The sequence below is a fragment of the Coptis chinensis genome, chromosome 5 (genome assembly GCF_015680905.1).
Source record: "Coptis chinensis isolate HL-2020 chromosome 5, ASM1568090v1, whole genome shotgun sequence".
NCBI lineage: Eukaryota > Viridiplantae > Streptophyta > Magnoliopsida > Ranunculales > Ranunculaceae > Coptis > Coptis chinensis.
The window spans coordinates 91,985,071-92,046,018 of record NC_141460.1 but is presented as its reverse complement, the minus strand read 5'-3'; the positions used below and the strand labels follow the sequence as shown (position 1 = coordinate 92,046,018).

The following is a 60,948-nucleotide window of genomic DNA, read 5'->3' as shown; positions in this document are numbered from 1 at the left end:
TAGTTTTTCTATAGCATTTTACTTAAGGCTGACAATCGTGTAACCCGCTGGCAGATTGCATGTTAGCAATTTCTTTTGTATTCTACAGTATATATTACACTGTTTTAGATTAAATTTGGAACATATTCTTGCAAAAATATAAATGAAAAAAAACAAGAACAAATATCCATTGGCGTTAGGTCTAGCCTTGTAGGTTTTTGACTTTGGGCTGCCTGAAGACACAACAGCAACGGTAAAAGGTAGATTTGGTGTGTTGACCAAGATTAATTTCATAGTCAACTGAACAAGTACCAATCCCCATTCTCATTGACTTGTGAATTATTGATGTCATCGTTTATGATATGATAATGATAAGGAAATGCTCAAATACTTTTTATCAATCAATAGTATAATATCCAAATTATAACTAATGTACTTCCTATAAATTGCTACGTCCATTTGCTACCTTTGATTGACTCACAGCTTCAAATTTGTTTGCTCAAGAAAAACATACATGTCAATGGGGTGCAAATCCTGTGACAACACCAAGCCTATGTACAGGAAAGGGCTATGGTCACCCGAAGAAGACGAAAAGCTTAGGAATTTCATTTTCCGGTATGGTCATGGTTGCTGGAGTACTCTCCCTAGCAGGGCTGGTGAGTTATATTCTGTAATGCATCATGCATGTTTGATTTTTTTAAAAGTGAATATGTGGTATTGCAGTTCTCAGTGCAAGCATCAGAATTCAGATAGGGATGCCTTTATGTTTCACACATAGGATAGCTCAAAAAGGAACAGAGCACGTACTCATTGTGATTTCTGAAACGAGTTTTTTAAACAAAAGTGAACTAGAGACTAACAGCTGATCGATCGATATGGTTTAGGAGTGGACCTTTGACATGGGGCTTTGAGAATACAACTTTCTTAATTCAATTATTGCTCTTGTTTTTTCCATCAAAGACCGGTCTCATTCAAGTGGTTGCACCTTCAACAATACGTGTATTGAGACAACATACAATCCCAACACTACCACGCTTTTTTTTTTCTCAGCTAAATTAGCTAATACATATAAATTACTCATGTACTTGTGTGTTTTTACACTCCTTTCCAATAAAATCAACTTATCAAAAAAAAAAATATAAATCCAGTTTTCAGCTAGCGATTAATGAAACTTTTATGGACGTGTTTCCATGATAAGGAAGTGGTTCAAGTGTACATCGCTCAAAAAAGTAACAGAAAGAAAAAAAAATCTCATCTGTAGGTTAGTTAATCGTCCTAAAACGTGCTTACGTGCACAAGGGTAATTAAATAGTCATCCAATTGCTAATGCATTGTGAATCAAGGCCACTGACTAATGTATCGGAACTGGTTCCATACGTTACTTGATGTCTTGATCTACGTCACCCCCATATTGAAGTCTGATTTCATTTCGCGAAACAAGCCTGATTTCCCCCCTTTAGAGTTAATATGTAAACTGAATTAGAACACTTTTTCTTAAATATATAACTCTTATCTGCCTACATCGATCAGGTTTACAACGTAATGGAAAGAGCTGCAGATTGCGATGGATTAATTACCTGAGGCCAGGTTTAAAACGAGGTATATTTACAACGCAAGAGGATGAGATAATCTTAGCTCTCCATCGATCACTAGGAAACAAGTAAGTGAAATTCATGCAATGTATATATATACTCTATTTACAAAGTAGAGATGACAAAATAAAAGTATACTGATTGAACATACGGTCCCTGTATATCAATTCTAGGCTGTTTGTTCCAAAAGGTTCAAAAGTGCATGTGGTGAATGTAATCAAATTTGATATCTAGTTATTTTGTCTAGCAAGAACTTATATTGTGTTGATACTAACTAAAGAAGGTGATTCATCAATTAATCAGGTGGTCACAGATAGCACAACAGTTGCCTGGAAGAACAGATAATGAGATAAAGAACTATTGGCATTCTTATCTGAAGAAGAAAGTTGTGAAAGCTGAAGGAATGCAAGCTCATAGCAACATCGTCAATTCTCCAAAAACCACAGAACCTACATCAATGACTTCCAAAGAACCAAACGATGAACTTTCAAGTTTCGAATCATTCCAGCACGAAATTAATACATCTGCGTCAATGCTTAGCTCCTTCCCTAAGATTTTATTTTCTGAATGGCTCTCTACTAATCACGTCGAGCACCCGAAATCTCATTCCATCAACTCCAACATGGTGCATATGGAAAATTCTCCTAGTAATTTAAGTGTCGTAAATGAGTGTAAGCGTGACTATTCACAGGCTGATGAACCGTTTCTTGATGACTTACATCACGAGTTATTGACCAATGGTGCAACCTTTGCGAGATTTGGACTAGTCGATTACGTTCCTATGGGTGAAATGTTTGGCGATCTTAATATGTATCATGATTTTATATACCAATAAAAAGAGGTTAGCCTGAAAATATGAGATTGTATGTCTTCGCATCACATAACTAAACAGTGACTTATTGTTGCCTGTCTGATTTGGATTAATGCATTAACACAGTTTAATTAGTCAAAATGTATTACATTCCTGCATATATAATAACAATCAATACAGTACACAATAGTACAATACAATCGTCAAACAACAAAAGATTCCAATAGCTGACAAATCACAAAAGTGAGGGAGCTGAGGCATTCCCATGGCGCCTTTGTCACACTCCAAATTTTCAGAAAATTAAAATAGGAAATTATTCTTACTCTATTCCATTTTCTGAAAACCCAGGATTAAACAAAACCCTAATAACCCATTATTAAACACGATAAAAAAAAACTCAAAATCAAATGAATACAAAAGGAACAACCCTTCCTTCGCGAATAAAAACTATTATAATCATTTCAATTTAGAAGACAAATTAGTTCTGTTTTCTCAAAACAACAGGTAGTTTCTTCCCAAATAAGATTTCCATCCCAATATACATTTCCAAGAAACTCATATAACAGTACTCATCATTCTCACTTTTCAAAATAACTTACAACATAAATACCATTTACATTCCACTTATTAAATGCACATATAATAACCTAATTAAATATGAGTTTGATACACCTTACTTTTAAGCCAGCACGTCTTCTTAGAGTAGGACAACATATTTGCATAAAAAGTTAATAGGTCCTACCCTCCTGCAAAACAAAATTAGATTTCCCAAACGTAATCATTTATAGTATACATCTATTTCTCTTTCACTACAACCATCATGGGTATACATAATCTGACATAATATATCGTCAATATTAACATTCATGTCACACCACCATATCCATTATATCATGCATAATATATCACCAATCATATATAACAACTCGCTTATACTTAAAACCAATATTTTTCTTAAAAACCACTCGTCTACATATGAGAACAGGGAAAATATTACAATCAGAGAGTACATTCATCCCTCGTGAGTATTAACTCACACAAACCAAGTATACATTTCTCATAAGAAATCATGTACATCATAAATCATGTACATCATATATATATATAATATATATTTATATATATATATATATATATATATATATATATATATATATATATATATATATATATATATATATATATATATATATATATTATATATTATAGCTCTACCCTCTTCAATTGAGGAAGCGTTTCTAGAGTATCCACGTGTCATGGCTAATTAAGAAAAAGTATGAGATAAAATAGGATTTATATATATATTAGAGCTCTACCATCTTCAATTGAGGAAGCGTTTCTAGAGTGTCCACGTGTCATGGCTAATTAAGAAAAAGTAGGAGATAAAATAGGAAACAAATATTTATCTTTATCCTTAAATATATATTATAGCTATACTCTCATAGAGACTCCAATTTTTCCTAAACTCTATTACTAAATATAAAAAAGTAGGATATAAATAAGGAAACAATCCCATCTAGAGTTTCACACACTCTCTAATTTTTCCTAAACACTATAGCTAATTACGAAAAAAACAATCTCATATAGAGTTTTACAAAATCTCTAACTTTTCCTAAACAATATAGCTAATTACGAAAAAAAAAAAAAGAGACAAAAAACTAAATTGCTAAAAACAATAATTTCCACCGAAAACGATTTTCCTAAAACCCTTTCGATTTGATGTGTCATCCACTATGTGATTTAGATATTTATTCAGTTAGGGATTCAAAAAATCATAATTACGGCCACAATAATTACGACATATTCCAATTCCTTAGATATATATTATAGTTATACCCTCACCAATCTATTTTTTTGGAACACTTGCAGGAACTCCAGTTTTTTCTAAACTCTATTACTATTTATAAAAAAGTATGATATAAATAAGAAAACAATCCCATATAAAGTTTTAGAGAGTCTCTAACTTTTCCTAAACACTATAACTAATTATGAACAAATAATCCCATATAGAGTGTCACACAGTCTCCAACTTTTCCTAAACAATATAGCTAATTACGAAAAAAAAAATATGAGACAAAAAACTAAATTGCTAAAAACAATAGTTTCCACCGAAAACGATTTTCCTAAAACCCTTTCGATTTGATGCGCCATCCACAATGGGATTTAAACATTTATTCATAGTTAAGGATTCCAAAAATCACAATTCTAGCCACAATAATTACGACATATTCCAATTAAATTTATAAATTTTCAACATATATATATATATATATATATATATATATATATATATATATATATATATATATATATATATATATATATATAAATTTGATATAACTGCATTGAACTAACCTCAAAAAATAATTAACAGAAAATCGGAAACTGGATGCAAATGCAAGCATTAAACTAATCTTAAAAAGTAATTAATAGAAAATCGGAATATGGATACAACTGCATTAAACTAACCTCAAAGAATAATTAACGATAAATCAAAACTTGGATGCAAATACATCAAACTAATATAAAAAAATAATTGTCAAGAAATCGGATCTAAATGCAAATGTATTGAACTAACCCTTAATGATTAAATTAATGGGAAATCAAAAACTGGATGCAACTACATTGAACTAACCTCAAAGAAAAATTAATTATAAATTGAAAACATGATGCAAATGAGTGGAACTAAACTTAAAGAATAATTAACGGGAAATCGAAAACCGGCTGCAACTGCACTGAACTAATCTTAAAAAATAAACTGGATACAAATGCATTGAACTAACCTCAAGAAATAATTAACAGGAAATTAGAAACTGGATGTAAATTCATTAAATTAAAATAAAACAATAATTAATGGAAAATCGGAAACTAGATGCAAATGCAACCTTATTAAATAATAAACGAGAAATAAAAAATTGTATGCAAATGCATTAAACTAATCTCACAGAATAATTAACTAGAAATCATAAATTGGATGCAAATACATTGAGCTGACCTCAAATAACAATTAACAGGGAATTGGAAATTGGATGCAAATGTATTGAACTAACTGTAAAGAATAATTAATGAGAAATCGGAAACTAGATACAACCTCATTGAACTAACCTAAAAAAAAAACGGGAATCAGAAATTAGATTCAACTGCATTGAACTAACCTTAAAATATAAATAATGGAAAATCAGAAACTGGATGCAAATGCATTGAATTAACCTCAAAACATAGTTGGATTATATGTTGTGAGAATGTCTCGATAAGTATAGTTTTGCATTTAAAATTGTGTTTATCTTATTTCTTTCCGTATGATTGGTAACTTTTTGTTATTCAAGTAGCTTCAATATATATGAACTTCGCCTTATTAGGCAATCTCACAAAACTTCAATTAAACTTCTATTATTAAACAACAAAATGAAATTGAAGGGTTTTATCAAATGTGAGTTTTTTTTTAATGGAGAGTGAGGTTTTCACGTTATAAGAAATTTGGATGAGTGACGAATATAATATTAATATATAATAGTTTTGCATATTTGCAAATATTTTTTAGAATAATTAATATAACAACACCCGTTCGTAGATAATCTTTGCAGATTCCACATAGTGAGTCATGCATAATTTAAAGAATAATTAACGGGAAATTGGAAACTAGATAGTCTTTGATGATCCAACATAGTAAATCAAACATAATTTATTTTTTATGTCATGTTTGGAAGGACACTATAGATAGATCAGTAGAAGTTGGTATTACACACCACATTGGATAATTAAAAGAAAATCAAAAACTGGATTCAAATACATAACTAAGCTCAAAGAGTAATTAATAGGAAATCGAAAACTTTATACAAATGCAATAAACTAAACTCAAAAAGTAATTAACTAGAAATCGAAAATTGGATGCAATTGCATTAAGCTAACGCTAGAGAACAACTAACGGAAAATTAGAAAATTGATGCAAATCCTTAAAAAATATTTAATGGGAAATCGTAAATGGTATGCATTAAACATTAAACAAACCTCAAATAATAATTAATGGGAAACCAGAAACTGGATGCAAATGTATTGAACTAAACTCAAAAAATAATTAATATAAAATCAAAAACCAAATGCAACTGCATTGAACTAACCTCATAGAATAATTGGTGGGAAATCAGAAACTAAATGCAAATATGCACTGAAATAACCTCAAAGAATAGTTAACGAGAAATCAGAAACCGGATGTAATTGCATCGAACTAACCTTAAAGCATAAATAATAAATTGGATGCAAATGCATTGAACTAACCTCAAGAAATAATTAACGGGAAATCGGAAATTGGATGCAAATTCATTGAACTAATCTAAAACAATAATTCACTGGAAATCTGGAACTAGATGCAAATGCAATCCTATCAAATAATAAACGAGAAATCGAAAACTGGATGTAAATACATTAAACTAATCTCACAGAATAATTAACCGGAAATAAAAAACTTGATGCAAATGCATTAAACTGACCTCAAAGAACAATTAATATGAAATTGAAAATTGGATAGCAGATGTATTGAACTAACTACAAATAATAATTAATGAGAAATCGGAAACTGGATGCAACTGCATTGAACTAACCTCAAAAAATAAATAACGGGAATCGAAAATTGGATGCAACTGCATTCAACTAACCTCAAAATATAAATAACGGAAAATCAGAAACTGGATGCAGATGTATTGAACTAATCTCAAAAAGTAATTAACGGGAGATTGGAACCTTGATGCAAATGCATTGAACTAATCTCAAAGACTAATTAATTAAACATAAAAAATTGGATGCAACTGTACTAAATTAACCTTAATGAATAACTAACGGGAAATTATAAAGTGGATGCAATTGCATTGAACTAACCTCAAATAATAATTAACAGGAAATCAAAAACTTGATGCAACTGCATTGAACTAACCTCAAAGAATAATTAATGAGAAATTGGAAAATGAATGCAATGTACTACATTGAACCAACTTCAAAGAATAATTAATGGAAAATCATAAACTTAATGCAAATGCATTGAACTAATAACCCTAAAACATGTTTGTATTATAAGTAGAGGGAATAAATGTCTCGACAAATATAGTTTTTCATTTTAAGTAGTGTTTATTATAATTTTTTTATTATGATTAAGAATGTCATGTTATTCAAGTAGCTTTAACATTATCTTCGTCACATTAGACATTCTCACAAAATTTCACTCAAATTTCTATTATTAAACCTAACAACAAAAAGAAGTCGATAAGTTTTATCAAGGTTTGATGCTTCATTTTTATAGAGAGTGGTGCAAGAAATTTGAATGACTGATTAATATAATTTTCATATATCATAGCTATGCATAGTTGCTAATATTTTTTACAATAATTTAATATAACGACACCCGTTCGTAGGACGGGTTCGAAAACTAGTTCATATGCAATAACTCCATCACACGTAAAATAAATGTTTTACTTTGCTTATTAATTATCTCTTTGACTCATTTATTAAAAGACACAGCCCAATCTTTAGTTCATACTCTACGATTTGCACTACACATATTTGCCAAATCACACATATCCGTGTGCCTCACTCACACCGAGTACCACTACAAGACATATGTCCCAAGCGGGGATATCGCCTCCAGGAAATATATTTTCATCTTGTAAACTCGTAACTTGTGAGTCACAGCCATCTCTGGGCTTCCCATACACACAATCACAAAGCCTCTTTTGGGCATAACAAAATATTAGGTCATTCATGGCACATTCAATGAATATCTTGGGTCATTCCCGCCACATTCAAGAAATACTCATCATAACACTAACATGTTATTCATGGCACATTCAATGAATACCTTGGATCATTCCCGCCACATTCAAGGAATACCCACCTATATTCCCGTACATTCAAAGAATACAGCCATCCCGCAAGGCGAATGCCTTAGTTCCTCTCTAAGGCGACTTTTCACATGACATCATTAGTCATAAACATTTCATTTCTTTTCATCAAAGAGGCGTGGAGAGATCTAAAGATGTGGGCGACACATTAAATTTTTACCGAACACTTTTACACCGGATTTTAACACTCAAGAGTTCTCATTTATTATAATATTTTTATTACAAAACAAACATCGTCTCCAACAATAATTCGTTACTAAAGATTCCAAACACAATAACTAATCAACTCACCTCATTATCAATTATATAAATCATAGATATCAAAATGTTCAATCATGAATAACGTATTAGTTAAATGTCTCGTGAATACATTTTAAACAATCACAATCACGTACACGATTAAGTACTGTTACAACACAAAATAGTAATGGCAAACTCTTCTTTAGACTACGGATTACAAACTGCTATCTTCCACTCTCCTCACAAGACTCTCTCTTTCTCACTCTTGGCCGCCTCCTCTTCTCTTCCTCTTCTTTTTTCTTCTTTTTCCTCCTCCTTTTTCTTCTCTTCTCTTCTCTTTTATATCCCCTCTCCCTTTCATCTCAACCCTCCACCTCTCTTTTCATCTCCTGGTCCACTCCCCTCCATGTGTAGGGTTTCCGTACCGCGACCACGTTTCATCTCATCTCACCCCTCCACCTGTCTTTTCATCTCTGGTCCACTCCCCTCCATGTGTGGGGTTTCCGTACACAGCGACCGTGTCTTTGCCATCCCGATCACAGTGCGGTAGCGGCCTCATAGGATTACGCTAAGTCCGCCCAAATCCCCCATGCTATTTCAAGGCGGTATCATGCCACTACTGGATGCCCCTCTCTCGAGTCCGCGATGATATCTTGATCGTGGAGTCGAGAGCTCGCCCCTTCCTCCTTCCGGCCCGTGGTCTTCCCTCTTCCCTCACAAATTGGTTCATGAGTGTTCACGCGGTTTCACCTTCCGACCGCCGTTTGGCGTGCATCCACGTGTTTTTCGTTAGGCGGTTCTTTTTTGGTGTCCCCTCGATTTCAGCACCCCCGCAATTACCCCTTTGCCCTCACCCTCTTATAAAAAGCCCGCTCGATTTCTCTTCTCTCTCTCTCTTAGCCCTTCTTTCACCTTCCGGTTCCTCTTCCCCTCTTCTTCCACCTTTCTTACGTCTTCCCTAGCTCCGGTTAAAATTTCGCTTCGGTCGATCTCTTCAAATCCCGGTGACACTCTTGCTCGGTTGCTCTCTTTTCCTCGGGTTGGTCTCCTTCTCTCTTTGGCTTCCTTTAATTGTTATAGTCGCATTTCCCCTTTGTGTTTGAAACTGTTCATCTTCATTTCCCTTTTTGCCTTCTTTGTGGCGCGTGTCTTCCATACCTCGTACTTTCGATGTCCGTCTCTAGATCCGCCACCTCCTCCTCCTCCTCCTCCCACACGCGCAGCCTTGCCCTGACCGGACCGAGGCCCCTCTACCTCCGGGCAAGCCTTTGCCGCTTCCGCCACCACCACCGTGAGTCGTAGACCTAATCTTGAGGCTGTTAAAAGCGCCTCACGGATACCCACCGACGTCATTTTAGAGCACGCGTGCGACTTAACTTATTACCCGCATTTGGTCCCCACAAGCCGGGGTGTCTGGCACCGTGGCCCGCGATCGGCCGGTTAATGCCGACGATTGCCTCTCACTTTCGTCTTGATGTCGAGGTGTGCAATCATTTTAACATCCCCCCATGCCAAGGTATTGGCAACTTCTGGAGGGTCATGTATGTCGCGAACCACTACAACCGCTCGGAAGTACCTCGGATAACGGTTCGCGACATGGCCGCCCACTTCTACCTCAAGAAGAGTACCAAGGAAGTCAGTGTGGGCTATCACTCATTCTGCCTCCGCCCTAAAAAACAGCACTTTATCCTTCGCATCACTTCCTCCGACAAATTGTGGCACCATTACCCTCTCTATATATCCGGGAAATTCCTCTCCGCGGATCTTCCACCTGAGTTGAACCTCCGTCACCTGGCTTTCCTCCCCAGTGGTGAGTCCCGCTCTTTATCTATCCCCATTGAACTATGTCTTTCGGCAATAATCCAACTTGTTGTTTTGTCTTTTTCAGGTTGGCGGCCCGACTCGATATCGCGACCCTACGACAACATCTTTTCCACAACATTCCAGAAGATTCGTGATTTGGGCGCGGCTCAGTCCGTGATACTCGGCATTGACCCTGCCACCGCTACTCCCCTACTCTCTGATCCTGAGCTGGCATCCATAGGAAAATATAGCGCCCCATTTTTCCGTCCCCCTCCCCCTAAAGAAAGAAAGGCCCGTGTCACTTCCCTCCTCGGAAAAAAGCGCCCGGCGCCGCCTCTTCTTCCTTGACCCCCCCTTTCGCCCGTGCCGCTCATAGCTCCGCAGCCCCCACTCCGTACCGCTCCCTGAAGACTTGGGAAGACCAATACTCCCCATCTCATTCCTCTTCCACCTCTTCTCCCCCTTCAAGCATGGGCGCTAACAAACGCAAACTCTTTGATAGCGACTCGGATGAGGACGTGGTCGCCGCTGCCCCCGATCCACCATTGTTCCCCCACCTCCTCCCCCCGCCTCCAAACGTCCACGGCCATCCGACTCTGGAGAAGGCCCTCCATCTAAGGCCGCGACCCCACCTACCGCGCCTTCTCAAGTGGAACAACGTCCCGGGAAGGAGGTGGCGTCCCGCACCGACAAGGAGGCCGACGAGCCCATTCCTCTATTTTGCCCCTCCTTCAAAGCTCGGAACCGCTCCACGATCAAAGGATTACGCTTTGAAGAACCCGCGATGGCTTCTTCCCCGTTCTATGGGTCTCACCTCCCGCCGGATATGGCATCGCCCGAAGGTGGCTCCTTTGAGTCCCACCGACTTCCTTCTACCGCGGTGGGGAGAAGGTACTACTTTCTTTACATTTGACCTCCTTCTTCTCTCTCTTTGAGTGTTAGACTTTTGCTATCTTCTTCGGATGAGTTTGGATATATCCTTCATGATCCAGCGGCCTATTTGGTGCGGGGCCGGATCGATGAACTTGATAAGGAGGTGGCCCTCCTAGCGAGAGAAGAACTTCGGCGCGGACCTAGACAAGGTCCGGGCCCAAGACGAAGCCGAGGACCCAGAGGGCGCCCATCCGGGCGATATATGAGCGCCGCCCTCTCGGTAGAGTCTCTCCAAAAAAAGCATTTGCCGCTCTGGGACTCCCTTTCGGAAGCACCGGGGAAGCTCTTGCAGCAATCCATGCGCGACATGAGGCCGACATGGGCGAGCTCCGGGATATCTACGGGCCCGGCCGAAGAGGGGTGGCCAAGAAGGTCAAGGAGGAGATTGACCCTCTCACCAAAGAAGGCCGCCTTCTTCCGGAAGCTCCCACCGCTGCTCCGCTATCTGAGGGCATTGTGCGGTCGCGGGGACTTCGGCTTCGAAGGGACGGGCGCCGAACGGGGTAGCCGAGGCTATAGACACGGCTGCGGACCTAATCATAGAAGAAGCCGCCGATTCGGTGATTCTGGAAAGTACTGTTCCTTGAATATAGCCTGTTTGTGCCCTGGCTATTCGTCTCTTGATGCTATGTGTTGTCATACCCTTTCCGCTACTTGTTACTGTATTTTCGTTCCCACCAGTAGGGATGTACATATTATGTTTTTGCTCCTTTCTATCTGATTGTTTCCGTTCCTTGTATTTTCTGCTATCTGCGTGGGTATTTGTCCTTGTAAAACTGGCCTCCGTTAAGCCTCCCTCCCCGTCGGTTGGGGATGTTTGATTTAATCGCCCCATGCCCCATTGGAGCTCCGGCTCTCTCTACCTCTGGCAGGCACTCTGCCCGCGGCATGCGGAAGCCTCTTTGCTTCCGCTGCCCTAATCTCCCAGGGGTTCGCGGTGACTCCTCTCACCCCGGCCCTGAGAGACTTTACCTTAGGGGGGCAACTCCTTTTTGCCCCTCTAAGGTTTGGACCTCTCGTCCTTGGGGGGCTCATCCCCTTCCCTTCACTCTAAGGGGTAATGAATACTCAAACAATAATAGTTCACCTCAAAAGTGCTACGGTTTTATATATGTACAAATAGCTCATGCGGTTTTCGGTCTCTCGTTACATTCACTTTCGTGAAATATTTTCAACAACCTTACATTCCACGGCTTATCCACCTCTGTTCCCTCCAAAGTTTGTAACTTGTAGGTGCCGGTTCCCCCTACCCCGACCACCACGTAGGGCCCCTCCCACGTCGGGCCCAACTTCCCCTCACTGGCTTTTTTGGTGCTGGGAGTCACTCTCCGAAGCACCTTGTCTCCCACCGAATCTCCTCACTCTCGACTTTTTGCGTCTTGCCTCTGCGGTGGCGGTGATATTCCTCAATCGATCGCGTGGCTTCGTCTCTCCTTTCCTCTGCCGGGTTCAAGTCTCGGCCAAAATGCCCCGGTTTGACTTATCCTCCACGGCCAGCGGTCCTAGTGGTCGCCGCCACCATCATCTCGTTGGTATCCGCGGCCTCTACTCCATATGCCAATCGCGAAGGGGTCTCATCGGTGGATGTTAGGTGGGGTCGTCCGATAGGCCCAAAGCACCCGACTTAGTTAAATTTGGCCCGGGACCCTTTCGCCCCTCCAGTTTCCTCTTGAGATTGTTGAGTATGGTTTTGTTAGAGGACTCCGCTTTGGCCATTTCAGCCGGGGTTGTATGGGGCTGAGAATCCTGTTTGATGTGATACATTTGCGGAAACCCCTAACCTTTGAACCCGATGGGCTGGGTTCCATTATCCGCGATTATAGCATAGGCAACCCAAAAAAGCGGCAAATGATGTTTTCCCACAAAAAACTTGATCACATGCACCTCTTTTAACTTTCTTTGCGGTAGGCTAGCGGCTTTCAATCCACTTTGTAAAGTAATCGGTCGCGACCAATAAGAACCTCCTCTTACCGCGGGCCCATGGGCGTGGTCCCACTATGTCGAGGGCCCACATCGCGAATGGCCATGGGCTAGACACCTTTGTCGGCCCGCTCTGGCTGGGGCCCATATCAACCGAAAAATCTTTGACACTTCGCATTTTTGAGAATTCCACGGCGATCTCTCTTCATGTGAGGCCGAAGTAACCCTGCGTCGGCAAGAGGTTATCTTGTCGTCACTTTGCCGAGTGGCTCCCTTGATCCCCTTCGTGTAACTCATTCGAGCACCTCCCGAGGTCCCGCCCCAAGCATTTCAACAAAGGTCCCTTGAAATTCCTCCGATATAACTCTCCCCCACTAAGGTGTATCTCCGAGCCGCCGTCTGTTCCAACCTTCGTCTCTCCACGGGATCAACATTCTCCTTCTGTCAAAAGCGCTTGATGGGCAACATCCACCCTCGTTAAATTCTCCAGCGATTCATTACTCCCATTTGGTTCCCTCATTGGCAGTCCATCGGTCTTCTCACCTCTATAGTCCTTCGCCCGGATCCCGCATGGCTGCGGCCACATATGCGGGGGCATCGGCGTGGCGTTCTCTCCGCGGTTCAAATGTACAAACCGAACCTCCAGCGAACCGACGCTTTCTACCCCGAGGACCTCCAAGTATCTCGCCATCCGGGGACACCGTCGCGAATCCGCCATTAAGCGACACACCACCAAATTAGAATCGGAATACCGCGGTGAGTTCCTTCACCCCAAGCCCTGCCATTCCCATGCGATTTACCGCCTCATACTCGCCTTTCGTTATTGGATGCCGCGAACCCCAATCTCATCGTCGTCAAATCTAGCACATATTATTGTCGGCGTAACCAATACTACTCTATTCCATTTGCACTTGCATCGTAGGTGACCATTGACAAACACTCTCCAACCGTTACCTTCGTCCCATGGGTCCGCTTATCGGGTTCCTTTGCTCCCTCGTTTTCCAACACCATATCCTCCCCAGTAGGGTCCTCTGCGGGGAACTCCGCCAAGAACTTCGGCCGGGGCTGAGCTTTCTCCATTTGTCCTAACGATCTTCGGATCTCATATGCACTTTCGGCATCCGGCCCATTTCAACATTCTCCCGGATTTCTCTGCCCTCAGAGCCTGCTTAAGGGGCAAGTTCGTGACCACGATCACTGAGTGTGCTTCGAAGTAGGGCTTTAGTTTCAGGGCCGAAAATATCAAGGCGAGGGCGTACTTCTCCACGCGACTATACCGGGTTTCCGCATCCAACATCGTCTTGCTCTGAAAGTACACCGGTCTTTCTATCTTATCCACTACTCGAATGAGGACTGAGCTGACTGCGTAATCTGTGACCCCTAGATATAGATACACTTTCTCTCCCTCTTCCGGTCGCGACAACAAGGGGATCTCCCCCAAATATCTTTTGAGCCCCTGGAATGCCTGTTCACACTCTGCCGTCCATGAGAAATCCGCGGAGTTCCTCAACCGGTTATCAGTGACTGCATTTGTCGACGACCGATATGAATCTATTGAGAGCCGCGAACCCTTCCAGATGACCCGCACCTCCTTTCTTTGTCTGCGGCGAGGGCATCTCTACCAATGACCTAATCTGCTCTCACGGGTTTGCCTCTATCCCTCGCCCGGCGTCACAATATACCCTAGAAATTTCCTGTGGTCACTCCAAATGTACACTTCGGGGTTGAGCTTCAAATTGTGGGTCCGTAGTATTCGAACGTCTCCTCCAACCCTCCAAATGTTCTGCTCCATCATGCTCTTTTCCACCATATCATCGATGTACACCTCAATGCCTTTCGCGAATTTTGCCCTCGAACATCTTCTCCGCCAGCGGTGAACGGGCCCTGCATTTTCAACCCGAACGGCATTCTCGTGTAGCGATGGGTGCCTCCTTCCACTACAAAGGAGGTCTTCTCTCGTCCGGCCATACATCGCCACCGGTTGTACCCCATCGATCGTCCATAAATGAGAACACGCCAACCCCCCGTCTGTCTACCCAACTTCGTCGACTCGCGGCATCGGATAAGCTCTTTTGGGCACTCCAAATTCACGCCTCGTGAAGTCAACACACATCGACCTTGCCATTCTTCTTTGGGACCGCGACAATGTTGGACAACCCGGTCCGTGAATTCCACATCCCTTATAATTCCCGCATTCTTTAACCTGACAACCTCTTCTCGGATTCCTTCCGCGTATTTGGGCCTTACACCCCTCATCTTACGTCTCGGCGGCCCCGTCCTCCCTCATGTGCGGGGCGATGACAAAGCGATTCGGATCTAAACCAGTGATATCCTCTATCCCCCACGCAAAGACGTCTTTGTTTCTCACCAAGCATTGTATCAGTTTCTCCCTCCATTCCTCGGCTAAACTCGACCCTATCGACGTGAACTTCTCTTCCTCCCCCTGCCCCAGGTTTACCGTCTCTATCTCATCCAAAGTTTTTGGGGTCACCGCGGCTTGCTCCCCCTCTTCCGCGGCCCCACACTGTAATTGCTACGCGGCCCTCTTCCTGGAGCTCGCCGGCTTGTCCTCTGGTCCGCGGGACATCCTTTTGATTGTATTCTGGTGACTATTTTTGGATGCCACCTGATCTCCGCGGACCTCATATGTGCCCGCTGGGGTAGGGAATCGAATAACTTGATAGTACGTCGACGGCACTGCCCTCATCTCATGTATCCATCTCCTTCCCAGGATTGCGTTGTACTGGGAGCTGGAATCGACCACCATAAACCTTGAGAACACTGTCACTGGTCCCGCGGTTACTGGCAGCAAGAGTTCCCCCATAGGCTCAGTGACGCTCCCATTGAACCCGTACAAGTTTGTCCGCGGAGGTCTCAGTTGCCCCGGGTCGATTCCCATCTCCTCTAGAGCCCCTTTGAACAGTAAATCCACGGCGCTGCCACAGTCTACCAGAACCCTTTTGACCACATAATTACCCATCGCTACTGTAATGACCAACGCATCCTCATGCGGTGTGTCCACGGCTCGGAGGTCTGCCTTGGAGAATGTAATTGTCTCTTCCATTGTCTCCTCTCTGTATCTCTGTCCTCGGTGTGACTCGTTGACTGCTTTGGATACTTTCGCGGTCCTCCCGACCTTGTCTCCGGTGGGCATTATGGCTCGGTATTTCCCGCTGAAAATAACATTTATAGTTCCCGATATTAAGCGGCCCAGCTGCGCCCTGCTCCCCTATTTTGAGGTTCACCCACAAATTCCCTCAGCATCCCCTTCTCCACCAATCTCTGGACTAACCATTTTAAGGCATAACAATCGTTGGTCTCGTGATTGCGCACCTGGTGATAGTCGCAGTATGGCTTGTTAGGCATTTCAGCCGGAATGGTTCGCGGCCCTTCATATCCTTGCACATTTTTTATCAACGGCAATATCTCACTCAGCGGTCTCGTCAGCGGGACGGTCTCCAATTCGTGGTATGGCTTCCTCTCCCTCTGTTCTCTTCGAACTACTTCCCTCCCTCTTTCCGGCCTCGACGATTGTCCGCGGTATCTCTCTTTGCCCCGGTCTTTTCCCCCAGTCTTACCGCGTTCCCTCTCTTTCTCCACTGCTGATACTGTCTTGCCTCCCCTCTTCGATTCCTTCTGCATGGTATCTTCGTACCTGATGTACTTTTCTACCCGCGGGTATAATTCGTGCAAGTTCGCAATCTCGTTCTTAGCCACCGACTGATGGACCGCTGTTCCGGGTCGCAGCCCCCTTTCAAACGCTATTACCGCCGTTCTCTCGTCCAGATTCTCCACCTTTAAGGTCTCGGCCTTAAAGCGACACAGATACTCTCTGACCGACTCCGCGGATCTTTGTCTAACATTGAATAGGGCCGCGATGTCTACCACCCTCCTCTTCTGATGTATAAAATGGTCCACAAATGCCTGTTCTAGCTCTTGGAAATTCGTTATGCTCTTTGAGGGTAATCGATAGTACCAGTCGGAGGCCCCACCCTTAAGGCTAGCCGGGAACATCATGCACCGCAGACCATCATACCTCGCCTCTTGCCAGAGAGGCATCTGCTGTCTGAAGTGATGGATGTGATCTGCCGGGTCCCCCGTGCCATCATACCTCTCGAACCTCGGCTGGTTGAAGCGTTTTGGTACCTCGGACGTCCATATCGCGTCCGCCAGGGGGTTGCGATTCAAACCTGCCACCACCACGACCGCCGCACCGTTTGGGCCCTTGTGCGGTGAAGATTAAGCCTCTCTGTCGGTCATTTGTTAATCATTTCTTTGGACTGCTCCATTGTTAATCCGGTCACCGGATTGTCCCCAAGGTCGGTCCTTGCTCCTCCCCTCCGCCTTTTCTCTCTCGCTTCCTCTTACGTCTCATCCCCGGTTCTTCCTCCCTTCTCTCTTTTTTCTCTCCTCGGCTCCTCATTTTTCCTCTCTCGACCTCCCAATTTCTTCTCGCATGAGCTCCTCTTCTTTCCTCCTCCCTTCCCTCTCCTTCTTCCACCGCCCCTCCGGCGTTTGCTCCGTCCTCTTCTTTCGGGGGCCTACCCACCTTCTTTTTGGTGCCATTTCTATCTTGTCGTCCCCACAGGCGGCGCCAAATGTTACAACACAAAATAGTAATGGCAAACTCTTCTTTAGACTACGGATTACAAACTGCTATCTTCCACTCTCCTCACAAGACTCTCTCTTTCTCACTCTTGGCCGCCTCCTCTTCTCTTCCTCTTCTTTTTTCTTCTTTTTCCTCCTCCTTTTTTTCTTCTCTTCTCTTCTCTTTTATATCCCCTCTCCCTTTCATCTCAACCCTCCACCTCTCTTTTCATCTCCTGGTCCACTCCCCTCCATGTGTAGGGTTTCCGTACCGCGACCACGTTTTATCTCAACCCTCCACCTGTCTTTTCATCTCCTGGTCCACTCCCCTCCATGTGTAGGGTTTCCGTCACGACCACGTCTTTGCCATCCCGATCTGTGCGGTAGCGGCCCTCAGGGGGTTACGCTAAGTCCGGCCCAAATCCCCATGCTATTTCAAGACGGTATCATGCCACTACAAGTACTAACATTGTACACATATAGTTATCACAAAAACTAATATATAATATATAATATAGTGTAGTGGCTGTACTTTTGCTCAAAGTTGCTTACGTATCCAAATCTTTTAAGATTGGAATCAAGCCTTAGTAGTTCTTATCAGCCACAGAGTCAAAGCTATAGTTTTTCCTACATTCATTCAAATGATATGTAACTTAATTATTTAGAAACTAAGGTATGTAGATATACTTTTTCATGTAGAATTCGAAGTCCCAACCTTAGCCATCTAAAAGAAAACTTAGGTCGAAAATGGTAAAAATCCTAATTTTTAGCAAACTAGATTTCTGACGGACTATCTTCCGAATGACACAATACTTTCCACAGGTGTCTAAATGCATCGAGGCTTTTTGAGTTGAAAAGATAACACACATAACTTACTTTCTTATGTTTTACAAAAATACTCAATCTCATTCTAAATGTTCGAAAACTAGGCTCGAACACAGTGCGCAGAAACTGTCTGACGCACTGTTTTCTGCCAGTCAAACTTCCAAACACTATAATTAATTTCCCAGACCTCGGAATGCGATGAGGCCAATTGGAATAGAAAATAGACTTCCAAATCTTATTTTTTTCATGTTTTCATAAAAATCTAGTTCAAACTCTAACTAAATTAAAACTGGACTTGAACACAGTGCGTAGAAACTGATTTCTAACGCACTGTTTTCTGTCAACCAAACTTCCAGACATCATATCTACCACCACAGACCTCGGAATACGGCGAGGCCAATTGGGTTGGAAAGAAGACACAGAAAATTCACTTTTTCATGTTTTACAAAAACTCTAACTCTCCCCCTAGATTTATGCAATTTGTGATCAAACCTTATACATGTTAATGGAAGCCTTATATCCTACTTAGTTTGTCTTCCCCAGTCAAGAATTTAAATCACATAGCCAATAAAAATAAGACTTCATAACAGAACAGTAGTTTCTTTAATTTTAATAAGCACCGAAGTTTGGCTTTAAAGAAAGCTCCGGTTATGTGGTGTAGTATACTTATACAGGCCCTTGATACATAGAAGCTGAATTCACATACACATGTAGTTATTATTTTGTCCTTTTGATATTGAAAACTCTTAAATATCAACTCATTGAGTTAACGTCAAGTCTTCAGGACATATCCTTTTATCTTAGATTCATCTTATAAGTAGCTTGACAATGTGTGTTATATAATGCAGAGCATATATATATAGTAGAGAAGGAATTTCAGACTGAACCTCTGAAATTTATATAGAAAACGTAGACTGAAATAGTAAATTGAGAATGCTAACCTGATAAAATCCCACATAATTCCACTGAAGAAAAAGTTGGCAAACAAGCACAATTTCAGAAGCTTAACCAAGAACAAGAGAAATCATCGTACTTTGTAGTGGAAAAATGCAACCCATTTAACGTCAAAACCGAAGCCATATGTTGCCATTAAAGTTTTATTAACAATAATGATTCCAACAGAAGTGACAACATTGAACATCCATGCGGCCACATCCACCGCAGCCTTCTTGTGACCCTTGTTAAAATCACAAATCAAGAAACAAAGGACTTATTGTTTATAAAATGATGATTATGTCCCTCTTTCCCCAAATGATCTAGCCATGGCTAATAACTATGATGGAAAGAAATTTGTGAAACAATGCTTATTTTGAAGAACACAAAACCAGAAAATATGAGTGCAGTCAAGTAAATTGACAAGGGTTCATAAACGAAATTTATTACCAAAATAGGCTAACACCCCTTCTTTTTCCCAACTCTCTGTGTTCATTCATTCTCTCTCAAGTTTTCTCTCTCCTTTCTTTCTCTCTCCTTTTTTTTCTTAGGTCTCCCCTTCTGTGTTAGTTACCACTTTTCCGTGTAAATTACTCTAAGTGTTTCCCCTTTTTTGAAAACCCCACGAAAAAAATAGGAAATGAGGTTTATCCTCTTTACTATAAAAATAATAAATAGAAATAGATGGGTGTTATAGCCTTTCTTGTTTTGTTAATGCACTGGGTGTTATAGCCTTTCTCGTTTTGTTAATGCACTGAATGACTATTAAATAATCAGAAGCAATAATGACCTTTTAGAAGTCCAGTGTTAGGCAAAGTTTCAGTCCTGTGACAAATGCTATCATCTCGTTATTCCAAAATTGATTCTCTCTATACTTCTATTGGGGTGTAAAAAGCAAGACAATGTACATTGTGGTCTCTAATCAAGTGAGCAGAGCGAACATTCTGGGTCGAGAGGGGTATGTGGCCCAAAATTAGGGCAGGAAATGGAGCGGGTTTGGGTTGGATTCTCACTCAAAACTCTTTACCATATCCGGATCCATCTGGATTCGGGTCGGATTTCGGATATCCATATCTACTAAAAACACACAAAAAAATACACTATTTTAATGATTTTCATATATAAATGTAAGATATAAATTATTTTTAGGCATCAAAATATGAATCTTGTTAAAATAGTTTGGGTTTTCGGATATTCGGATTGGATAATTTAGATTCGGATATGGTCTATTTGGATAAAAATGAATTCGGATATGGGTCGAATTCGGGTTGATCCCGTACCATTCCCAGCCCTACCCAAAATGTTGTTTTGTTGGTTTCTGTCTAACTCTCCTCAGTCTCTCTTCTCTTCTTCTTCGCCCCAAACTCACTTTCCCTCTCTAGACCCCTTCTAGTTCAACAATCGACAAAATCCAGTGAAGGGGGCACCCAATTGTATCAAGTCATTTCTTAACGGGCCAGGCCCAATATATTTTAAACCCTAGTTTTAAAATTTAACTTAACACAAGGCCCACAAGATCCAACGACCACGATAAATTCCAACGAAATCTCATCCGAAATTTCGAACACAGTCACACGACCACACACCACCACTTCTAACGAAAAAAAATAGAAGCCGCTCAACTTGTAGTTTCCAACGTTGGCAGTTAAACTAAGTTGGTGATGCTTCTTCGCTGTCCACCTTGTACAGCAACAGTTTATAGTCATCAAAGACGTGATTGCCTCAACTCTCACACCTCCAAAAACTACACACTTGCTGCCACTTTCAATGGAACATATAAGAACAGGAAAAAAACAAGTCACTTCCTGCCAAGCATCAAATAATGGCCATGAAATTATACCAAGGTACATTCCATTCCATTCATTCTTATGTTTTGTTTTTAAGTAGTTAAAGACTAATTTTTAGTTTGCTATTACTGTAGAGAGGTACATGGAATATGTGATACTATAGTTGGTGTTTTGGGTCGTATGTTATGCCAGGTGGCTTCACAAATGGCTATTAAAGTAATGGTTTTGGACCCACTTGAGAACTGCCCAGCAAGTGCAGTGGCTTATAAACATGTTGTTGGAAGCTTTGATGACGGTGCTACAGTTGAGGATTTTGCAAAAAGGTGGTTTCTATGTTTAGTAATGATTGTTGTTCTGTTTTTTTATGGTTTTAAAGTTCTTATGTGATTTTATATATGGTAGTTAGGTGTGGAGTTTTGACTGTTGAAATCGAGCATGTTGATGTTGCTACACTTGAGAAGTTGGAGCAACAAGGTGTTGATTGTCAACCTAAAGCTTCTACAATTCGAATCATCCAAGTATGAGTAGCGTCTTTTTATGTTTATGTGACTTAGAAAGATTGTCTATGCTTCATTGGAATGTTTATACCGGTTTAACGGAGTATTTATTTTGAACTATCTTATAGTCTTTAGTAATTATGAGTTAGTGTATTAGATTTGAAAGGCTTTACTGATCATATTATGGACATTAAGAACCTCTTTGTCAAGCGTATCAGTACACATTTTACAAATAGTTATTCCACAAAAGTATTTTGAGTTTCTAGGGATGTCTACACATCTCCTATACATGATATCTTAGATGACTATGAGTCGGTACTCTATAGCTTTTTGAAGATTTCACTAGCTTGCTCATAGTTTCTGTCCAGCCTTTCTTATGTGACTGCAATTGTTTTGTTTCCACAATTTACGGTATTTCTTGTGACAAATATGATTTTGCTCAACTTATTTTTTGGAATGCAAGTTTCTCTTCTTATTGTATCTGTATTGGTCCTTTCAATACTAATGACTAGTTCATGTTATGTGATAAAGTTTATCTATTGAGTCTCATGATCTTTTTTCCTCTCTCATTACAGGACAAATATCTTCAAAAAGTTCATTTTTCTCAGCATGGAACCCCATTGCCTGATTTTATGCAGGTCACGAAAAGTTCAAGGATTAACATAAAAGCACTTTGATTAAGGGTATATAATTGTTTTGATTTCTGAATTTCTGATGTTGCAGATAGATGATCTGGACAGTGCAAAGAGAGCAGGGGAGCTCTTTGGATATCCCCTAATGATAAAAAGTAGAAGACTTGCTTATGATGGGCATGGAAATGCGGTTGCTCACAGCGAAGAGGAAATTTCTTCTTCTGTATCTGGTAAATGTCCACGACATACCATTACATAAATGTTTATTGTCTTTCGTTGATATCATATATTTGTTATTGTTGTGTCCTGTACTTAGCAACCAAAGCGCAAAGCGGGAGCGAGAGCATAAAACCGCTTAACCCAAAGTTTTCCATTATTCAGAGTGCCTATATATATATATATTGTGTACAAAACTACAAATGCATAGTATCAGTAAGCTTATGGAGAAAGATATTTTTTTTATAACGTAAAAATGAAAAGAATCATGTATAACATGTAAATTCTAAACAATTACATTTTTTTCTTACTGTTCAATACTTTCATGTTTGATTAGAAAGTATGACAAAATTGTAATCCGAATATTGTTTTGAAAATTTTGGTGCACATGTCACCTAGAATGCATTTAGTGCACATGGACTAACCACTCTCTAAATTTTACCAACTTATTACCTTAGCCTAGTGCCCTAATATTTGATCCATGTATATGGATTAAGACTCTAGACACTATTTAAGTACTTTTTAGTGCAGCAAATTGGTTTGCTAACTCAGTCCCAACATGTCAAGAATTGCCGTGTCTCATCATCTCATGTAAATTGACATGTTCAGGCTTTTGAGAGTGCGGTTTTCAACAATTAAGAGCGAGCTTTTGGGACAATTGGATATTTAAAGCGGCAGTGCGTGTTTTGAGTGTGTGTGAGTTACCCTTGGTTGACGCTTTAGGTTGCTAAGGTCCTGTAGGTGTTTACATATATGGTACTGCTTGAATTATTCCGTATATGTTATGGTCTGTGCAAATAAAATAAATAAATAAGAAAAAGAAAATCTGTCCAACTCGACACCAATTACAAAGGTAGTTCATTGGAATGTTTTTGTTTCAATTGTTCTTCTGTCTTTGCTTTTGCTCACTTCCTGTTCCGGTTGGCGTGTGTGAAGATCTTCATTTCATATAAGGCTACACTGATATTTTTCTTTACTTGTTTGTTTGCAATCTCTAATTGAGAATAAACATATTCACTTTTCTTCCTAAACCAGGGAAGTGAAAATATTGTGGTCTATGAGGGGATTGAACTTTGCTTGAGCATATTAGCAAACATACGTTGCAGGACAACATTGGGCATGTCTTAACTGCTTCATTAACAAGATTTTCTAATTTTGAAAGTTTTTCTTCTTAAATTTGACAAAACCACATCATAGCATATAGTTGATCTGATTTTTTGTACATATGCCCAAAAGTGCTAGCTGTGTTACTAGGATCACAACCAGATTGATCAGACTTGTCTTCGCCTTGTTTCCAGTTAAACAAGTCTTGGATACAAGGTCATGAAAGATATACTTCCTGTTTCACTTTTGTCGGTTTAAGCATGATTGATACTTTGCTCTAATGGCATTTGCACTGTGCAGTGCAGAAAGACAAGTTATTGGAAATAATCACCTCTCATGAGATTTTCCCAATGTAGTTGGGCTCTTCTGTTCTCGAATTTAGAGTTAGGTACAGAACAAGGAGATAGACACATCTGTCCATGATCCATACAAGGGGTTTCAGTACATGAGAAACCTGAAAAATGTATATAACACATAATAAGTAAGTAAAAAGGATTCTCAAAATGCACTCTTCCTCCAGTTTTTTGTTACTAAGCATATAATGCCAATCTGGAACAATACCTTTGGTTGTTTTGTTGAAATGTTTCATTTACGGGTAATTTATTGTCTTTCAAGTTACGGTGGTTCTATATTATTATAGGGGTGTGTGGCCTAGCAAACCCAGTTCTGGCCTGACCACCACCAGGCAAGGAGAAATATGGTATTAAAATCCCCAGCTTACCCTTTTTATAGTCCTGCTTATCCTTCATGTTCCACTTGCTACTATCTTATATTAAGTACAGAGTTGTTGGTTGCCACTATTTTCTCTCATTAATGGTGTCTATTTATCATCTGAATTTTCTCTCACTTGTCTCTCTACTGCAGTTCTTGGAGGATATGATCGTGGCTTATATGTTGAGAAGTGGGCACCATTCAAAAAGGTTGGTATCAGTTTTCCTTAACTTGTAGGGATTTTTTTTTTTGGTAACTAAGTTACCACCAGCTAAGACTTGCGTTATAACCACTTATGCGAAGTATTGAAAGCACCGTGAACGAGCTGTGCTATGTGTGTGTTTGATTGCATGAAACCTTGTTTGGTAGTTACATGCTACAACAATTATATCCTCACATTCTCCTGTAACTGATATGGTTCAGAACTTCAGATGTATTATCTTTGAGTGCAAGGGTGACTTACTTTTGAAATGTTCTATGTTCTGTTTTAGGAGCTAGCAGTCATTGTGGCAAGGGGACGAGACAATAATATTTCATGCTATCCTGTTGTTGAAACCATTCACAAGTAAGATTATAATTTTAATGTAGTTGAATAATTGCACAAGTCTTCGTTGCCTGTGACTTTATATCTTATGTTGATCCTATGTATTTGTTTTTGGATTTTGTGCTTTTAAGGGATAACATCTGTCACATAGTAAAGGCACCTGCAGATGTGTCGTGGAAGATCAGGAGGCTTGCTGCTGATGTTGCACAAAAAGCTGTTAGTTCATTAGAAGGTGCTGGCGTGTTTGCAGTTGAATCGTTTCTGACGAAGGATGGCCAGGTAGCTCATCTATTTCTCATATGCTTTGCTGCATGATACATTTTCACTGTTTCTTTTTCTTTTCCTTTTCTTTTAACACTCCACAATGAAATTTAGAGATTGTTTCTGTATTGCGTTTCTCGGATACCAGTGATAAGTGAATTACCCTGATATTTTTTTTTTACAGATTTTGCTAAATGAAGTAGCTCCTAGACCTCACAACAGTGGGCATCACACAATAGAATCTTGCTTGACCTCCCAATATGAGCAGCATTTGCGAGCAGTTCTTGGTCTTCCACTTGGTGATCCATCAATGAAAGTCCCAGCTGCTATCATGTACAATTTACTCGGTGAAGAAGAGTTAGCTTTCTTCCTCCTTTCCTTTTACAGAATAAACTCTGTAGTCGTTGAGTTATAGATGCATCCTCAACTATGAGATGTGAGACATATGCCATAAACTGTGATTAGAACTGACCACACTAATGGTAGTGCATTCTTCTAGTTTTTCTTTCTATTTTAATACAAACCCTCTATTTTACCGATAAAATAATGAAAAAGAAAATTTGGTAGTACATTCGTCTAGCTGTTCAGGTCTTTGAACGTAATAAACATGCATATGTACTTTACACGCTTTTGTACGATGTCCCTAAGCCTATATATATTTTCTTTCATTTAGGACACCGTTTTACCATTTACTTCTTTGTATGAAATATTCTTGAAGTATATTCTTATTCTCTAATGTAAGAAGCTATTATTCACTGTAATCTTCTTATGCATGCAGGGGGAGCTGGGATTCAGTTTGGCTCATCAGTTTATTGGAAGGGCATTGAATATCTCTGGAGCTTCTATTCATTGGTATGATAAGCCAGGTTAGAATTTTGAAGCTTTTTCTGATGGCCATTAGGCCATGATTAGCATATATTCTAGTTTTTTAGTGCTCAATTATTTGATGTGATCGTGTAGAAATGCGAAAACAGCCAAGATGGGCCATATGACAATTTATATTTAGTTATTTACCTTATTTACGTTAAAATTCATTTGGACTAAGGAGTTTGATGTTCCTTATTTAATAAAATTTTCTATAATCTGTTTCCTGCAGTGCTCCACGTGTTGGGATTATAATGGGTTCTGATTCAGATCTACCAATCATGAAGGACGCTGCAAAAATTTTGGATTCTTTTGGCGTGCCTCATGAGGTAGGCTTTTTTATTTGCGGTTAGTTTTGAATAATTGTTATTCTAAACCTCTATTTGGTTCAATTAGATGTCATTTATAGCATATCTGTATATCTCCAACTTTATAGGTGAGAATAGTTTCAGCACACCGAACTTCAGATTTGATGGATACTTATGCTGCTTCTGCTCATAAGCGAGGCATTCAGATTATCATTGCTGGTGCTGGTGGTGCAGCCCATTTACCAGGCAATTTGATTATGTTTAATTGTCCATCAGTATGTTTCTCTTCTGCACATAGGATTTTTTGTTGAATTCAGCTTTTATATCTTTTCCAGGTATGGTGGCTTCAAAGACACCCTTACCTGTTATTGGTGTTCCAGTACGTGCTTCTTCCTTGGATGGAATTGATTCACTTTTGTCTATTGTCCAGGTATGTTGTAAAATTCATTTTTATACTTAGTGATGAATTAATTCAGGCCTTCCTCTACCTCTCTAAAGGGTACATTGTGGATGAGCTTATGGTTGTTTGGAGTTTGGAATTGGCAAGAGTTATCCCTGGACACTTTTATAGCTTGAAATCACATATCTCACACGGTCTTAATCGTTGGTGTTTCTAATGTGGTTCGGAAGAAATGTAAAATTTTAGCTCACAAAGATATTTATCCTTAATAGCTCATATGGGCTGCTCTCTCCTATCAATGGAAGTCTAGTAATTCACCCCCATCACCCACAAAAATAACACTCGTCTTTCTTAAGAAATTCATTTTGAGTGAAAAGAAATATAGTCAAATATTTCTTTCACTTAAATAATGATTTATTTGAATTCTTCTTCTGTTTCAAGTCATAACCATGGAACCCTGACTTGGATTTTGAAACAATTAAACTAGTTTGAGATCTTATTTTTACTTTAAAGTATCCCAATTTTCAAAACTTACTAGCATCTATCTTGTATCGCCTGTCCGTTCTAGCTTGTCTTCATAAATTGCAAAGTACGACTCTCTGTCACCTCTAATCAATTAGTATTAGATGTGTTGGCTAACACCAATTGCTGATCTTTGCTTTCAACTGCAGATGCCAAGAGGTGTTCCTGTAGCAACAGTTGCAATAAACAATGCAACAAATGCCGGTTTGTTACCAGTCAGGATTCTGGGAATAGGGGATGCTGATTTACTTGCTAGGTTAGGGCATATAATACCCCCAGAGAATTTAAGCTCTTTGGTACTTATGTTACATCTTTGTAACTTTGTTTTAATGCTCCATTGGCTTATGTTGTACAGAACAATCCAATACCAAGAAGATATGAGAGACGGAAGTCTTGAAAAAAGATGAAAAACTAGCGAAAATTGGTTGGGAAGGATACTTAAATTCTTGAGTCAGCATATTCTCCCATTCGTTCATCTTTCATGTATCAACAACTGCCTCCTTTTCAAAAATTGTTGGGTTGACTTGAGGTCTCCATCCAAATTGAGTTGGAAATGGTTCACGAAAAACTTTGAAGTATTATTGTTGAACCGTTATCATCACTGGAGATTTTACTGTGGCGCGAAAGTAACTCAATAGAAGGGTATCATTGAGTTCAGAACAATCCAATACTCTCTTTGCGTCTAGACTTGGAGTAAAAGACTGCTTACCTCTCATTGAGAGTATCACTAGCAGAATCTCTAATTGGAAGAATAGAGTTCTCTCTCATGCCAGAAGACTATAGCTGACTCACTCTGTTCTTTCTTCTTTCCACACTTACTGGTCTAGGACCTTTGTAGTGTCTAAAACTGTGCTCGACAAGGTTAATAAAATTTGCAACAGAGTTGTCTGGTCTGGTCCATCTCTAACTAAGTGTTTACACAAGGCTAGTCATGAGCTACTCCGATGCTTGAAAGATGAAAGGGGGTTGAACATGATTGATCTCCACACATGGAATATAGTTGTGTATTGTGGATTAATGTTCAAACTAGCATCAAGAGAGAATTCTTTATGGGGTAACTGGGTGTGGACTCATAACATTAAAAACAAACATTTCTAGACTATGAAAGCTTTTAAGGACTGCTCATGGGTATGGAGAGGCATTTTAGAGCATAGGAAGACTGCTATGAAGTTTACGAGAAACATTATTGCTAATGGAGATGACACTTTCATTTGGAATGACTTGTGGTGTACAGAGACACCCCTTCTATGGGATAACAATGTTAGACATATGCTATAGCTTGGTGAGAAAGCCAAAGTTAGTGAACTGATCTCAAATGGCAGGTGGAATGACATAGTTCTCTCTCTCCCAGAGTGTGACTTGAAAACCAAGATACTAAGAACGGATATATATGATCCCATGAATAAGGTTTAAGTAGTTTGGTCTCTAACTCATTCAGGAAAATTCAGTGCTCGATTTGCTTATATAGCACTAAAGAAGGTTAAGAACAAAGTCACATGGTCCAAGCTTGTTTGGGGAAAATTGGCGATCCTTAAACATTCTTTTTGCACTTGGCAACTATTCTTTGGTAGTCTCTCCACTCAAGACAGGTTGGTTAACAAAGGTATAATCAATCATTCAAAATATAGTTTATGTGGAGTAACAGCAAGAGAAAACTCCGAACACTTATTCTTTGAGTGTTCTTACACAAAGAGAGTGTGGAGTGGGGTCAAAGCAAAGATTGGTATGAGTTTCAGAGTAGTAGACTCTAACAATGAGTGGCATAATATTTTGTAGATTTGCAGAAATAGTTCTATGGAAGGTGATATCAGAGGAGCATACATATGTGTTACCGTAAGTGCTATTTGGGCTGAGAGAAACACTAGAATCTTTCAAAAAAAGTATCGTCCCCCTCAGCTGGTCATGGTGAGAATACTAGAAGATTTGAAGCTATACATACAAAGGGTTGTAAAGGATATACCGCATTCCACTTCAAAGAGAGTCCTTCTTCAAAACCTTGGTATAGATGCAAACTACCATGCAAAGGAACCTATTTATCGCCAATGGCGTAAACTTGATCCGCACCATGTTAAGTTAAACACGGATGGGTCTTTGACTCCTTCCGCACCAAGGATTCGGTGGTATTGCAAAAAAAGAAGATGGCACAGTGCATTTTGCCTACATGGGCTCTAACCCAAAGAGGTCTATACTTCAACAGGAGCTAATGGCTATTGATGCGGGGTTAGAGGGGTGTCTGAAACATGGCATTACCAAAGTACAGGTGTACTTTGACTCTATGATTGCTGTGAGTATAGTTAATGGCTTGACTACACCACCATGGTATTGTCAGAATATTGTACTATCTATCGGGAGCAAAAGGAAGAAACTCAGTTACAGTAGTGTCAACTATTGCTATAGGGAGACTAGTCGGGCTGCAGATTTATTGGCTAAGTGTGTTAAGGACTCTCTCGAGACTCTTTTGTATTTTATACCCCCTCTAGATGAACAATTGACTAAAATTATTGAGGATACAAGAGGAACAATCTATGTAAGAATTTGATTAATAGCTATCATTCAAAAAAAAAACCTCAATAGAAGGGTGAAGTTTTTTGCAAGTTTCTGCATTAGATAAATGAGGAAAGGGTTCAATGTATTCTAGGTTCAACTACAGGAAGAAATAAATTAGCTAGCATTTTGGCCACTTTTGTGCGGCTTAGTTAATGATAGATGCAGTTATGGAGTTAAAAAATCTCGCGTTCTCTTTCTCGCACTCTGTTTAAACTATTATTAAATGTGTGTTTTGCAGTCGGAAAAAAAAAACAAAAAAAAAAAACAAACTGTTTTGTCAGAGTATATATAAAGCAAACCTAGGCGTAAATCAAGGGGCAGTTCATTGTCAGAGAATGTTGCACTCATTAGATTTTGATAATATTCAACGCCACTATCCTAATCAAATTAATTAGACTTATTCCATCCAGATAAGAAAAGAAGGAAAAAGAGAGAAAATGCCACAAGAGGAACCAAGTAGTGTGCTACAAGTAATGAAGATCATAACGTCATTTTGTTTAATTCTGCCTAATTTAATATGATATTCAACGCACATCACCACACAAAAAGATGGCTAGTTAGACCATTTTATATTTTGCCTAATTTAATATTTTAATATGACGGGGATTCTGTACTAAGATCGCTAATTGTTTTCTTTCACAAGAGACCCTACTCTCCAAGTAGCGTCTGGCTTGCCATTCAAATGCCTCAGCTGCCACCTTCTCCATGCCTTCGACTTGTGTTATATGGCTTAATCTTGACCCTACCCATGCAACTGATTTGGTCGAGCATTACCTCTTATTTGATCCCTCTCATACCACGACTTAAAGTAATTTTTTTTGTTTTTAGCCATGGTTTAGATAGCACGCATGCAAGCTTGAATATCTCCATATCACAGCTATCTCTAGCTGGTAATTGTGTCTGATATTTTGTGATATATTGTTCGATTCAGAGCAATGGTTCACCAGTTTTGGATGTATTACGCGCCACTGAAGTAATTGAATCTCACGGGAAAAATATGTACCGTGCTAAATACACTAGTTTTTTCAGTAGTTGTCGTCCTGTCGAGTTGTAAATTTTGCTCAATTATATTTATGCCAGAAGAATACAATCAACTTACGAGAATATTATAAATAAATATGCACATATGATACAACATATACTGCTAGTCTAGCATTATTTCCTCCTCCGGCCTCCAACTCAAACTCTACGTATCTAAAAAGTTTCAAATTTTTGGATGCATGATATTGCTACGTATTAATTACAAATTCTAAGTGAAAACAAGGATAAAGAACAGCTACAAAATGAATAAAGAATTCGTGAATGTGCCCAGACCCAAGACTTTTGAGCTGCACCAAATTAGGACATGAACATTGTAGCAATCATATCTGATAACTTTGCATCGACACACTGCATCACTGCGACTTACAGAGGTGTTACGACGAATGAAAGCATCGCCCAAAGAGTTCAATTAAGGGAATGGTGGACAACTAGGTCCACTGACACCTGGAATGTTGGTGCACCCAGAAGATCCAGAAGAAGGGACAGGACCCCGTAGAATAGATTTTAATAGAAATTCTGCTTTCTTGATCGAACCTTCTTCACGCAAAACTCTACTTGCTTCGTATTGATGGAATAGTAGTAAAAGAACGCAAAATACAAGTACTAAACCCATGCTTTTGTACCCCATGTTAGAGAATAATGAGAAGTATGTGTATGTGTATGTGTAGGTGTATTTATATGCACACCGAGTTGTAAAATCTAGTTCTTCATTCGAAGGACTTTGAATGTACGTACTGTTGACTATTAGGATTTCATTTTCACAAGAAATTGAATGGGTCGTAAGAGTGCTAGTTGGATTTGAAGTTAAATCTCAAGGTATGATTTGCTAGTCCTTCTTTTAAGTTTTAATAATCATGTAGAAACGCATACAATGTGTCAATGTATTGAATTTTCCATTATATAGTTGATTTTAGACGTATAACTCAGCAATTTTGATACATTTTCTTGACATTTCTTTCTTGTGCTGCACAAATCATTCTTCATTTCAAGCCATGCAAGGAAATTTTGTGTTATTGAATTTTATATGCATTGTAAGGATCCTATACTCCCCTAATGCTAGACATATGCAAAGATTCCGACACCGTATTTTCGCCCTGATACTTTTAGGGACTTTTCTGGCATATTCTGGTTAGACTGTTTACTGTTTTAGTATTAATGTGTAGTTTTCTTGTCCAATTCTGGGAACCAAAAACTTCTGTAGACTGTAGAGACTAGAGACTCTGGTATCTCACTTACACCTATGAGGCTGTGAATATACGTAGGCCTAAATTCTAAGAAATTCACACAAACGTATACGACTTTTTTTGTAAGAACATAGACGACTTTGATTTATTGAATTTTGATCTTCATGCCCAAGTGCTATTGGCTTAATAGAAAAAACATAAGAGAATGACTGAATGAGACTAATTATGGCTGCTCTGAACGGCCAAGACACTCCATAAATGTGTATAAGTGTATTCTTAGTTAACCAACAAGATATTATTCTTTATCCAAAAAAGAGTGCAATTGCGCATCTCTAAGAAGCATCCACGTAGCGGAAATAGTGTTTTCTAGTAGTAGAGCTGTAGAGCATCCAGATTTGTATGAGATTGGGATGGTTCAATCCATGTGGTATTGTGCTTGTCAACATTTTTATGCTGCATAAAATAAAACAAAGAAATTGAACAATGAGGGATGAACTCAGGGCACAAAGTCATCCATATTATACTAAGGTCGACGGACATGTTAATATACTCGTACATAGTTTTAAAGTAATAAAAAAGGGGGGAGTGGGGGAATGAATTTTTTTAATGAAATGGTGGCCATAATAGTCGACAATCATCGCCACTCCGCACGCCATGCTTAAAAATGGTGTACGTGACTAGTTCTAAGACGAGACTAGGTACAGTTTGCATTTAGCATTCATTGATAAATACTTAGATTATGGCACATATATACTTGTTCAGTTGTTCCGGTTGCATTCAGTGATCATTACTTAGATTATGACACATACTTGTTCAGTTGTTGCGGTTGCATTCAGTGATCAATAACTTAGATTCTCCATTCAACTAAACGCTGTGGACAGAGGACATAAACTTAGTTGCCCAAGCTTCAAAATGTTCAATATCTGACATTAATGAGTTCAATATTCCCACTAGAAGATTTGAACTTAAAGAAGAACACATATTCTTTCGCCCCGCAGGTTGAGCTCTCTAATCGGGCTCAATTGCACATTGCTTAAGAGCCACAAGTCCACAACCCCAAAACATGGGTCTCCAATAACGTTCCTCCTATGAAAAATTTATAGTGATCACTTACTGTTCTTCTAATACAAAAAACAAAAGGATGGTGATGAACGTTAACATTTTGTCTTTTAACCATCATATAAAATATAGATATATCAGAAAAGATTACATATAGAGTTAGTCTTCCTCCACTGCTTTCGAAAGCCATGGTGGAGGAATAACTTCTAAGCAAAAGAAGCTAATACATGTGCTGTAGATTTAGCACTTCTAGGTACATATAATATATCTATGTAGTCTAGAGCTTTCATAATCTGGGCAACATCAGTGAGGATATTCTTTGATGTCCATGAGATACTTGTGTCTTTTTCCTCCAAAAGATTGAGTGCTGCTTTGTTATCCATCTATTAGTAGTTTGGGGGGAACTGAAGCTGTTTGCAGCAGTTGAGTGCCTTGATGAAAACCCCTGCATTCTGCTGATTCTGAGCCTGGTTCTCATCCAATATCAGTTCCCCTACAATAACCTCACTGGTTTTGTCTGCGAAATGCATTATTTCAAGAGAAAAGGGGCAGCGACTTACATTTCAGCAACTTCATTGTCCAACAAAAGAGATAATTTTGCAAACACTGTTTTCAAGATAACTAGTGCGTGGAAAGAATTGCTGAAATAAACAGTGTTCGAAAATATATAAGCTTGAACTACAAATCAATACTCTTCGCAAAATTTACATTGAACCATTTAATATTTATTTACAAATATGTTCCTTTGAGGAAAAAAAACGAAAGTGAAAACATTTCAGGAAGTACATGCACATACATTGTCTGCGTTGGAGCAGGTAATATGAACTTACAAACAAATTACCTTCGCCATGTGGAAGAAGGATTTACTGTATCACAAATTAAAAGACTACATCTATATTCGGATGGTGCACATTACTACAGTTTTAAAATCCAGTGAGCAATTGGAAGGTGGCTTTGTCGTCATGGATCTCCAAGCTCTTTTCTTAGGATGGTAGATTTGAATGAGAATAGTTGCCCCTTTTTTCTGCAGTCGAGGCCTTCGGTTTTCCTTTGAGTCAATGGTGTAAAGTGGGGAAAGTACATGTAGTTCTCCATCCAATGCAGCAAACCCAAAACAAAAGTCCACAAGGGCTGTTCTTGGCACGCTTGACTCCTTCTGCCATCTATTAGAAGAGATATCGTATCTGAGAAAAAGAAGAACAATGGTTGGTAGGTAAGCCATCACCCTTAAGTGCCGAAGAAACAAAAGAAAAGGAAAGAAATGTCTTCGTGTTTTCAAAGAACTTGATATGAAGCCAAACACAGAAGGGTAAGGCTTTCTGATGTTTACTAATGCAGTCTTCCATTAGATTGCAGATATTAGATTTTCAATAAAGTGTTTTTTCTTTAAAAAAACAAACAAGGCATAAGTGCCTTGAGGCGTCAAGCCTCTTGGAGGCTTAAGGCGAGCCTGAAAGGCGTTAGAGCTGTAAGCCTCAGTGTCCAAAAGACGCACTTAAAGAATCCATAAATATCTAGGTTATATGGACACGCCATATTTTGAAAAAAATCCGTGTCGGATATGTATCCATGTGTCCGTGTCGGACACATTGCACGTAATTTACCTTGAATTTTGATATTTTGCCATGTCCGACAATTCGTACCCGTGTCCGATACGGCGTGTCAATATAACCTATTAAATATAAAGAACTAAAAAAGATCTGGAGATACAATGTGTCATGATTAAATGAATGGCAACAAACTTAGAAACAAAATAGGAGATACAACTTCTACGAATAAATTTTAAAAAAATCTTAAGCCTCTTGCACTACCTGTGAGTGAGGCTAATAGCCTCACGCGATTTTAAGTGTGAGGCTCCGAGGCGAGCCTCAAGGTGCGAGCCTCCATGCGTTTTTTTAAGCAACTGATCTTAACTAATAAAACAAAAGTATGATGACATTAAATCTCCACCAGGGAGATCTAAAGGCACACCGTTTCACGCATCTCTGTAAACCTGACCACTCTTGCATTCTGACTCATAAAGGAGAATGGGGAAAAGGATAACATAAAAAACAGGACAAACAGTATTGAGTATAAAAAGGAATGCAGATACTAGTTTCAAACTGGAATAAATGGCAGATCTGGTTTTGTAATGATACATGTGCCAAGCTTTACAAGCTTGAACTTAGTGTAATAAGACATGGAACTTAGTGATTACATAAGACATGGAATAATACAAATGAAACAATCCCAAATTTTTTTTTCAAAAAACAAGAAAAGCAGAGATGTAAGTTCAATGTGAAGTGCAAATTTAAAATGTTGGCAGGAGCCATAGAATGCAACTGGAGAGATGGTCTTCTAAATGATCTACCTAACTGAAAATAAGAAAATAACTTGCAAAGAGAGAGACATAGATAGAAGTTCCACATAACTCTCGCAGGGAACCAAACTGACAATAACTCAGATTACACTAGTGGTAATGTGGTATACAAAAATAACTTTGGACTGGTCTTTGGAGCCTGGAGTAGAAGATTAGACAACACAACCCAGCTACAAGGCAGATGGATGCACGCAATGACCTCCTTCAATCATGTGGTTATCTAATCAACATGGAGGGAGGTAAATTTCTTAGCATATACTACGGCAAAACATGAAACTTCTCACGGTCCAGGGTACTCACAAAATATTTTCGGAAGACTTTTATTCAAGTGGAGGACCCTCATAGAGTTTACTTCAGTTTTGAACGAATATGACAACCTGGGAACATGGTTTCATCTAGTGAAGCCTCCAAGCTACTCCCTTTTCTTTTCTTTTCCTTTCTTTTAATTTTACTTACGTTACTGCAACTCTTTAACATTAATAGATTGACATTTTTTTTGTTATTTTTAGCCGACAAAACAATAATGTTTACTAGAAAAAATGTGTTAGCGAATGTCACACTAGAATCCATCTTAAAATCATACTACATCAATGAACGTCTAAAATAACTTCATCCCATCAACATAATGTCTTCTACTCACTCTTCATAACAGGATTAACAATACCTACTTCCAAGCAATTGTCTTGATCCACACACAATGCAGTAATGCACCCTCCACTTTTCTCAACTGGAAATATTATAGAGTTAAAACCACCCCAATACACCAGGGAAGATCCCAATACCCAGTAACATCTTCCAATTCGGACCAAAACCACCCCTTACCCGCATCAACGCATCATCTACAGGACAAGAAACACTAGTAAAGACCCACTTGAATTCTCTGTCGTTACATAAACATAGTAGAGAAAACGTGAAAGCACCTTTAAGCTGATCCTCTACCCTTATTCTATCACAGTCCCAAATAAAAATCTCCCCTTCCCCCCAGATTGATGGAATGAAAAGTCCCAATCATGTGCTGACTTCCCCGCAAGTAATTAACAAATATCTGGTCACAACTCTCCCTTTTGGATTCTTGCAACATCACAATTAAAGTTTTAAATATACCTACCACTCTCCTCAATCACCCAGCCTTTTCTTTACTCTTCGAACCCCTCGTATTCCCACAAACAATATCAGAATTCATTGAAAACTGAGCCATCCCTAGTGTCAGATACCACAACATTGACAGATTGTCTGCGAACCCGTACTTCTTGGCAACACTGATTAATGTCATTAAACATAATAACATATCAGCCGATTCAGGGACCCTGCACCCAACCGAGCAAAAAGAAGATCCTGCACCCACTGAAATCACCAAATATTCTCCAACCTTCATCAGATTAGAATCAACCATTAATCCCTCCGAGGAAGAAATCCAATTATGTAAATTTTCTAAACTATAAAGGTACACATTCTTCTTCGAGTCCACATCATTCACAAGATCATTAGCTTCTTCTTCAGCAGAAACAGATCCCCAATCATCATCATCATCTGGAAGATTAATAGATTGACGAGGAAAAAAGAGAGGATACCACAGTAACCATCCTCGTTCTTCCACTCCTCCCCTTTCTCCCCAGCAGTTCCACATAACTCTAGCAGGGAACCCAAACTGACCAATACCCACATTACACAGTTTACACTACCAAAGCATACACCCAACAACAAAAGGAAAAGGTCCATGATTTTGAAATGTTTAATACCTAACATGCATATGCTCATCAAAGCCATTATTTAAAAGTTCTATTTAGCGACGGTTTACTAAAACGAAGCAAGGCGTATGCCTCACGGAGGCACAAGGTGCAAGCCCGTCCATCCAAGGAAAAAACCTATCATGTGACATTATAAAACTAAACCAGATGGATAAATTGATTACTATTTCCTTAAACTTTATCTTATCAAGACATTAGCTACCACACATTAATTCAAAAGCACACAGTCCAAACAAAGTCACCACTAAGCAACGATATATAGATGATTTGGCATCATAAAATTGTTATAATAAGCGGACTCAATAAAGATCAGCACATCTTTAAAGATCGATACAGTACAAACAAAATCACCATTAAGCAAAGGCAAATAGATAATGGCGTCTTATAACTATTATATGAACTCGACTCAAGGATCACCAAATCTTTAAAGATCAGTAATTGAGGATGGATTACGATATACTAAGTATAAACCTAAGTATCTTGCATTGAGTCCCTTCGCTTCAAGGACCTCATGGTGTATTAGGACTTATGAAAGTCAGGTTTCAGCTTGAACTCCTTTGAACATTGGGGAATGCAGTAAGTCAATTTTAACCAGTATCTATGAAATTCCTGTTTTGCCAAGTTTATAAGATAGAGTATGTCGTATAACTATAAAACTATAAACTACGTCAACCAACTATGAAGTGAGAACTATAAGATTCCTTCCTAAAATAATACAATAAAATTGTAAACTGAAAAGAAACGAATGCTATGTGTTTGAGTTTTATAGCTAAAACCGTATAGAGACATCCATAAGTCAAATGTAAGAATAGATGGCCCATAAGATGACTAAGCTGTTCAACAAAGGTGACAAAAGGTGTGCAACTTTTTCTCATGCAGACCAAGCAGTACAATGGAGCAGCTGCTATATAAACAACTTAGAATTTTACTGTTCTGTGCTTAAAGTCAAATGGATTAGTCCTTGACTTAACTAGCATAAATTGGACTGTAAAACATATGAGATTGATAAACAAAATAATTTTTCAAAAAGTTCATCGAGTTTGACAACTTTGGTATAGACATATATGCATCATAAACATAACCAAAGATAGAAATCTCAAAGCAATCACGACATCTAATTAATCTCTAAAAACAAGACAATTATCCAATAAACTTTGACATTTAGCAAAGTATAATTACTTCCGTCAAATAAATCAATCCATAATGTAACTAGCATTCATAGGAAAACCAAATAACTAAACAAATGACAGCAGAGGGGATTTCAAACGACACAGTTATTAGATCACTGTGACATTTAACAAGCACAATTTTCAAGGAGTTACCTGAAAATATCAGCACCATCAAGCATAAAAATCCCAGGCTCCTCACCGTCTTCCCCATCAAGAACAACTACATTACCCAATCTCCTCCTCTCTCCTTCTTCCCACATATTCTCAATCTCTCTCCACTTCCCTCCACTCTTCAACTCCAAAACCACACCATCTCTATAATACTCATCGACTGGAAAAACCCCCGAAACTGTCCTCGACTCACCATACCCACCCATAACCCAAAACTCCATCTCCTCACCATTCCCAATTAAAAACCCAACACACCCAGCTCGAAACCTGGGTAACCCATCCATCTCCACCCACTCATTTTTGTCCACATCATATCTCTCCACTGAACTCATCCTACTTCCAGCTGCCCCGAACATAGCATGTCTAGAGCCGCCACCAGCGACAATAATCCCCCCATTGACGGCGGCACACGCAAAACTCCCCCGAGCCGATAACATAGGCGATAAACAGACCCAGTGATTAGTAAACATATCAAACCTATAAATGGAGGCAGACGCGGATGGGCGGTCCATAGGAAACGACCTGGCGTCGAACAAGGAGCCACCAATGACGTACAAATGATAATTGAAAGCAATGGAAATGAAGTTAGTTAATCCGTAGAGCTGTGAGTTGCATGGCATAGGTGGAATTGGACGCCAAGCGAGGTTTTTAGGATCGAATAAAAAAGGTGGTGAGATTGAGGGGTCCTGTGGGAATAAACATAAAAGATGGGAGTATTTTTGTCGGAGAGAGAAATTTGGTGGTTTTGAGGAGAAGAAATGTTTCCATGATTTGCACGTGGGTTTAAGACGAGAATGGTGAGAAAATGGAATGAATGAGAGAATTAGGGAGGAGATATCGTTTGGGAGATTTGGGATTAAGGTTGTTAGGGCTAGGGTTTCTACTTGGGAATTTGACGATGAACAAACTGATGTCATTTGTTTACCAACTTTAATAATAAGCCGCTTCGTTCTTGTTATTTCTCTTCTAACAAGCACCAATACTCCTACTACTTATCAGACACGTGCCACTAATGTTACAGCTTTGAAAATCCATGTCATTTTAGTGTTTTCAATTCAAACTCTTCGCCAATATGAATAACCTTGAACGATTTTATGTCGTCATAATCATTTTTTTCCAGTTTTCAATGCATATAATTAATTTTCGCTGTGTTTTTGTTTCCCACCTCTAATTATTTTATGTCACTTTTTACATTTTTAATTTTATCTTTGGGGATGGTTATATGTAGGGCTGGAAATGGAGCGGGTTCGGTCCCATGCCCGTTTTTTCAATACAAAACCAGATCCGGATCCATGACCCGAATGGATCCAAAATGGCATACCATATCCGAACCATTTAAATGGGATAATCGATCCGACCGACCCGACCCGATTGTGAACCACAAGTTCTCAATCACCCACGGTTACAAACAAGAGAGACCTATTATTATTTGGAAGATATATTAACAAAATTTTATATTTTGGATTCGGATCTAGGAGGATCCGAACCATTTAGAGTAAAACCATATTTGAATCCGAATTAAAAATGGATAATCCATATCCGACCCATTTTCTTATTCGGACTCATTATTAAGGTCCAAACCCGTTGAAATGGGTTTGGATCGGGTCGGATTCGGGTCAAAACCCGCACCATTTCCAGCCCTAGTTATATGAACTCCACTAAAACGAACTCCACCACTTAACTCAATGAATTAGAAGCTGATTTTTGGTGGAGATGTTTTCCACACAATAGAGATCATCCTCACAAAAAATCAGCTCATTTGAAGATGTACAACCTCATCAAAAATCATTTAGAAAGTTATGAAATTATCCAACTGGTCCCGTTTTTTTAATTTCGATACAATTTTTGACAAGGTTAGACATATTCAATTGAGCTGATTTTTTTTGGGGTGTTCTCCATCATGAGATGTACACATCCACAAAAAATTAGTCCTCAGTTCATTTTGTAAGTTCATTTTTATGAGTGGAGTAACTTTGGAGTCGCTATAAGGTGGAGTTCATATAACCATCCCTTTTATCTTTTGAGAACTACATGTCAAATTCTCCTTTTAACTGTCTTTTCTTTTTCCCTCCCAATTAGTCATTCAAAAAAAAAAGTTGTAAGCTTTTTGTTCTGTTTTGTATTTTTTGTTCTTAGTGACTGATGGATTTTTTTTCCAAGAAAGTATGTGGATTAGTTTCAATGAAACATCACAAATAGTTGATGACCAGGTAATCAGGTATAAACCAAACTGACCTTGAAAATATTAATGGATTTCTGTTGATTTTTCGAAATAATGATATGTTATATATACAAAAAAAAAAAAAAAAAAAAAAAAAAAAAAAAAAAACAATAATCCCAAAAGAAATCTAAAATGGGGAAAAAAAATTATAAATTGATGATTGCAAAATGTTCGTATCTATAATAAATTAAAACTCAATTGAATATTATAGTAGTAGTTATTATAATATAACTCCACAAATTTTATTTGCAAACATTAGTAAATTGATGATTGTCTAATGGCTGAAAAGATATTTCAAAACTCCATAAATCATTTTATTATTATTATTATTATCAAAAAAAATATATGGGGTTATGAAAAGATTTTTCAAAACCTTAAAACATTTGCAAGATGATATGAGGGGAGTCGTGAATATCCTGCCCTTATATTAGCTGTTATTATATAGCTTGATGATGATAACTTCTAGAAAGGCCCATCAGAGAATTTGTTTTGCATAAAGCCTCGAAATTACCAACAATGGTGCGACTACTTGAGGTGCAAACATGGATTCTTGTAAGTTTCTTTAAAACAAAATCTCTATATTAAGGGCTTGGGGAGGTGTTATTGGTAATCTCTATATTTTATTACATGCAGTCAATTTCTGTGGGTGAGCAAAGAAGCTATTTCCAAACCTGCAAAGGAAATACTCTGGCAAAGCAGCCAAGTGTATTATCTTTGTCTCTATTATCTAATATGGGGTGAAGCCGCTAACGTCTGCCATATGCCAGAATGTCTTTGCTATATATTCCACAACGTAAGTCTCAAATCAAACAATGGTTTTTTGTTCTATCATTTTTTTTATACTCCCATATTCATAACAAAATTGGTACCACTCAATGGAATCATTAACAAATTGTTGGCTCGTCACCATAGATGGATATAGGGGGTGCGTGTGGAGGCGGTTGCACCCCTAAGATTTGAAAAACTCCACTACCATATAACTAATTACCTAAAAAAATCTTCAAACTATAAAGACTCGCACCCCCAATTTTTGTTTAGTAAACTTCCACTACCGCACCCCCAAAATTTTCACAACTATAGTAAGAATATAATCAACAAAAAAAATAATATAAAAAAAAACTAATAAAAAATATTCCAATAAACCAACTTTTTTTTACTTCTCTTTTTGGCCTTATATTATCATTTATCATTTATTTTGAGTCCAAAACCATTAAAGAGAAATAAATGTATTTTTGAATGTTTGATGGGTTGATGAGACTAAAACAAATAGCCAAAGACCCAAAGCCCAATCAGTTAGTTCGTATAATTCTAATCACCCATAACAAACTCAGATGCTTCCCTCTTTTCTTTCACTCTCAATTAATCAGACCTCAACCCAAAAAAAAACAAAAAAAACAAAAAACACAAATTCATAAAGGACTTGCAGCGCAGCTTGTTGCACGTTTGTCATAATTATTTGTAAAACTCATTATCATTATCAATAAAATTTTCACTTAAAACAAACAAAACAATGTAATTTTTTATTTTCAATGTTAATATTTTATAAGTCTATATAACATTATAACATTATAACATTATGTATCGAGATAAATAAGGGTTATAAGTGAATATTAAAGGGTTATAATCAATGAGTGTTAATGACTCATCATTAACTGACCAATTACTAAGTAAATTAGCGTTGAAAGTTGAAAGAAGTTTTTTTTTGGTAATCATTATATTATATATAGAGATTAAGAAGCAAAATTTACAATAAATCTTTTCTTATATCCAGAATGTTCCCAAGCCATGATGGTGGGTAATTAATCCATTATGTAGTAATAGGTAAAGATCGCCCCTGTTTAGCTAAGGTATGAGCAGCATAGTTTCCTGTACGACTAATCCATTTAATACAAACACAATTTAAAATAGATAATATATACAAAACATCCGTCAGTATCAGCTGTGAAGTCCAAGATATATTTCCTGTTGTCTTCTTTATTTGCAAAAAGTTGCTAGCTGATTTACAATCAGTCTCCACCTCTAGTATTTGTCAGTTGAACTTGAAAGAAGTTTAAAGATAGATTGGGCTTATACATAAACAATGTTCTATTGGGCTTAATAACAGAAAAAGAAAAGAAGTAGCTAGAATAACATTGGGCTGAAAATTTGAGGCCCCTCTTACCAGCTGCCTCATTTGCCTAAAAAAATTTCAGATGTCACTTTAAGTCACGTCCCTTTCTAGTTCTAAAATCATAATTTGCAAAAACTTTAACTTGGACGTCCCAGTTTAAATTAAAGAGAGACGTCATTTTAAGTGTCGTTCGAGTTTAAAATTCAATTTTTTTTACACTTTTCCATTTAAGGTATAAAGTGTGGATATTTATAGCTATTTACTGATAATATCTTTATTAGAGTTGTAAAATCCTAATAGTACCTACGTAGAGGTGTAATTTTACACCCTCCAATTGGAGATGCCCTTAAGAATTGGATATATTGTAAAGTTTAACAGCTAATGAAGTAAAGTGTCAATTAGTTTTCGGACCTGCGTTTGCTTATTTAGTTTATTGCTGCCTTCCAATTCTTGACTTTCCAATTAGTTGTAGTTTTTGTTTCTTTTATTGCTTCCTCTATTATAATTTCCACATGACAAGTCTATCCAATCCAAATCTTCAAAATTTATCTTTCCCAAAAAAAACCGAATCTTCTCTTTTTAGGTACTATTGCACAATTACTAGCTAGTTAATTAATAGTAGGAGTAAAATTGAAGTTTACATATACAGGCGGCTCAAATACTAACCAAATGTCCAGGGACACATTAGACAAGCTAAGATCGGGAATTACCGTCCCACACACAATATAAAAATAATTTTCTCATATCAAATCGTTAAACTTGACTATCAAGATTAGTAACTGAGGAGTTGGACGGTTGGGCCATGGAATCAGTGTGATAATTTAGGAGTAGTTGATCTTTGATTTTCTGATCATAGTAGATAAGTTAGCATGAGGCATACACTCAAGTAGTTTTAAGTTTAACCGTGTGGGACCCCTTTTTCTTCATCAGAAACTCACCTATATAACTCTCACTCTTCTCAACTTCATTTCTCTCGTCCGACAACATGGTTCTGAGTAACATAGAAAAACTGTTCATCACAATAATGTTTTACGTAATGTTTAGTTTCCTCATTTCCTTCAAATTTTCTCAATTTGCTTCTTGGTCTAATGGTCATTATTCTTGTTGTTGTTTTCCTCCACTGATGGTTTATATACATGCATATATCCTTCACCTTATTAAATTCTGGTCCATAACTATCCTTTTCTCCCTTCTTCTTCTTTGTTTCCTCTTTCATCTATAGTTCTTCCTTAAAAAAGCCAAATAAATAAGCAAAAAACATTAGGGGTTTAAGGTTTTTTTTTGTTTCCTATAACGTTCTTGACTTGGTCTTTGCGTTTTTCGTGGTTTTTGTTCAAGAAAGCATGTGGAAGAAGGAGAAATACTGCAAAATTGCAAATTGTAGTGTAGAAAAGAAAGGTATAACGATATTCTTATTTACTATACTAATTAATGAGAACTAGTACTTCTTTTAAAATCTGTATTTACTAGTTTTATTTCTTTGTTACGTGTAGCTGTGTTTCATATTTTCTTCAAGTGAGAATGAATGAAATAAAACAGGGATATATTTCCCATATTTAATTATATATACCTTTGTTTTGGCATATAGAGTCTTGGATCAGAGACTTAGAAGGAGCTGTTGCAGAAAACAAGTTGTGCCTGGAGAGTCTAACTGCTCGTCTGGAAGGAGTGCTAGTTGAATTGAACATAAAACAAGACATTTACAAAGAGTTGAGAGTCACCCAGGAGTTAAAATATCTTGCAGATTTGGTTTGTAGATTAATGGAAAAATCAGTCGAATTAGACGTACGAATACAATTTGGTGTTATCTAACCATGTTATCCAGTTGAATTCCACGTTCGAGATATGCTGCAAATTGCACCAATAAGAGAAGGACTTAAACGTGAAGCGTGTTCAATGCCAGTTTTACCAACTCCATGATCACTTTCTGCAAGTTAAATCTGATAATATGGGGATTGGTATACAAGCATTGATCTCGAAGAAAGCAGCAGCAGAATCACTCCTTGCAATAGAAAAGTTATCAGAAACTTCCACCCTGTGTGAAACTAAAGTGGTTTGTGCATCCACGTACTCCCATTCCTCGCAAATATTCTTTAGAATGTTTGTACGTACTGCCTATCTGAGTGTGTACTTTTGACATTGCAGCTAGGTTTATTGCTGAAAATATTGATGCTAAACTCCCAGAATCAGGACATTCAAGAAGAGTTGCAGGTGAAGCTACAAGGTAAATCAGAAAAGGTAAAAACACGTCAAAAAAGAGATTCTGAGATTCAAAATGTGATTGGCCTGGACGATGATTTTTATCCCTTGGCTTAGTGAAAAATACAAATAACAGGCCGCGAAAGGTTATTAAATTTGATTCTATGTCCATCCACAGTAGCTATCCGGTTGAGAATGTTTTCACCAAAGCTTAGAAACATTTTTGGGTAATTCCACGGTTCCTGTTCCCCATCCAAAGACTTGCTCTTGCTTTCTTGTTAAAGTCCTAACAAATGGAAACAAAGCATTTAAAGGATGGAATATGAAGAAATTGGCTGTTTTTATATAACATTGAGTTTGGAATATCCCGTGGGCCGGAGTTAAACCGTTAAATGCTAATGGACACCGCATTAGACCTGCTTCCAAACTAAAAAGATGAACCATAATAATGTGTATTCCTTCGACCATATATTCCTCTAACAGTACGTATTATACTCCTTTGACTGCCATCCGTATTGATTCCTGCAATATCCATGAATGACGATCCATATGATTTACAATACAGACAACGATAACTCCTCAACAAATTTACTCAAAGCAGAGAAAGTACATCAATGAAGCCGAGTCTTTTTTAGAACTGCAAAAGTTGTAGTTTTTGTAATGAAACAGTGGTACGAAAGGGATACCATTGAAGATGCTCTCTGTGGAGTGTCCATGCTTTCCTAGTTGAGATAATATGCAAGTCAAACTAAAAGAAAAAGGGATTTACATTATTTTTCTCATTTTTTAGCATCAAACAACTACTTTCACTAGGAAGACTTAACTGATCGGTTATAGCATAGCTTACAGAAATGGATTTGTTGATGTAAAATGTTGGGTCCACTAGATGAGCCAATTAGATTCCCTTCTCCATAGATAGGGAAATTTGGGTTCTCCTTTCCCAAAATACACACAAAAAAAACCGTCAACTCGGGAGATCCTAATTTCCCCATCTAGTAGAGTATCTGAGCCGGTTTTTGGAGCAGAGCAAATGTAAAGTGTCTTTTTTTGTGTGTATTTGAAGGAAGACCCTAATTGCCCATCTAGGGAGAAATCTTGGCTCATCTAGTGGGGTAATACTCGTTAACCTTTTTTTTAATTGACACTTCAGTTTTCTAGCAACAGTGTAACACTATATTTAATATTCGTGTGAAGTTGTCAATGATAGTTGCGAGAGACGATCGATAGAGGAAGAACTAGTGAATATTCTGGAGGAGTTATTCACAGTGGACAGGATATCCATTATGTCCTTTGATAGTAACTCAGTTGGAGACTCAGCTCAAACACTTTTTCAAACATTGGTTTCACATCGAAGTTCACATTTATGAAGAACTGTAATCTTGAATGGCCCTTTCTTAAGGGCATCTCTATTAGGGGTGTAAACTGTATAGAGTGGAAATTTTACACCCCAAATGTCAAAAAATTCTTTCCAATGGGGGTGTTATACCGTAGGTAATAGAGTATTAGTTGATAGAGAGGGTGAGGAATTCCCCCTCTCGCTATCAACTAATAAAAAGCCCGGACAACACTCGAACAGACGTTTGAGTAAAAACAAATTCGGACGTCACTTGGAGTGTCGTCCCTGTTTATTTCTAAAGCAAGAAATGGGCCTCAGCCCCCTCAATCCAATCCGGTTATGGGTAAACTCCTGAAATTGTAAGTAATTTGCCATCTAATTTTTATCCCCTTAAATTTTTGGTTTCCTATTCTACCCTTTTTATTAAATCAAGATCCTTCGAAAAAGAACTATCTTTTTCCAATAAAGCAGCGAAGATTCTTTGTTACACTAAAAAAAGAACACCGATTTCTTGTGATAGAAAATGGGTTCATGGATAACCATATTTTATAAGTACAAATTTGAGTGGTATATATTCAAGGTGGGGGAGAAGTTGAATATGCTCATTGCGTATTTGTGGAAATGCCCAAGAAGAAAATAATTGCATGAACCACAATCAAGAAGCCAATAAAAATATGAAACAAGAAAATGAACAGATTTGTGGAAATGCCCAAGAAGAAAATAATTGCATGAACCACAATCAAGAAGCCAATAAAAATATGAAACAAGAAAATGAATGAATGCAGTGGTGAGATTAAACCCAAAATCTGGTAGTTAGTACTACTGCACGTACTAGTATCAAGCACCAACGAAACCTATGAGCTATGGCAGTAGCACCAGTGCACCACCATATCAAGCACATTTAGTCATTTAGCATAAACTAATTTAATTATAGAAGTACTTTATAGTGTACCATTAAATGGAACTTACAAGTCATATGTCCAAAAATTAAGTGTAGAAAGCTTTCTGATAACGATTTCAAAGTTTCAGACCTCCTTATTCTTTCTTTCTTTTCTTTTCTTTTAAGTTGAAATTTTATTCATAATGATAAGCAAGTCCTTTCTGAATAACAAATTCTATCATTCTAAAAATAAACTCGTTAGAACCAGCTGTCATAACGTTACTGTCATAACTTTCTGAAGTCTCTTGAGGAGCTCAACAGACTGTTGTTTTAAAAAACCGAAAGTATCAAACTAAACGGAATGAAACGATGTTGGTTAGCCCTGCAAGTTTTCTCATGCTTCTCCATCTTCTTTGTCGATGTTCTCTTAGCTGCTTCTCCCACCTCAAAGCCACCATTCCCCAACCCTACTAACGGAGAAACTCCAGTTACCATTCCCCAACTCAACCAAAAGTGTTGTTTGTTGTTTGTTTTTTTTTTTGCTTTTTTGTTTTTTTTTTCCGATAATTTTCAGACCTTAACTAAAACACTCAAATACGTAACCCAAAAAAATGATGGAAAAAGGGTAGAATGGAACGGATTCATATTTTGGTCCGGCCCAATCAAACGGAAATTGGGCTGACTAAAATGGATCCATCCGTATATATAGTTCAACTGAATTGGTGTACCAGCGCTTCCATGGAATTATATTCTGAAGTAAATTGATATCAGACTACAGCTAAGTGCGTTTGATTCATGATTAGTTCATTTCAAGACCTTTTTATTGTGAGAGCAGTAATCATGCTGGAATTGCACTTCCACTACCTCTTTCTTGGATGCACTAAAACATTGTTGAACAAGTTCGGTTCATACAAAATATGATGAACAACCTTGTTGGATTTTTAGTTCGTGCTTGATAGGTTTGTGTTTGACGTGACACTAATCTACTTATTATTTTATCAGTAGCTGGACATTGATATTTGTTGTTATTTGTGTATATATAGACCATTTTTAACTGTATGTTGGTATTTGTTTTCGCAGGAAATGTTACCTGTACGTGGAGAATATAAGCTTTAATAAAGGACTAATAATATCTACGTTAGAGTGGCTTTCCTTGTAAAGAGTTTGCAATTATCTTCCTTTTTTGAAAAAGTTGTGGGGGGATAGAGCCTTGCTCTAGGTCCGCCACTGTATCACTGTATGAATGGGAAGGTTAGAAAGCAAGTGAAGAAGAGTTAATAGTGAGAAGAGATGTGCAACTCATGTGAAACTTTGTTATATATATCCATTCCACACACTGGTTTGAATGGATATTGAAAAAAAAAAGGTTTATCCAGGTATCATCATTTTCTTGTAGGCTAAGATTTTCTTAAGTAGGATTCAACTACTCACTTTTTCAGTCTTCCATAATCTATAAGGCTGAGATATCATCACTTTTTCAGTCTTCCATATCCAGGTATCATCACTTTTTCAGTCTTTTAGTGCAGTGAAGTGAAGTAGCTGAGAGAAATGAGATCTTCTCCTAACGCGATTTACACTCGTGTTTATAAGGCTGAGATACATGTACTATACATCGCCTATGTTGTATTGTACTAAATTTCCTTCCTAATGGTGTAGCACAGTTAAAATGTGTGACGACGACCCTCATTTGTTTTTTGATTGGACCATGATTAAGAAGACTTCTTATGATAATGTAATCTCGATCAAATTATCAAAATGTTTAAGCATTTGCAAAACAAAGACGAACGCATTCTGCCTTTTCAGTCCCATTCATACTTATTCAACGAAAACATATCGTTAATGGTACTGGGATCGGGGGATCAAAATCATCTTTCATTAGGTGAAAATTTGACGTCACTTTAAGTCAAGTCCCTTTCTAGTTCTAAAGTCATAATTTGCAAATTTTTTAACTCGGACGTCCCAGTCTATAAAAGCTCGCACTTTACCTCTCTCCTCATCTTATGTCTTTATTTTCCAAACCATACATTCTCATACACTCCTAAAAAGAAGCAGGCAACTTTATAAATTAGTTTGACCTCCCTAAATTTGCTACTTTCTCATTCTTTTATTATTTATTTATTTGGTCCTCCTCAAATATCAGAACACATGTACAAACAAATCTATTAAAAAAACCCTTCCAGCCTTTCAAACGAATCCTAATAAAATAAAATTCCTAAAAACTACTAAACCAAATTCTTAAAATACGAGGATGAAGAGATCAAAGAGAACCCTTTGAAGTCCGCCTATGTCTTTCTCCATTGAAAGTAGGTGGATTCTGCCAGAGAAGAGAGTTGAGAAATTAACAAAACAAGCTATAAAGAATGTGCGGGAGAGAGATAGAGATGAATTACAGAGCGACAGGTCTGGTGAAGGAGTTAGCTTCACACATTCTATAGTCCGTCTTTCAGGTTGTATGGTCTTGAATGTCTCAAGGGTCCCATGGCTCCTTAGACAGTGTTTCGACTTAAGGGTTAGTAGGAGCCATCATCCCGTTCTTCGTTCTGTTTCGGATTCCTACTTTGAACAGTTATCACACTGAACCGCTTATCATATGAATTAGACTAAACGGAACTCAACTTAGATTGTGTTGTCACGCTAACTCTATGATTTAATAATCTGCTTTGAACATTGAACAACAGATTCTGTAACAAGAGGGTGTTTGGCTGAATTCTCTGTTGTTTATAGGTGATACATCAGTAGTATCCATAAGCTCATCCAACCTCCTTCTTTGATTGTGTAGGGCGTTGAAAGTAGTCCCATTCCACATAGAACATTAACACCTGCACCAAAAGGAAATTTAATGTAAACCTTTTGGCTAAAGCAAATACAATGGTACATTTTTAAACAACTTCCAGAGCTCATGCTTAATTAAGATGGAATAATTAACAAGAAAACTACATACTTTCTATGTAGTTTCCAAGCAACTAATGGAGAGATCCAACCACAATACCACAAAATTCATCTGGAGATAATTAAGGGAAAAAAGATTAACATCTGGAGTATGCATGGTGTTACCATTGATGACTACTTGAGTGTAAGAGCATTGCTGAGTTGGTGGTACTTCGAGATAAGAGAATTCCTGACTTGACGCATGCTTTGATGGCGGAAGAGACGACTCTTCTTTGTCCAAGGTTGCGGTACTGGGGATGGTTTGTTTAGGGCAGAATCAGATTCCGATGTCTGATGTCTTTTATGAGGTGATGATATTGACAATAACGAACTGCTTATTTCCAAACTCGATCTAGCTAAGTAGCTAACTGTGGGAGGGGTAAAGGTCGAATACATGTCGATTAATTGTGACACCATGCAAAATTTTGGTGTACCCCAAGAAACTTAGCTTCCCATCGGAGTTCCTTATCCAATCACTGAGTATGGAGCAGGGGCGGACCCAGGACTTCAACTCTCTCCGGGCTAAAAGCCTAAAAGATGATAGCCATGCCATTGTGTAATCCTTCAAACCCAAGTTCTAAGAGTATCTCTAGGTGGTGGTAGTTGCCTCCGAAATTTGACAAAACTTTTCTCAAAATCTGACCAACTCTAGGTGGCCACAAATTTCACCTCGCGCGTCATTGGTACTGTCGCGCGACACTTCCAATGTCATCCCAAATTGAAAAAAGTTAAAAAAAAAAAAAAACCCACGTGACATTCCCAATCGCGCGAATGTCGTGCTAAATTGAAAAAGTTAAAAAAAAAAAAAAAAAAAAAACCCCGACATTTGGAATGGCGCGCGACATTACCATTGTAGCGCCGCATCCACATCCGAAATCGAAAATTTGCATCCAGGGATGCGGCTAGACAGGTGATACTACCAGATTTGCTTCCACCTAGAGTTGGTTTTTCGCAAAATTCCGAGTTTTGGAAGCAAATTTAGAGGTGATACTACCACCTAGAGATGCTCTAAGTATGTGGGCAGACTTTTTTGCCTTGGGCAGTTGGGCTTTAGGTAGTTTAGGTAGTATAGTATTTTTTGTTTTGTAGCAAAAGGACCCCGGGCTGAAGCCTGGTCCAGCCCTCTCCTAGGTCCGCCGGTATGGAGTGTTTGTTGGGTCCTAGGTTCATTTCTGCATGGATGTAATAGTAGCTAAAACACGTAAAGATGCATACAAAGTAACGAAGAATGACATGGTCGCATATCCGTGCCAATTACTCCACGAGATATGACCCGGTTTCCTCCCTCTGTTCAAAAATCTGTTCCCACCTTCAAGTAACAATCTGTTCCCTCCAAATTGATGGGTATCGATCGCCCACTTAAAAACTCTTCAAAGTTTATCTTTCTATAGGATAGGGTTCCATCTAAACGTAAAAAGTTTCAACATATATATAGGTATAGAATATGTAGTGACATACCTTGAATTTATTGTAGCTTATTTTTTTTAAACTTATGATAAGAGCCCAAAACTGTAGTTTAAACCTTTTAATAGTATTTCTATTTAGCAAATTATGTTATTAATAATATAAGTTTATCATTAATTACGTGTTTTGAATATTTCGTGCTTGAGGAGTTGAATAAATGTCAATTCGTTACTAATTAGGTGCTAAAAGGAGCTAAAGTGATTGCTATGAAGAAAGCCCAAATTTTATGGAGAAAAAGCCTTTAAAAAGCCCAATTCAAAGCTGTTAAGTGAAAGTCAAACCGGATTAGAAAGCTGAAGAAAAGTCAACAAAACTTTAAAATGCCATATCTTTGGACTCAGGCCTCGGAATTAGGCCCATTTTATATCAAAATGACCGGCTCAGAAAGCTCTTTCCAATGGTCTAGGCCTTGACTCGATCAGAGTAGTATAAGTTAGTGAAATCGTGTGCTATAGTAAAACGACCAGAATTGGAAGTCTTGGATTTATCCAATTGGGTTATTGACTTGATTTATGGGTCCATAACCTAGCCTAAAATTAAGCCCATGCACGAAATTGTAACATAACCCTCTCCTATATAAAGAGGGTTAAGGCTAAAACAAAGATTGGCTACTCCCCTCTTTAGAACATTCCCAATGCAAGTCAAAATAATCCCCCCCTTATCACCTCCACGTAGGCACTTATTCCCTCTGTTTTAACCAAAACGGTGAAAAGCAAGGTGAAGCTGTGCAATGCAAAGGTCAAAAAAAAATCTCGGACGGGATGTTGGATTTCGTCTGGAGGCATTTTGATTGAGACGGAATGTAACATCCCGTCCGGTATTTTGTCTGAAGTTAAAAAAAACCAAAACGGAATGAAATATTCCATCCGAAAAAAAATTAAAAAAACACTCGAGACGGAATGAAACATTCTATCCGAAAAAAAAATCGAAAAAAACACACAAGACGGAATCCAACATCCCGTCCAAAGTTAACAAGTCAGCCACTATCTCGGTGGAAGGTTTCACCTTGAAATCAACTGGGGAAAATAGTCACCAGTTTTTCACCTCGCATTGAACACCCATTTTTCTCAAAAACTGGTGACTATAGTCACAAACCCCTCATAATCCCCTGCATTGGGAATGCTCTTAGTTTAGAATAAATTAGGGCTCTCTCTCTCTCTCTCTCATTTTTAGTTTAGTTTAGATTTAGTTTATAGCCTCTATTAAACCTTTCAATAATAAAAAACTTTAGTTATCATATCCAATTCTCCTCTTATTTCAAGTTCTTTTATTATGCTTTCCCTTTATTGTTTAAGTAATTTTAGTCCAATGAATCAAGGCTAAAACTCCCATTAAAGGGAGTTTTAATGAAGCCTGTGTGAGGATTGTTTATGATTTTGTTGGTTATTTGTGTTTATGCATTTAAAGTTTGAAGCTTTCATATTTTTAGAGATAGAAATTGTTAGTTTTGAACTAGAGTTTAGTAATTATATACAAGATCGAGATTGATAGAAGTACTATTCTCTCATGCTAATTAATCTTCTTTATATATATATAATAGCAGTCCCTTTTCCTGGTCTGTGAGGGTGTCCACGTCAGCAAATTTTAAGTACCCTTTTTACTCACGAGAAATCAGGAGAGGGAAAAAGTTCAATTATACGACGAGTCCCCCACAAATAAGAGTCTAAACCCCACGAGTCTCCGAAAACCTTCTTTCTCCGCCTCTGAATATTATTCTACTTTCAGAGGGACAGATCATCTACCAAGGTCCTCGGGGAGAACGTGCTCGAAGTTCTTTGAAGCCAAGGGTTTTAGATGTCCCGAAGAAAAGAGGTTGCAGACTTCTTGCAAGAAGTAAGATTTCCTAACTCAACCAATTACATTCTATTCCTATCATTTGAATTATAAATTTTGTACGCATTTTTAGTTGTCAATTATGTCAAATTAACTAAGTAGAATGTTAAGATCTGACCTGTAATTTCTTCTCATACAGGTAACATCAAGAAAAGATCGACACCGATCTTGGGCCAATAAAGACGAACCCTATTCCTATGTTTCAGCCCAGGAATTCGCAGATGCATTCCAGTCGTTCCATGTTGGCCGCAAGCAAGGGCAAGAACTCAGCACCCCTTTTGACAAGAGAAAGAGCCACCCTGCTGCTTCGATAACTTCCGAGTATGGTGTCAACAAAAAAGAGCTTTTGAAAGCTTGCTTTTCAAGGGAATGGTTGCTGATGAAGAGGAATTCCTCTGTGTATATCTTCAAAATGATGCAAGTGAGTACCTAAAATTTGTAATGCATCATTAGCTCATATCGACGTAGTTCTCATTCCGACAAAGAAATTTAACTAAATTAAGTCCAAATTGTGTTCGAAAGTTAGCGCCCGATGAAATTATTGTTGTTTAGCAAACTCTTTCAACACAATGAAGACATGAAATATGAGCAAGCTCAAAACAGAGATACGTGAGACATAACACTACACAATTACCATCTTTTCCTAATCCACGGAAGACTCATTTAAGTTTGTCAAATGTAACTCAATTACTCTTTTGAAAGAATTTTAAGTCAAAATCTGTGATTTCAAGTCCAAAATAAAGTTACCACCGACACAAATCAAAGTTGGACGAAAAAGATAACCTGCTCGTAGATGAAACAAGTCCAATTCACTTTCGAGGAAGATGGCATGGGTGGCTTTAAGCTCCAAGGATGTACTAACCCCTTGGAGCAACTTGGCTTATACATGAAAGAGGAGGAATAGGAGGAGGAAGAATGTGAGCCCAATAGTTTTCGTGACCCTTAACGGATGTAGAGGAAGGAGAGATTGATTAGTTGAGGTCCTCCAATCGTCAATGGCGATTTAGGAAAAAGATTTTCAGAAAACTGGTTTGGTACTTCCATATTTCGGCAAAGACATGCTTTCCTCAAAGAGCTTGAAATTGTCGGACTATTGCAAAGAACCCGCCGGAGAAAGTTTATTTATCATAATTGCCGTCCGTCGGATTGGAATGGCTATTGGCTTTGGATTGACAGAGTGGAGTGCTTACCGTAAGAAATATAACCCTTTTTTCTTTTACCAATTGTTTGCTTTGAAATATTTATTTCTACATTCTATACAGGATCTCTATTTGTGGAAGGAAAAAGTTGGACGATAGGCACTATGCATGCTCAAGATTATGTGGACTTTGTTAGAGGAAAGTAATGTAAAGGTGGTCAGGCTGCGTGAGCCCATTTTAATACCTCAGTAGTTATAAGGAAGTAGAAGCCGAGTTACTTGAAAGTTCCAATATAATTCATTGTTCTAACAACCATTAGAACATACCTCGATCGGCTCGACCTCACGAAGTTCAAATTTTCTTTGAACAAGAAACTATATTATTAAATGTTCATCCTAACATAATTGCATGTTCTTTTCCGATTTCAGCTCATTGTTGTCGCTTTCATCGCAATGACTATCTTCCCTACGCATCGAGATGAAACATAACACAAACAATGGATGGAGGAAATTATATGGGTGCCATTTTTTTTTTGCAATTGTCAACTGTATGCTTAATGCCTTTAGTGATTTCCTTGAGTTAAAGCCGGACAATTGTTTTATAAGTTACAAGGCTTGGATCTTTTATTTATCTTAAGTGATTGTAAATCATCAAAACTCATATATATTTTTGCTGATTTGTGTGCTTCATATTGGTCTTTTTAACTACAAATAAGAACTACACGTAGTTTTCATTATCTATTACCCAAAGGAACTTTCCTCCGTTTTGTTTTTCGATAAAACCGACAACAACTAGAACATGAGCAAGATGGCCATGTACAGCAGCACTTTGGGTTCCACTTAAAACAAGAGCAAGATAGACAAGTACAGTGGCAAAGACGCTTTGAGTATGCTTAGAGTAAGAGCGGGGATAGCTGCAAAAACCCTTTAGCATAGCTCACTTTATATCAAGTTTAATCACAATACTATGCAAGCGGGGAATCGAATCAACCCAACTTATAATAGGCGTAGTGGGGGTGTAAACAATTTGGTTTTTTTTATGAACGAGGAAAAAAGTCTACAGGGGGCGGTTGGAAGTCCATTATATATAGCCCCCGAGGTATTAGGCCGGGGGCTACAACCAAGCTACCGATGTCCGGAGGCTGATTCTTTACATTCTTCTCGTGGGATGCCACCATTTTGGGGAAGACTAAGTTGAGGATTTTCGATTCTATCGGGGCTGCCAATTTGCGGTTTCCATCCGATCACATATCTGCATCCGCCAAGGACTTGATCAACGGAATGCTCAGATCGATCCCACCCAACGTCTCACTGCTTCAAAAGTTCTAGGTATGTCATGTCTTAACTGCCTATTACGATGTAGTATCTATTATAGTGGATTCATATCTTAGATTCTGAAATTCTACTTTGGATTCCAAGAGAATTGAACTTGCTTACCTGTATTTAGTTTTTCACCTCTTGCACGAAGTATTCAAATGAATATCTATCTGGGACTATAGTGAATTAGTGATTGTTTGATTGACCTTCATTTTGGTATCTTCTCTCCTATGTGTTAGGCCGATTGGTCCTTTATTTAGTCATTTTTAATCAATACTAAAAAATATACTTCTTTATATATATATATATATATAATAGCATCCCTTTTGCTGCGCTATGAGGGTGTCCATGTCGGCAAATTTTAAGTACCCTATTTTACTCATGAGAAATCAGGAGAGGGATTACGAAAAAAATGGAGAAAAAAACTAAGATAGATGTCTCCCACTTAGAATGGAAACCCGCCTAAAAAACCCACGACTGTTCCCAAAAAAAAAAGAAAAACCCACGACTAAAATGAAAAACAACCCTTGAGATTCTCTGATGAGTACATAGTCATGAGCAATCAGGAGAAAAAAAGAGAGGAAACAATGAATTGGCAGATAAAAAAAAAAAAAGAGAAACAACATCTAACAGAGAATCTTTTTTTTTTTTTTAAAGAATTCACGGCAAACAAAACACTCTAAAACCCACCGCACCTCTTTCCAAAACCCAAACAACACTTCATCTTCCCATCCCATCACATTTCATCCCCGTGACTGTTGATAAGTGTAACATTTCTGATGTGGGACTCCTGTGCATGATATTCAAGGTCTTCACTTATGAGAGAAAAAATCCTGCTGTTCAAGAAAAGTCGTCACTTGGTAGAAAGGTAGGCCTCTCATAACACATCTAGATTGATTTTAATTATTAGTTATGTTTGAAGCTTAGGGCATTGGTATTTCTTCGAAGAAAAACTAGCTGATTGGAGAATTTTGTGTTTTGAAGAACAAACATCCAACTCCATAGAACTGATTCAATTATACTGGAATTAACTCTTTCGTTTGTTACCACATACAAATAAAAACACGCATTTTGTGGGCTACGGAGTATTCAAATGAATTTTTGATCCCTATATACGCATTTTTACTACAAAAACAAGCAGTCAAGTACTGATTCTGATTTTACCTAAAGAAAATGTATGTTTGGTTTTGATAGACTTCCAATATCAAGTATATATCCTCATTAATTCCGAATTTAATAGATACAAATCTAACATGAAATTTTTTTAGTTCGACCATTGTTGATTGGCTCTTTTTTTGCCCAATTATTTTATGAGCCTTTTAAAGTTACTGATTTCAAACCGGCAATCTTCCATCCTGAACTATGAGCTGCTAGCAAGACTTAAGGATTTGAACTGTGGTAAACGTTACTTCACTTGGTTCTTTTTTTCCTGATACGCCTGGTGTATTTTTCCTTCTTTACCAGAATAATGGTAGAGGTTGGATGTCCAAGTGTTTGACCGAGGATGCAAAGAGATACATAGATGATTTCCTTTCAAATGTTGAAGACACAGACCTTATATTGCATTATGGGGAAAGTGAAGCTGCTGAGTGCTCTACAAGATCTACTTCTCTTCCTGTTGAAATGGATGGTGTTGTTTTGCCATGGTTGCAGTTGAAGACACAAATCTTTCTCTATTGTGCAAGAGTAAGGAGGAAGTTTCACGGATTCCAGAAGATATTTCATATGGTTCACTTCAGGTAATTATTTTTCCAAACAACTGTTATTATTTTTCCAAAGGATTTTTTGTTTGTATTGACTTGGAACCAATGATGGGGGTATATGAAAAACAATTCTTTACTCATGTTGAGCTGCCAAAATGATATTGGTACTGTGTTTGTCTTTCAAGGTAACGAATCTCTAATTTTAATTTTTCTTTTTTTTTTGCTATTATTAAATTTGTAGATAAATTGATGGACGCTAACATAAAAGGCTATGTGATTTATGGGGAGAGAAAGTGGGAGAAACTTCTTTATCTAGAGTCCATCACTGTTTTGGAAAAAATAATTTGACACTTTTTTCAATACTTAATTTGTGTGTGTGTGTTTTTTTAATAAGTAAATTAGGTATACTATTTGTTTTAGAATGGATTAGCCATCAGGTGAATTGTATTGTGTAGTCAATTGGGAATCTTTTGAAGTAACCAACTTAATATACAATTGCATATTAATTAATTGATCTCGGAGGACTCCTCTTAGTTGCATATTACACACCCCCTTAATTGTGCTACCTTATATATATATATATTTTTTCTCTTTATTTGTTAAGAAGTTCATTTAATAGTGCTACCTTAATGTTTTTCTCATTTGCCATGTTCTTAGCATATATATAGTTTTTCTCAAATGATTGTTCTACCCAATTTACTTTGTTTTTTGTTTGCAAATTAATCAAGATAAAATTATTTATTTATTTTTCTTATTAATCTTTATTTATATGCTTTTACTTAATACAAGTATTACTCGGACGTGATTTCTAATTTAGTATAGACTATAGAGCATCGAGGGACACATAAATATATGGTTTAGAGTGTTCCATGAGCACTTTAAGTATTGTGCTAATTGTTATTGATTGTAGAGTTAAGGCAGGGTCACTCATTTTGAGTTAACGATGTGCCAACCCACACCCACACTATGTACATACTTTCACGTTAGTATGCATTACAAATGCCGAGTAGCTTGAATTTTTTTTAAGAAGTGCATGCTATGTCCGAACATAGTCGGGCATTTCAAGTATATATCATAGCAGTCCCCTTTTAAGCTCTCTTAGGGTGTCCACGTCAGATTTTTACTCACAAAAATTAAGAGAGAAAAAACAAGAATATTACTAACTCCTTTTGAGCCTCGAGTGTCGAAAAAAAAAAAAAAAAAAAAAAAAAAAAACTTCGGTTAAACCCCCCACTCGAACTCTTTCAATCTTAGCGGTTACTTTTGCACTTCAAAGTGTTGTTAAATTCCACACTTTGGCCACTGCATCAACAAATCACTCACCTAGAGAAGTCATTAATTTCTCTCTTCAACCTCATTAGACTCTAGGGGTTTGGTGAGGAATTTTTCAGGGGAGATCTTCTGCTCTTTTGCAGTTTTTATTGATTGCTTGAGAAACCTACACTAAAAAGGTTTGTTTACTTACTAAGAAAAAATATTTACTTAACTCAGAGTAATGACGAAAAGAAGGTGGGTTATTAACTTCTTCAGTAGTCATGATGGTGAAGACAAAAAAATAGAGTTAAAAAAAAAAGTGTTGGAGAGTAGGGGAGTTGGGTTGCTGGAGGAGAAAGGGTCGATTTCACTTGGTGGAGAAGAAGAAGTCAGATCTAATTTTGGGTTGGTTTAACTGTAAACTTCATGATATCTTCGGCCAGAGAACTAGACTTTGATCCATCTACTTCTAGCTTCAATGTGACAAAGGCACAAGGTGGCTCTCCCCACTGCTCATCTGGTCTTGCCACCACTGATGCTTCAAACACAAGGAGGGTGTTGATACAAAAAGCTCTCTACCTCCAAGCTACTGATATTTTCACCCCCGAATATAATGATGTCCTTGGACCTATCCTTAATCTCTATATAGCCATCAGGGTGTTTCACCGCAAGATCACCAGAATGAAACCGTCCACCAGAAAATTATATAATAGCAGTCCCTTTTCAAGCTCTCTGAAACTATCCACGTCTATGTGCGTAATTTTGTGTTGGATTTGGTATTTCTCCCCAACTCGATCTTTTATGTACTTAGACAAAAATATCCCCTTGGCTTCCCATTTTGCCCCTCAATCACTTCATAATAACAAATAAGCGGGTTGTGAAGATAATCTGTAAGCTATGGATGCATTTGCTTAGCTTATATATATGACAAATAGTATTAGGAGTAATGGTATTGTGGATATTAGTTGTGCATTGTTTATATCAATACTACTAAGTCAAGTAATAGATATCTAAGTTTTGGTATATCAATTGGTGGAACACTTCATTATACACAATCGATTTTAACATAGTGACTTTTGAAGGCAGGTTCATTAATCAGTAAATAACTATTTTTTGCCTCTATCTGAAACCTCCGATTACCTTCATAATTGGTTATGTAGCGGGTTATTCTAACATAACAACATCAACAAAACATGCAAGCTATTATGGACGAAGAATACAATGAAATACAACTTGATAACAACTACTCACAAAATTGTTAAGCGTTTCACCCAATATATTACAATTGGTTTAGAAATTTCTCATGGGGCGAATTCCACATATTACTATATCAGTTTTTTTGTAACGATATAGTTCTATATCAGTTCTTGAATGGAATCATATTGTGTCATTGTGAGTAGTATCGTTGGGTGCTACAAAGTGGAAGCTCACCAAATTCTTTTAACAAAACTTACCATGCATCTTCACTTCCTTTTTAGTACATATGATGAACGATGCAAATATTTTGGAGGCAATTCAACTTATCAATGTGGATGCAACAAGGCATCATGTGTTGGATTCATTGCACCCTTTCTTTACCTTGAATTGGAGTGTGAGTTTAGTTTAAGAGCATTAATGTCGAGGTCCACAGTACATATAAAATTTATCCCGTGGAATTACTTATGCTATTACTTTGAACTAGCATGTGGGTTATGGATAAGAGTATGATACATCAATACCACCTGTTTCCTTTCAGCACTAGAAATGCTAGATATAACCAAATAAAATTTATGGGCTCAAAGTTAGCATCCATTATGACACTTAATGCTGCCCTCTTCTTATTGTTCACGTCCCGTTATTTGTTGCTACTAAACGTCAATGTTTACCTTTCTATGCTATGATGCAGCCACAATGTTATATGTGATGCAGTTGATAGCGAGTCTGAAACTGC

The 60,948-nt window shown here is 38.0% G+C and overlaps 6 protein-coding genes across 6 annotated transcripts; 3 read left to right on the top strand and 3 right to left on the bottom strand.

Moving 5' to 3' along the window:
* The first annotated feature begins 478 nt into the window (after positions 1-478).
* Positions 479-2,509, top strand: LOC147500080 (transcription factor LAF1-like). Its single transcript, XM_086559253.1, has 3 exons — positions 479-635; positions 1,510-1,639; positions 1,875-2,509. The coding sequence occupies exons 1-3, from the start codon at positions 494-496 to the stop codon at positions 2,404-2,406; spliced, it is 804 nt and encodes a 267-aa protein (XP_086415379.1). The 5' UTR covers positions 479-493; the 3' UTR covers positions 2,407-2,509.
* Positions 2,510-15,699: 13,190 nt separating this feature from the next.
* LOC147500079 (uncharacterized) lies at positions 15,700-16,230 on the bottom strand. Its single transcript, XM_086563598.1, has one exon. It carries the CDS (start codon positions 16,228-16,230, stop codon positions 15,700-15,702), a length of 531 nt encoding a protein of 176 aa, XP_086419724.1.
* Positions 16,231-16,367: 137 nt separating this feature from the next.
* Positions 16,368-17,225, bottom strand: LOC147500078 (uncharacterized). Its single transcript, XM_086563597.1, has one exon. The coding sequence runs from the start codon at positions 17,223-17,225 to the stop codon at positions 16,368-16,370; it is 858 nt and encodes a 285-aa protein (XP_086419723.1).
* A 3,870-nt stretch (positions 17,226-21,095) lies between these two features.
* Positions 21,096-26,114, top strand: LOC147500077 (phosphoribosylaminoimidazole carboxylase, chloroplastic-like). Its single transcript, XM_086561791.1, has 10 exons — positions 21,096-21,355; positions 21,433-21,621; positions 21,705-21,816; positions 22,371-22,433; positions 22,519-22,657; positions 24,612-24,667; positions 24,950-25,023; positions 25,134-25,281; positions 25,448-25,620; positions 26,042-26,114. The coding sequence occupies exons 1-10, from the start codon at positions 21,279-21,281 to the stop codon at positions 26,088-26,090; spliced, it is 1,080 nt and encodes a 359-aa protein (XP_086417917.1). The 5' UTR covers positions 21,096-21,278; the 3' UTR covers positions 26,091-26,114.
* LOC147500076 (phosphoribosylaminoimidazole carboxylase family protein / AIR carboxylase family protein) lies at positions 26,042-30,052 on the top strand. The gene is given in 8 exon segments (XM_086561793.1): positions 26,042-26,129; positions 26,360-26,456; positions 26,564-26,681; positions 26,771-26,865; positions 27,507-27,613; positions 27,713-27,743; positions 27,745-28,960; positions 29,134-30,052. Coding segments are annotated over 6 exon segments (489 nt in total). The 5' UTR covers positions 26,042-26,129; positions 26,360-26,381; the 3' UTR covers positions 27,808-28,960; positions 29,134-30,052.
* Positions 30,053-33,856: 3,804 nt separating this feature from the next.
* LOC147500075 (F-box/kelch-repeat protein OR23-like) lies at positions 33,857-39,641 on the bottom strand. Its single transcript, XM_086561792.1, has 2 exons — positions 38,618-39,641; positions 33,857-34,372 (listed from the first exon to the last, which is right to left on the bottom strand). Exons 1-2 carry the CDS (start codon positions 39,550-39,552, stop codon positions 34,081-34,083), a joined length of 1,227 nt encoding a protein of 408 aa, XP_086417918.1. The 5' UTR covers positions 39,553-39,641; the 3' UTR covers positions 33,857-34,080.
* Positions 39,642-60,948: the final 21,307 nt, after the last annotated feature.

Coding starts and splice junctions, on each gene's coding strand:
- LOC147500080 (XM_086559253.1), top strand. CDS start 494: ATGTCAATGGGGTGCAAATCCTGTGACAACACCAAGCCTATGTACAGG. Junction 636..1,509: donor TACTCTCCCTAGCAGGGCTG/GTGAGTTATATT, acceptor TACATCGATCAG/GTTTACAACGTAATGGAAAG. Junction 1,640..1,874: donor CATCGATCACTAGGAAACAA/GTAAGTGAAATT, acceptor TCAATTAATCAG/GTGGTCACAGATAGCACAAC.
- LOC147500079 (XM_086563598.1), bottom strand. CDS start 16,230: ATGGAAGAGACAATTACATTCTCCAAGGCAGACCTCCGAGCCGTGGAC.
- LOC147500075 (XM_086561792.1), bottom strand. CDS start 39,552: ATGACATCAGTTTGTTCATCGTCAAATTCCCAAGTAGAAACCCTAGCC. Junction 34,373..38,617: donor GATGGTGCTGATATTTTCAG/GTAACTCCTTGA, acceptor TCTTTTTCTCAG/ATACGATATCTCTTCTAATA.
- LOC147500078 (XM_086563597.1), bottom strand. CDS start 17,225: ATGCCTCTCTGGCAAGAGGCGAGGTATGATGGTCTGCGGTGCATGATG.
- LOC147500077 (XM_086561791.1), top strand. CDS start 21,279: ATGGAACATATAAGAACAGGAAAAAAACAAGTCACTTCCTGCCAAGCA. Junction 21,356..21,432: donor GGCCATGAAATTATACCAAG/GTACATTCCATT, acceptor CTATTACTGTAG/AGAGGTACATGGAATATGTG. Junction 24,668..24,949: donor AGTGGGCACCATTCAAAAAG/GTTGGTATCAGT, acceptor GTTCTGTTTTAG/GAGCTAGCAGTCATTGTGGC.